Source organism: Phragmites australis, chromosome 20, assembly GCF_958298935.1.
Source record: "Phragmites australis chromosome 20, lpPhrAust1.1, whole genome shotgun sequence".
In the NCBI taxonomy this organism is placed as follows: Eukaryota; Viridiplantae; Streptophyta; class Magnoliopsida; order Poales; family Poaceae; genus Phragmites; species Phragmites australis.
In genome coordinates this window covers 15,191,477-15,263,565 of record NC_084940.1, presented here as the reverse complement: position 1 = coordinate 15,263,565, position 72,089 = coordinate 15,191,477, and the positions used below count along the sequence as shown (strand labels likewise).

Here is a 72,089-nt window from a genome sequence, read left to right as displayed (position 1 = left end):
GACTGATCCACTTTACTCGACCAAGTTTAAACTTGGCGGTACTCGAGTGGACGCTTATGGAAACCTTTCCTCCTGAGTAGAATTAGGGGGCTACTATCGAATATCTAACTATGTGGTATATGTGCATAAGTAATATATCATATACGGACAACACATATTAAGAGGCTTTAGATATCACAGAAGAGAATCAGTGGTACCTGATACACCCGAAATCAAGGAAGTACATATCAGGAAGGTTTTGATTGGTTACCTAACTCCATACGATTAGTACTCAAAACAGATTTATCTACTTGGACGTCAAGGAAGACAACTCCCTATCGACCACGACTGGATAGGATTCGGTACCTCACCCCTATATAAGGCGAAAAGGCTGGGGAAGAGGAGGAGGGAACTCGAGGCAATCATCAAGACCAGCCCCCATACATGGTCTTACGACTTTGCGGAGACCTGTGTTTTTGGTAAACAGTCGCCCGGGCCTGGTCACTGCAACCCCCTTTTGCGAGGGGGCACCCCTTCTCCTGAAGTTATGGGGCTATTTTGCCAAGTTCCTTAGAGAGAGTTGTCTTGTGCCCCTAGGTATTCTCTACCTACCCACCTGTGTCAGTTTCGGGTACAAGTACCCTTTTGTTGAAGGTCGTTTGAGCTTTTCACGGGAGTATGGCATGGGTTACATACTTCAGCACCGTAGCACCTAGTATGAGCCTCGTGGAAGGTTACTATCAATATCTGCTTTCTGGGGTCTAAAGTTGAGAGCGGATCCATAAAAAAAAGGAGTCGGCAAATGGACTGAGAACATCCAACCTTGGCAAGAATGACGTTCGGTAGAATATATGACCCATGCTCCTTTAGGCTCTTTAAATTCCATGGGTCTAGCAGAGAAGATATTCGGTGACTTTAGCTTTAGGTTAGATCAGATCTGATATACTCTCTGTAATAGATTAGCCTCATTACTTGTACTCGAGATCATCAATATACGGCAGCAACACCCCCACAGGATGTAGGGTATTACTCCATTCGGAGGCCCGAACCTGTCTACATCGATTGTCTCGTCTCATGATTAATCCCTGCACTCGAAGGTACCCGGTTAATTTATGGACACATTATCAGGAACTAATCTTAGACAAGCACCATTGTTGCTCTATTAAATGAGTTGACAAATAAAGGAGTAGTTTTCAAATGGGGACCTGCACAAGAACAAGCATTCAAGTTGTTGAAAGAGAAGCTCACCCATGCTCCATTGCTCCAACTCCCTGATTTTGCTAGCTCGGTTCGTATTTTGTTGTTGCAGGAGGTGCATGGAGGAGGATTGATGGCACATTTTGGAGTAAAGAAGACTGAAAATGTGCTAGCCACTCATTTCTTTCGGAAAAAGATGAGATGTGACGTCGAGCGCTACGTGGCATGTTGCACCACTTGCAATAAAGCTAAGTCTCACTTAAATCCACATGGTCTTTACATGCCTCTTCCTGTTCCTAGTGCACCTTAGGAGGATATTTCTATGGATTTTATTTTAGGATTGCCTAGGATAAAGAGGGGTCGGATAGCATATTTGTAGTTGTGGATAGATTTTCTAAAATGGCACATTTTATACCTTGTCATAAGAGCGATGATGCTACAAACATAGCTGATCTATTTTTTAGGAAATCGTTCGATTACATGGAGTGCCTAATACTATCGTCTCGGATCGTGACATAAAGTTTTTGAGTCACTTTTGGAGATCACATTAGAATAAACTGGGGAAAAAGCTACTGTTTTCTACTACGTGTCATCCCCAGACCGACGGTTAAACAGAGGTTGTCAACCATACCTTATTGACCATGTTACGGGCTATTCTAAAGAAAAAATTGAGAATGTGGGAAGAGTGTTTACCGCATATTGAGTTTTCTTAACACAGATCGGTACACCGCACCACCAAGGTAAGTCTGTTTCAGGTAGTGTATGGTTTTAATCCCCGTGATCCTATTAATTTACTACATTTGCCTACTTCTGAAAGACTTAATTTGGATGCCAAGAAACGTGCTGAATTTATTCTTAAGTTGCATGAGACAACTAAAAGAATATAGAGAGTATGACTGAAAAGTATAGGATTGCCAAAAGTAAAGATAGGAAAGAAATAAAATTTGAACTGGGTGATTTAGTTTGGTTGCATTTGAGAAAGGATAGGTTTCCAGAATTCAGAAAATCAAAGTTGATGTCTAGAGCTGATGGACCATTTAAGATAATTGAGAAAATAAATGATAATGCATACAAACTAGACCTACCCGCAGATTTTGGGGCTAGTCCCGCGTTTATCATTTTAGATTTGAAGCCATACTTGAGAGAAGAAGATGAGCTTGAGTCGAGTACGACTCCAATCCAAGAGGGGGAGGATGATGAGCCTATGGCTCCTTCAGATATGATCAATACTATTAATATTCCTCAAATCATACAGGGTCTAATTACAAGAGCACGTGCACAATAATTAGACCACCAGGTGAACTCATTTCTCGTTGTTCATGCTTCCTTGGATGGATTACTACTAAATTCTTGTGATAGTTTATTGCTTATGAACATAGGAGAAGCACCACAACCTTACCTGAACGTCACCCCTCGAAGACCAAGTCTACTCGGACTCGAGGCTGAGCTCTAGTCGTGGTCGAACACGTGGTCGTGGTCAAAGTCGTGATCGTGGTCGTGGTCGAGTCTTAGGACAGCACGTCAGTAAAACGAGCATAACTCTCTCATACGAAGTCCGTTTTAGGAGATCTTGGACATCCTGGAAAGCCTACGACAAGCCCTTTCCAATGGATATGAGCTCGACCAAATATTTCTTATAATGTAGTCAAAGTCAAAGAAATAAGGTTTTGCGTCACTGTTTTGGACCCTATTGGGTCTTGTAATCGTGTCGGGGTCGGAGTCCAGGTTGTGCACGCCTCTTTCCACGGTTGCACAACCCTAGGTCAACCTCATCATGTCCCCCCTATATATACATAGTAGCCATCATAGTTTATGCTCAGATTTAGCTTAGATTATTTTGTTTTAGACAGTTTCGCTGTTTATCAGTTTGTTGAACCCCAACTCGAGTACTTCATTGGTAATTAGAAATATTCAGATTGCATCTACTTGTTCTTGCTTGTGTTCTCGATTCGCTTACAGGAAAAGCCTTCTTAGCGAGGTCAATCGCATCTTGGCACAGTTGATAACCACGGAGTAGTGGTGTAGTGGTTGCAAGGGTTCTCGATCTGTTCTGATCGGAGTCTTAGGATCATCAACATTGAAACTGTCAATCGACTTATCATATTACCTTTGAAAGATCGGGCAAGCGCACATCAACACTCGACCCAAAAGTATTTCCACTCAATACTCGGAATAGAGCCTCTTCTTATTCAATTCTTTAGGACTTGGCGATACTCGAGTAGGTGCTTGCAAAAATCTTCCCTGCTGAGTAGAGTTAGGAGGCTACTATCGAATATCTAATTATGGGGCATATACACATAAGGAGTATACCATATATGGACGAGGTATGCCATGTGCATACTTGACAACTCCGGATATTATGGAACCGAATCTGTGGTACCTGATACACCCGAAATTCAGAAGATGCATACTAGGAAGGCCTCGATTGCTTACCCAACTCAAGAAGACTAGTATTCATAACAGATTTATCTATTTGGATGATAAGAAGGACTCTCTATCGATTACTGATGGATAGGAGGCGGTACATCACCCCTATATAAGGCAGGGACCCAGATCCCTCGAGGGGTTCTCTTTTTCCGGCTACTCGAGGCAAGCATCAGGACCTTGACATAGAAGAAACTTGGTAACTTTAGCCCTAGGTTAGACTAGATCCTATCTACTCCTTATAATAGATTATCCACATTACCTGTACTTGAGTGAATACATATACATAATCATCCACACATGACGTAGGGTATTACTCCAACCGGAGACCCGAACCTATATACATCACGTGTGTCTCGCTTCATGTTTGATCTTTGATTCACGAAGGTAACCCCGTTATTTTTCGGATACATTATCAGGAAATCCTCGACAAGTGTGCTAGAAGAGTTCACTAGAAATAGCAGCATTGTCCTATTTTCCATAGAAATTAGCAATGCCTAGTCAATCTTTTTTCTTACCCAATCAGTAAACAAATATCCATTTCCTTGGAATGCTTGCATGATCTGGTTTGTGTATCCAATAATTCTTGTTGATAGCTTTTTTGAACATTTGCATGAACAATGCCAACTTCATTGCTCCTACTGAACTTGTTCCTTCTATACATACTACCTCGTGTGTTTCTGGGTTGCAGCCATGGTTCTAGATAAAGCCTTTGCATTAGCATCATCACGTTTCCATTGCTAGAACCATTTGGCAGGACTTTCCACCACTCTTCAGTACCAGGCAATAGAATAATATGCATAGGAATCATCACCACCACACATCCACTATAGTGAGTGTCGGGGGATGATCCCTAACAATGAATTTAGGGTGTACCGGATGAGGGGTGTGTTGATCAGCATTTCTTTGTGATGGGATCGGATGGACACAGGGACGCATGGATTTATCTAGGTTCAGACCTCCCGTGGGATAATAGTCCTACGTCCTATGTATTTTCTTATAGGTTGGATGAACTTGTTACAAAATATCTCCTTTTCAAGCCAGGTCATCCCCCTTTATATAACAGGGGAGAAGGAGAACAAACAAACGGACCGTGCCAAGCCATATAGCAGACCTACTCTTGACGAAGCCAACTACTCCTAAATCATCATTATAGGGGGTATGCACGCACATCCTGCTCTGGTCACCTTACAGGCCCTGTCACGTCCGTCGAACACTATCACATTTTTCTGCGAGTACGAGATGGGTCACTCCAACTTTATGTCTGCCCACGATCATGCTCGTTGAAAGGAGGTGCATGGGGAAGGAAAAAACTTAAGTAGACGGTATTTAATATGATTTGACTATGAGTACCTGCCCTGCAACCATTAGGGGTTGGTTGTAGGGTCTTTTCCCTCGACCAGGGGCTGGTCATCTGAGCCCTGCCCTACTCGTGGGGTGAAGCTGTGATCTTGATGATATCAATCATTCAGCTGACACTTTGCAGCACGGGGCCCTCCTGGTGGGGCACCCCTTATCTATTACACTGACGGTGAGGCTCTAGCTGACCTAGCCCAGCCATCAAGCCTTTATTACAATGAAGCTCTCACCAGCCTTTATTACAACTCAACCTAATGTACTAATGAGTTTGCTCCCAATAAGAAAATAGATGTACCTACTTGAGGCGGCGACCAAGGTGAGAGCCCACCACACTTCTGCCGCTCAGCATGAAAAGGTGGAGGTACAAGGTCAGCAGGTGTAATGATGTCATGGCATGTCATGCTGACAACGTTGCCCAGGAGAACAGTATAAGGGATGTTATGGTTGGCACTGAGGACATGCTTGGCAGAGTTCTCCGAACAACCGCACACCAATTTGGCACCAACCAGTGTTGCAAGAATGGAGACAACGACGTTGCATGTCTTTCCAGTTGTGGTTGGTGGTGACATTGTTAGTGCCAATGTGTGGCCAATAGTCTCGATAGCGATGAAGGTGGTGTTGTGGTTGGCTCTACGAACACCCTTGATCAAGCAGTCCAGCGTGGTGAGTATCTTCGTGCATAGTTGTTGCACCATCTCTTATGCCCTTCTCATGCTGCCTTGGTAGCTTGTCCCTTGAGCTCATCCATGGAATTTCTGGAGTTTCAATGGCTTGAGAGGGTGTTGTTGTGGTTGTCAATGTGGTCGAGGCCACGAGTGAAACCACTGTTAGGGTAGTTGCAACCAACATTGTGTCATTGTCATGCCTCAGCCCTGGCGTCGAACACATGGTGGATGTCACTGTGACGCAGTCGCAAGGTGTTGGTGGCATGCTCTGGATGTCCAGTATACATCAATCATCGTAAATGCACCAGACATGTAAAGCATCTTGAGCTCATATTGCCTCATGAGGTGATTGAAATGAGATAAGTTCCTCAACATGAGCTGCTCTCACAAATACATGAATCTTCCTGCCAGCACCATATGAGTCAAAGATCTTATGAAGGATATCCTTGGTGATGGGATAACGCACATGATGAACTAGTATAACACGAGCAATGCCTATTGTGGTTTCCTCATGCTACTAAGTCATTTTGTCGAACATGTGGTGCTCATCACCTATTTCCTACCTTTGTGTATGTGCATACTGAAAGAACAATGATGTCGCCTAGAGGGGGGTGAATAGGCATTTTTACAAAAATTTGTCACCTTTTACCATTGGCCTAAACTTGCAGTGGAATATAAATTAACAGATTTTTCACAAGTGAAAAATCTAAATATGCTAGGCTCAACTAGTGCACAATCACCCTATATAAATGTGAAAGTTACAATCATAGGGTGACAAGAATTACTCTAAGCTAGCGAGAGATATGCAATAAAACTTAAATTGAAAAAGCCTGAAAACACTGTTCACACGCCTGAAATTACTGTTTATCTAGAGAATCCGGGGTAGTCCAGATACTCCGGGTTGTACAGGTCCAAAATCTCCGGTAAAGTCCGGATTCTCCGGGTTCTGTACAGAACTGAGCCCGAAACTGAATATAAAGGATGGGTAGAGAGTTCTAGCTCAAACCAAGTGATATCGTGTGTTCCCGGAGATGATCCCAAGTAGATTCACGGAGAACCTACACTCAAGTACACACAAACAAGTAGATCGAGCAATATGCACAAAGATTGAGCAAGAACTCAAAAGTAGAGGAACAAAAGAGGAGACACAAAATTTGTTTCCCGAAGTTCGGATTCACCATCGTGAATCCTACGTCTCTGTTGAGGAAGCTCCAACGAGCCGGGTCTCTTTCAACCGCTTCCCTCGATCCACTAGCTTTATCTCTTCCCTTTCGGAGACGAGATCGACCTTCACAAACTTTCCCGCTGCTCACCACACGCGTGGGAGCTCGCCGGGCAATACCTAGCCGGCTAGGAGGCTTCACCTCCAAGAGTAACAAACGCAATCGAACTTCTTACCGGTGAACTCGAGTGCTCAAGATTGGATTTGGCTCACTTGCACTCAATCTTCCAATCTCTCAACCCAACTCACTTTTCATCTCAAATCACACACTAGAATGGAATGGGAGGAAGTTCTTTTGGCTCTAAAATGTGTTTCTTTCCTACCCTTGCAGTAGCCCCAAAGGATGGAGGTGAGGGGATATAAATAGTCCACTTCAAAAAACTAGCCGTTACTCAACTTTTCTGGTCGTACCCCGGAGACTCCGGGTCAACTAAAACAGCCCAAACTGAGACTCTTTGGTAGAGTCTCACCCAGAGACTCCGGACAGTCCGGAGTATCCGGCCTTCACCGGAGTATCCGGGTTCAGCACAACTGACCTCTGAAAAATGCCGATAACTTTTGATCCCGGAGTCCGATTTCGACGATTTTAGACTCTATGCAAAGCTTATTTAGAGGGCTACACATCCCAACTGAATTCATGACCTAAAACATATAGTATCAAATTAGGAACACTCCGAAACCTAATTCGGACACTTCCATACTTTCCGCACCGAAATTTCTAAAAAGAACTCTCACTTGGGTTTGTTTAGAAACTCTTGAGCACTGAGACATGACAATTATCTCAAGTTGCATCCCTCTTAATAGTGCAGCATACCTATACTCAAATTCAAAAATAAAACTCGTTTGAACCACTTTGAGCATTTGAAAACTTTCAAGTACCGCTTCTTTCTTTAAAACCGAGGGTTGCCAACTTCCATATATTCTTCACTCCATCTCTTCTTGATTCTTCATATGATTGATGTGAATCATCCATAGCTTCCCATGGCCTCGCACGGTCCATCGGCGCAAAGCCTTCACTCGCTCTTCACCACCGCCTTGGTCCTTCGGCACCAAGCCATTTGCTTGCCCTTCACCACAGATGGTCCATCACAGCCGAGTCTTGCTTTCCCTTCACCGTCTTGCCATAGAAAACCACTTTGTATTCGACATCTTCAAGGAATTCATTTTATCAAATATGGAGTCCACTCTTGTTCTTCACTCTTGGCATATATGATTTCAATTCAACTTATGCCTTCATATGGATCCTTTAGTTACTTGATCTCCACAAGTAACTTAGCCTTCAAGCTTATTGCCAATCTTATTGAGCTTCTTCTTCTTCTTATGAGCATCACTAAAATATCAATGACTTTTGATGTAATTCTTTGAACTCATGGCATTTCTCAAAGAATCCTTGCTTCATCATTTATGCATCTCTTATGGAATAACCTAATAGCAATTCTCAATATGATTGTTAGTCCATAGGCATTGTCATCACTTATCCGAGCATCACCTAGAGCTCATTCATCTTGATGCATTTTCATTCTCCCCATTCACCTAGAGCTCATGCATATCTCTCATCCATGCATCACCTATGGAACAACCTACTAACAAACACAATACCATTGTTAGTCCATAGGTATTATCATTAATTACCAAAACCACACATAGGGGCTAGATGCACTTTTAATCTCCCTCATTTTGGTAATTGATGACAATCTCACTAGATGATTATATTTGACAAAATTTAAAGTTCTAAGTATACATATAATACGAAGATGAATGTATACAAAGAACAAGTTTTGGAAATATCAAATATCACAAAGATATTTGAGATTGCCAAAACTAGTTTTACTAGCATCAAACACCACAAAGTTTTTGATCTTAGTAAAAACCAACATATGTATATAATAAACTCCCCCACAATCTATGCATGTGTGAATAAATTTTGAATATCATTGCATATATTGTCTATCTCAAATTTTGGACGGAGTTTTCGTTATACATATCAAGCAAGCATGACAACATATGTATGAAGATGAATATGCTCATGCAAAGCAAAACTTTCACCTCATTTCTCAAAGGCAATCATTCAAATTCTCCCCTAATTGACATCTTCCCCATATAAGCAAATTATCATCCATATGCAAAGCCCTCTTACAAAATATAACATCTAGTCCAAATTCTCCCCCAATTGACATCAATACCAAAATGGAATCATCAAAATGAATTCTCCCCCAATTGACGTCAAATTGACAAGAATCATGGAGGACTTGCTAAAAGAGAATTTTCCCAAAAATCATTCGAAGCACATTAGCTCTATCCCACAAAAGGAATCATCGAAAGCTAGTGCAAGACCATGTATAGTGTAAACTCCTCATGATATCTGTATTTTTCATAATTTGAGTTAAACCAAATACACTTATTCAAATATAAGTTATGTGAGAAGAACAAGCTATACAATATGTCAAAAGGGGTTCAAAGAGATGCCAAACGAGATTTTAAAAGATACCAATTGAAAAATGATATCAAATGCCATAGCAAAGATAAAAAAAATCAAAGGATATCAATTGCATAACTACAAGAGATATCAATTGAAAATCCAAAGCATTCCATTTGAAAGAGATACCAATTCCAATTGAAATAGATGCCAATTGAAGGCAAATCAAGCATGAGTTCAAAATAAATACCCAAAGCACAAATGCAATGGATTAGGCTCTAAGTTGAACATACCAAAATTGTTGACAATATAACGAATGTCTCGTTTATCACAAAGTGTCAACATCACATGAGCATATATGTCCAAAAGAGCAATTTAAAGCGGACTACAAACCTCAAGCAAGAGATTTTGTAATTTTCATCAATATTGCATATAGGAGCAACTCAAGCATTTGATATGAAATCTTTTGCATATTTGGGATTGTATGAATCATAAACATGATTATAGAGTTCCCACAAAATATGCTACTTCAAATTGCTCATATTTGCAATAAAGAGGTTTTAAGCACTTGCAAGAAAAACACATTTTTGCAAGATATTTTCATGATATGATGCAATCTACACAAGATTTAATCTTTGAAATTAAATGCATGAATAAAGAACAAATTACTTGGAATGACATTGAATTGCTCACTTTGATATGGTCCTTCTCTTGATTCCAATTGAAATGAAGGAGATTGTCTTCTTTGTAGATACCAATTGGAAGGACAAAATCATCTTCATGAATTTCAATTGAAATGATCTTCTACTTGAAAGGACCTTCATTATGATTAATCCAAGCATTCAATGCATCTTTATTGTATCTAAAACTTATTCAAGTACAATTTGATCCCCAAACTCATTGAGTCCGAAGAGGTTAGTGAACTCATCACATAGAGCACGCTCTCTCATAGATATGTGCATATTTGTATGGAAATGATAACAATTCAAGTTCATACCAACAGATAGATACCAATTGAAAATATATACCGAATGAAGGTATATACCAATTGAAATCAAATGAAAGCTATATGCACCTTTTAGACAATAAAAATACTTGAGAGAGGCTTACTCTAAATATAGGATCAAAGAAAGCAAACATGTTATAGATTTTAACATTTAAGTCAAACAAACATGCTCGTCACTTTCAAGATCCGATGAAGATATAATTTGGACAAAAATAGCATATGAGACTTGAAAATACCAAATGAGAGACAAATATTAAAAGGTTATCCAAATTACATCTAAGATAAAAAGATCAACAAATTATCATTCATAAAGTTCAACAAATGAACTAAGCAAGATTTAAGCATATGGAAACATGAATAAGTTCCAAACATGCTCAAAAATTTATCTAAAGCAAGTATATTGAAAATAATTCAAGCATTGAGATAACAAGCTTCTATAAACTCCAAGAGGAAAGTTTCCTTGAAGAAACAAATATTCCTAACATAGGAGTTAAATGAAATCTTTCACATAAAAGGAAGTCACTTGGAAACAAGAATTGAAACAAAGATGATCAACAAGGATTACCACTTGTATTATTACCAATTGTAAGAAGACAATGGTATATGGAGATATCACAAATCGATAATTGCAACAAGGCATGGATCAACTTTCTTTCAAGAAGCATGAAAGAAGGATTTTAGAAATTAAACACATGCTTCAAACACGTTCTTTACAAAGTCAACTATTACAAGAAAATACAAATAAAAACAATAGTTGATATAGTTCTGTTGAACTGACCCGGAGTATCCGGTGAACACCGGAGACTCCGGGTGGCACTTAGTCGCCACATAGAAAAGATCCGGAGACTTGCCGAACTCTCCGGCCTCTCCAGGTACCAGAGTATCCGATGAACACCGGAGACTCCAGACATTTAAAAATAAATGCTAACCGAGGCTCTCTGCCAGAGACTCTCTCGGAGACTCCGGCCAAAAACACCAACCACCGGAGTATCCGGTGAACACCGGAGACTCCAGACAATTAAAACAATTGTTGATTTGATCCGAATGAGAAATGATTCAAATTAAAATCTTGAGATTGAAAAGATCACTAGATAAATACTACGAATCTCAAGTTTCAATTTAAACCAAAAGCGGATCAATTTATGGATTCTTGCAAAAATGAGCTTTATATGAGCTTGACATACCACATGGATACTAGATAAACAATAATATCAATTCTAAATGGTATTGCTCAAATGTTCACAAATTATGGGTATTTAAGATGCATAAAGCATAATACTCCCCCATAATGTGATAATCCATTAATATCTCCAAAAGAGAGAGCCAAATAGAATTCAATAAGACGAATAAGATCAAATAAGGCTCAAAACCACAATCAACACATGAAAGTGCAATACATCCTACACATACTAGTTATATGACTTACACATACTAGTTGACAGGAAAAGCTAGATACACTAGAAACAAATTCATAGCACACTTAGCAAGCAATCAAGACATGTATGAATATGAAACGAGTAAGTATGGCAAGATTGCAATAAAGTCTACACATACTAGCATAAGAATAATCTCTAAACAAGCATAGATACACAACCTACATATGCAAAAAGCTAGAAGTTCCAGAATTGACAGAATCTGGATACTCCGGTCTAGGCCGGAAACTCCGGGTTCTGTCAACTCAACAGAGACATCCAGGAGTTTGAGAACCTCCAGAATCCAGATACTCCGGTCTAGGCCGGACTCTCTGGGTTCTGGAGGATGACAGAACATGTGTAGGGCAACAAATCTAGCACAATGAACAAGAATATGAATTTAAGGCATTGTGATAGAGAGTTACCTTCATAGAGTGACATTAGGTAATAATAAATATAATTCTACAAAACTTGACTCTTTAATCAATTAGATAAATCTTTAAATAATTAGCTAAGTCTCCAATGCCCTCTATTTTACTAAGAGACTAAACACAAATTTTACTTGAAGAAATATTAGTCTCAAGGCAGAAAACATAGGATGAGCTCCCCATATATATGTGCATCCAAGTACTTGAATTACTTGTAACATGCACTTAGTTCATTTAAGAATCTAGAGGAGTTTACCCTATATTTTGAGTTAAGGCACAAAAGGAATTTACAAAGGAAATACTTGTGATAAGAATGAACTTACAACCATGAGATAATGTAGATTACCACAAGATGTGAATTTGCTTGGCAATCTATTATGTGAGAAGTTTTATTGGGTATAAGCTCTTGTATTTGAATGAAGTGTGTCTTAATTTGACTTGAGCTTTATTCTTCTCACTTCATTTCTTGTGATGCTATTGAGTTCATTTTTCATAGCCATCACCTACATTATTAACAAGATCTTGCTCTACTAGAGAGCCATTAAAAGCATCATATTACACAAAGTATAATTTTTGCTCAAATTTTACCTAGCCACATTCAAGTGCTCACGACCATAAAAAATTGTGAACATTTGCACCTATGCTAAGCTAAGTGGCTAGATAACTTAAGTTAGATACTTGTTACCAAGATGTCATTGAAGATTGAAATAAAGCAATAATCCACACTCTTGACACTTCTTTCCAAATATCATGAGAAGGCCCAATTTGAAAGAATCTTGAGATGACATATCCAATATAATTCCTCTCAAGCAAGTCAGTCTTCAATGCACCTCCAAGTACCTATTTAGTAAATTAAGCACTTTGTGGTACCCAAACTATGTTGGGTCCTTTAAGGTTAGTCACAAGAGACTTAGGCACCCAAATGGCCTTTATATTATCATGAGGTGAACTAATCACCTTAGCAACCCAAGTACCGCTCTTAACATTCCTAGGCAAATATTGATCATTATTGAATGAGTTAGGCTTAGGAATGTTACCAATGGGACAATTCTTACCAATATGTCCCTTAGCCCGGCAAGTGTAGCAAATGCGGTGCTTGTCCTTGCAAGATGCCTTCTCATCTTATTTCTTGCTTGCTTCCTTGCCGATGAACCTCTTCCTTGATGACATAAGACCTTCATTCTTCATGTAGGGGCATGATGCAATTTCATGTCTCTTCTCATTGCATCCATAACACTTCCTCTTACTTCTTCTTGTTTTCTTCTTTGGAAGTGTGGTCTTGTCATCAACCTTGTTGGAACACATAAAGTGTGAGGAACCGTCCAAATAGTATTCTAATTAATCATCAGGAGGATCATTATTCATAATCACAACCTCGACGATTAACCAGAATATCATTCCGGTAGTCCCGGCACGTGTTTTGTGCCCAGGATCGGAACACATGCCTTCCAACTCAAATATCACAACACAGTTTAATAGAGAGCAAATAATTAAACTGGATTACCATTATTAAACAAGCAACTGCTTCCACAATTTACAACAAAAGAGGAACAACAACAACAAAGCAGCGGAAGAAAAAACCTATACAACAAAAGAGTATGGAGCCGTATGCCCTTAGGCTCCATACCAAAAGTGCCGGAGTTCGGAGTAGAAGGTGCTACTCCTGCCCGCCACCCTGATCGGCAGGCACAAAGTAGCCGAACACTGCCTCTTCCACGCCAACCTGCGAACCTGAAAGCAACTTAAGGGCAGCACCCCTTAGTACGAAGGTACTAGCAAGTCTAAAACAGTATGAGTATATATATTCTCGACTCCAAGGATCATGCATTTAAAGCTGTAGCAAGGATTAAGACATGTTTAAGTTCATTAAGCGGTAAGCAACCTAGACTCTAAGTGTAAGCAACTGACTTAACCAACCACCGACTCAAACCCTGCCAACCAACTGATCAGAACAGATATATGAACAACAAGTGTATAAAAGCAAACCATTCCCACCAAACCACCAACCACATACCGACCAAACCACCCCAATCCAACCATGCCACAACCCACATCGAAACTCTACGACCAAAACATGGTCGCTCGGTGGAGATAAGCGATAGCGATGCTCATGACCGAGAGCGCGGCAGTTCGAACTGATTATACACCCTGCAGGGGGATACTCCTGGACCCACACGACACAGGGACCATACGGCTTGTGCCACCCGCTAAGATGCACACAAGGGGGTACCCGTGACAACCTTTCCCAACCAGGCCCAACCATGTGGATCAACCATAGCTCGGCGAGGCGGTATTAGAACTACTCCCCGAGCAAACTAATACCGCTAAAAGCCCGGACTCAAACCGGACTCACACCGTCTATGACGAGGCCCACATGACCACGTCTGCGAAGGTAATCAGCTCACCTACCATTATATCAGCATGTGGTGAGTAAGGTATGTGCTAAAGCCGACTACACCGATGATCGGTGCTTAACCGGTGCAAGCGGTCTACGGTGTCCGGGTTCCGTCCCCGAACTGCCTGAGGACTCCTCGTGAGTAGATGACACCCCTAACACCGCCCACACCTCGTCTCAACTCACCACTCACCAAACCGACTCATCATCAACACAACCATAAGTGTGAACAAGTAATAAGTCCTAGGCTCGCGACAACGGTGGACGCCGTCGTCGACTTCTACCGGAAAGCCTAAGTACCACTAAGCATAGCGAACTAAAATTAGACGTCGATGACACCACTAGGCTCCTAGGAACAACACATGACACGTGACCGAAATGGGATAATGCATCGGCATAGGTTCTACCCAACTCAGTACCCGACACATGCAAAGTATACATAAGCGTAGATAACATATTAGATTTTCAATTGACACGGTGCAATATGAACGATGCTTGCCTTGCTGCCCTGGATCAGAAAGGTGGGACGCCTCACGATCGCCCACGGCCTCCGGGATCGACGGATCGGCGTTCACTATAGAGAGCAACGCGTGCAATGTAATGAGCATGTATGAAATGCGACCATATAAGAAAAATATGCTCCACAATACATGACAATATTTTTCCCAGATCACACTATCCAAACCAGAATTTTCCAAGTGGTCTCATAAAGTTTGGAGTTCGTACGAATTAACTACGAATTTTACAAGCTATCAGCTATCAGGAAAGCCTGATAAACCGTGCTCGGAGTGCCCGGGATGAACAGTACTCGCGGGGTACTCGGGGATAAACAGTACCCGGAGTGCTCGGGTGAACAGTACTTGGGCGCTACAGTAAAATCAGCCTCGTGCAGCTCCAGAATAGCAGCTATTACGAAGGGAAAAACTAGGCTAAACTAACCTGGGAGTCTCTCTAAATCAAAGGTAAAAATGCCTAGAAGGGTGTACAGGGTCTAAACTTTGCTCAACCGTCTAGCAACATGATTCCTAACTCAAATCCACATAAATCCTCATTTGTTCCCAGACTGAAGAACTTTGCAACCCTAGTTCCAGATTCAAGATCTATCCAACCAAAAATGAGCATACTTGCCATGGGAGCCTAGCAGACTCACCCAAGGTCTTTTGCTGAGATTGGTGACCGCCAGTTGAAGGAGGAAACGACGGAAAATGGCTTGGAGAAGAGAGGAAAAACTGCTGCTTCCTTGCTTCACCCAAAGAACACCAAACAAGTTCAGAACCAGCTCGAATTCCTTCGGGGAAACTGAAAACGAATTGGATGGACGAGTAGTCCTTGAGCTGATGGTCACGTGAGTACCACATACGTACCTTGATCTTGCTCCCAGAGGTAGGGATCCAAAGGGGAAAAAAAAGAGCCTAAGAGAAAGAGTGAGAGACAGCCAACTCCAACTTGCTTCCTCAAAAAGCCTTATCTGGTGGAGTGGGTGAGTAGTACGTATGGGCAAGCTTTTTAGGGGGAGAGAGAGTGTTGTTGCCTACCTATAGAGAGATATTTTCCACCCAAGTGGGCCCCATTTACCTAGAGGAAAGTCCAGACTTGCTTCTAGCTCTTTTATTTCTCTTAGTTTTTCCTTCTCCCACCTCATTGATTCAAAGTGAGGTGCTCCAGTGACCCAAACTGGAACATGAAGCTGAAATTGCATGTTTTAGGATTAAAACACACAATTACGGATTTCAGGACGTGACATAAAGGCATTGTACCCCATGCTTGAGCACTTGATATGAGCCATCTTCTTAACTTGGCATCTTCTTTTCTACTTTCTTCAAAGGGCAATCTCTCATATGGTGGCCCTCTTTCTTGCACTTGAAGCAAGTGATGAAAGCCTTGATCTTCTTTTGATTTTGCCCCTTGATCTTGACATTATTGGACTTGTTCTTCTTGTTGGATTTTGCATCAAGTCTATAATCTTTGTGCTTCTCACTTTTCCCTTTGCTATCAATATTACAAACGACACTAGGGAAGATATTAGCTTTAGAGCAACAAAGATTAGTAGGCAATTCATCATTGGATATAGAATTGACATTAAATGAATTGCTAGGACTAGCACATGTTAAATCTACATTATGCAAAGAATATGTGCTAATATCCACATGAGGTTTATAGGATTTTACCGTTGTTACCACAATCTCATGAGCTATTTCTAGCATGGCATGTGAGTCCACAAGATTTTCATGAGAGCATATAATCTCATCATAATTTTCTTGCAAAGCCACATGCTTGCTCGTGAGATCTTCAAGTTGAGCCTTTAGCTCAATATTTTCTTTCTCCAAAGATGCTACATAAGAATTAGAGTTAGTAGCACAAGCATCATCAATAGGAGAAATAGTGGATTTGTCCTTAGATAAAACATTGAAATTAGGACATGACAGTTCTAAATCCACTAGAGGTATAGCATCTAATTTATCAATCAAAGAAATATGTGTAACTTTAAGATCCCCATAAAGATTAGATAATGAACTATGGGATTCTTGAAGTTTTTTATATTCCTCATTTAAGGCCTTAAGCTCTTCAATTTTCTTAATGAGGAATTCCTCTTGCCTCTCGAGACTTTCCTCATGGACTTCTATTATACGCAAGAGCTTGATCATTTTAGGCATATTCTTTTTGCTCAAAAGATCAAACCCGAGCTCATCACTATCGCTAGCACTAGAACTAGCTTTAGCATTATTAATCTCACTTACCGATTTCCTTTTACCTTTTGCCATAAGGCACAATGGAGAATCGATGTGAGGGGATGAGCACCTTAGAGAAGTGGATGCTTCACTTCCAAGTTGAGGACAATCCATGCTATAATGTCCGTGTTGGTGACAAATATAGGAAGATTGACTTGTCCTTGATCTTCTCCTAGATGAAGCTTTCTTGTTGATTTTTGTTGTAGCTTCTCCATCTAGGCTTTGTCTCTCATAGACTTCTATTTCCTTCAAAATATTAGTCTCACAAATACTAGTGGAAATAGATGCATCATTAAGAGAGTTCGAGCTCAAACCAAGTGATGTCGTGTGTTCCCAGAGATGATCCCAAGTAGATTCACGGAGAACCTATACTCAAATACACACAAAAAAAGTAGATCAAGCAATATGCACAAAGATTTAGCAAGAACTCAAGAGTAGAGGAACAAAAGAGGAGACATAAAATTTGTTTCCCGAAGTTCGGATTCACCACCGTGAATCCTACATCTCCGTTGAGAAAGCTCCAACGAGCCGGGTCTCTTTCAACCGTTTTCCTCGATCCCCTAGCTTTATCTCTTTCGGAGGCGAGATCGACCTTCACAAACTTTCCCGTAGCTCACCACACGCGTGGGTGCTCGCCAGGCAACACCTAGCCGGCTAGGAGGCTTCACCTCCAAGAGTAACAAACGCAATCGAACTTCTTGCCGATGAACTCGAGTGCTCAAGATTGGATTTGGCTCACTTGCACTCAATCTTCCAATATCTCAACCAAACTCACTTTTCTTCTCAAATCACACACTAGAATGGAGTGGGAGGGAGTTCTTTTGGCTCTAAAATGTGTTTCTTTCATGCCCTTGTAGCAGCCGCAAAGGATTGGGGTGAGGGGATATAAATAGCCCACTTCAAAAAACTAGCCGTTACTCAACTTTTCTGGTCTTACCCGGAGTCTCCAGGGTACACCGGAGTATCCGAGTCAACTAAAACATCCCAAACCAAGACTCTCTGGTGGAGTCTCGCCCAGAGACTCCGGACAATCCGGAGTATCTGACCTTCACCAGAGTATCCGGGTTCAGCACAGCTGACCTCTGAAAAACGGCGATAACTTTTGATCTCGGAGTCCGATTTTGACGATTTTGGACTCTATGGAAAGCTTACTCATAGGGCTACACATCCCAACTGAATTCATGACCTAAAACATATAGTATCAAATTAGGAACACTCCGAAATCCAATTCGGACACTTTCACACTTTCCGCACCAGAATTTCTAAAAAGAACTCTCACTTGGGTTTGGTTAGAAACTCTTGAGCACTGAGACATGACAATTAGCTCACTTTGCATCCCTCTTAATAGTGTGGCATACATATACTCAAATTCAAATATAAAACTCGTTTGAACCACTTTGAGCATTTGAAAACTTTCAAGTACCGCTTCTTTCTTTAAAACCGAGGGTTGCCAACTTCCATATATTCTTCACTCCATCTCTTCTTGATTCTTCATATGATTGATGTGAATCATCCATAGCTTCCCATGGCCTCGCACGGTCCATCGGCGCAAAGCCTTCACTCGCTCTTCACCATCGCCTTGGTCCTTCAGCGCCAAGCCATTTCCTTGCCCTTCACCACGGATGGTCCATCGTAGCTGAGTCTTGTTTGCTCTTCACTGTCTTGCTATGGAAAACCACTTTGTATTTGACATCTTCAAGGAATTCATTTTATCAAATATAGAGTCCACTCTTGTTCTTCACTCTTGGCATATATGATTTCAATTCAACTTATGCCTTCATATGGATCCTTTAGTTACTTGATCTCCACAAGTAACTTAGCCTTCAAGCTTATTGCCAATCTTATTGAGCTTCTTCTTCTTCTTATGAGCATCACTAAAATCTCAATGAATTTTGATGCAATTCTTTGAACTCGTGGCATTTCTCAAAGAATCCATGCTTCATTATTTATGCATCTCCTATGGAATAACCTAATAGCAATTCTCAATATGATTGTTAGTCCATAGGCATTGTCATCACTTACCCGAGCATCACCTAGAGCTCATTCATCTTGATGCATTTTCATTCTCCCCATTCACCTAGAGCTCATGCATATCTCTCATCCATGCATCACCTATAGAACAACCTACTAACAAACTCAACACCATTGTTAGTCCATAGGTATTGTCATTAATTATCAAAACCACACATAGGGGTTAGATGCACTTTCACATACTCAATGCGAAGAAGACAAAAACCCTCATAGATGCAATGACCATTCAACATCTGCAGAGCTCACATAGCCTCATGCTTTGACCCATACTTGACCATGGCAAAAACTGATGATGCCCCTTGAAATGTTTCAATGGACTCCACCACACCGTATGCAAGGAATACTTGATGAAGCACCATATCTGTGATCGGGTAGCATACCTGGTGAATCGTGACAGTAAGGGTGTGGTTTGAAGTTCTCCCGGCCTGAAACCCATCACCTCCTACATGAACACCACCACTACATGTATCCTATCACTGGCTGCTCCTACAGTCACCAATGATCTCTCACGCTATCCTTGCACTTAGAATCCCATAGAACATCGGCTCTGATGTCACTTGTTATGTAACCATTTGTGAATCTTCAATTCACCACACAAACTCAAAAGATAGGTCTAGTTCCAACACAAAGCACCAACTGATACAAGTGTTTTGGTGATACAAGTGACAAAATTGTAAGCAAGGATGAGAAGAGCATTAGATTGGGAAGGAGCAAGGGATAGTAATTAGAGAAATCAGAGTTTGGGGTAGAGGAGCCAAGGGGAAGAGGGGAGTCGATGCCGCAATGCTCAGTTTATATGTTCGTCACTCCTTCTGTTCACTGCTCCATGCTACGTTATGTAGTCTTTGCCTTTTCATCCAAGTGGGCTTGGAGATAGCCCATAGATCTAACTTGGAAACCCAACCCCTCAAGCCCATGTTCATGACATATTGTGAACACAAATTTACATTATTACCATTGTAAATGCAGGACGTTGTTACTTTGCTAAAGTTTGTCCTATCCAAAATTTGGCCACCATTTAGACTCAGTGCAAAAGTTTTGGTAAGGCCATGCTTTATTTGGCTCTCCAATTCATTTTTCAGCAAAAACTTTTACGTGGCCAATTTGACCATCGATTTTGGTAACGCCAAACTTTCCCCTAATTTTCTATTTATTTTTGTTTGTGACTATTGGGCCTGATTTTCATTGCACTCACTTCTTCACAAACCAAGTAAATCCTTACTTGGTACTAGTAAATTATTCATGGTCATCAAAATTGGATAAAATGGTTCCTCGTAAAAGAAATGGATATGATGCCCCCACCTCTACACACACAAATTACAGGTGTAGCTTTTGTATATTTATTTACATCATTGCAAATTCAACAGATAATTTCCCCTATCATGACAAATAAGTCACATTTTGGATGATATAAATTACTGGGGGAAAATTCGATTGCTAATTTGCAACATAACAAAATGTTTATAAAAGCCTATAAGAACTAATCATTTTTTTATAGAAATCTTCACATATGATCTTTTGTTTTGAGCCCAAATGTTTTCAAAGATATTGATAGCTAGCCAAAGTTTATAAACTTTGCAAACCAAAATTTACTTATCTTTTCTGGGACAAAGTACACTGACAATGTTCGATCAATTTATCAAATTTCCATTTATCCACGGGGTTCATATATGTCGCATACGCGACCCCCATCACATGTTCGCACACCTCTCCTTCTTCAACTCCAGGCACTCTACTCCTCCCAATGCCACTGCCTGATGCTTCTCTTCCCCTTCCACTCAGGCGTTGCAACAACTATCATCCTCTCCATCACGCCTCCTCCTACGATTCCATTCCACTGCAGCTCATTTCTCTCTTCATGTCACGCGCACATCGCCGCCTCATGTTCCCCATCCCCGTTGCCTCCGTGATCCGAATGCTACGAGCTTGGCACCAGGTTCTTTCTCGCTTCTCATCCAGTGCCTTTGTGCTCCCCGAGAGGCTCCCTGACGACCGACATCCTCTCCATTCTCCCTTCCCGCTCCTAGTTCGGATTGCTGCTTGTCCTCCAGCCAAATGGCATGCCTCTTGTAGACATGTACACCTTTGGAACAATCAATTTCTATGCCTAGAACAAATGAATTTTATGCTAGAACATTTCACATTGAGGCTTAGAACATTTGATTTGTGGAGGGGTGAGGGGGGAGGGCTCGCTGGCGGCTGAAACAATGCTCGACAAGCGACAAGGGAAGGCACCGGGTGCGTGAAATTGTCGGTGGAGGAGGGGATGTGCTACCGATCCTTCCACTATTGGGCCTTTGGCAAACTTGGTGACCCACAGTCTAGGTTCGCTAATTGGCAAGCCGCATGACCATGTGTAGGTGTACAAAACACGGGCTAAGGATCCTATACGCGACATAAAGGAGTCACATCCCAATCTCTCTGCCTGGGGAGAAGGAATGATGCTTCCCCTTTTGGCGGACCTGTCCAACCGGCTCATCCCACTCTTGTGCCCTAGAGCCCAACAACTCTAAGTCTCATGGACCTGAAACTCCTGTCATCCCCCAACAAGAACAACACCAATGTTATAGGCCGCATGAGGCGGACCTAAGTCATCAATCACACACCTCCCGTCCCCTCTGCATATGGCATTCACGTTGCCGCCCCACAGCGCCTCCTTCTCCCTCGGCCTCTCCCTTCCATCAAACTCCTCCCCTTCTCACCATAAGAGGTTTTTTCCATGCTCATTCACCGGACAAACAGCCTCAACGATGTCGATACTAGGTGTCATCAACTCAACCTTGATTCTGAATCCATCACTCAACTCCTCCTCGACCCGGCGAACTTCCCTCCCCATCCTTCGTGAGTTTCTCTGCCTTGATGTCACGCCACCATTGTGAAGGAGGAAGAAGGCCAAAGGTTCAAATCTGGACTTAAAAAAAAAACTAGAACAAATGACTTCTATATCTAGAAACTTTTCTTCAAAGCTGGAACACTTGTTTTTCTTAAATGGAACAAATTTGTATTTTTCTTGGAACATTTTGTAGACTTGTCGAAGGGTGGTAGGTGCCAATCTTCCGGTCTGCCCAGGGAAAAAGGAAACCAACCGCCGCCAACCCTCTCTCCCCTCACAGCCAGGTGGGCCCCATCGTTCCCTTGCCTCTGGGTGGCTCCCGTGCGTGTTCCTCGCCTCCACGTGCCTCCCACGACCGCTCCCTAGCTTCCAAGCCATGAAACGGACCTAGGGCTCCCCACTTAGCTCACGTCCTTCTCCTTCTAAGGGTCTATTTGATAGAGCTAAAACATTTTTTTCTTTTTAGAATTAGAAAAGAAATCAAAATTCTTTCCAAATCTAATGATTAGAAGGGCGGCGGATAATAAGTATCTGCACAAAAGAGTTGCATAGCTTAGTAACATCATACTGTTAACCACTGAGATTGTAGAGCAGGTACTAATATTCTAGATTAATGCATTTCAGTTAAAAGACCCGACGTGGCAAAGCCTTGCGTTAAAATAGTACTTGGCGTAGTTATTGTGCTTAAATCATTTTTAGACTACCGACCTTGTACGATCCCCTTTGAATGGAAAAATCCAATTCAATGAGGATTTGGTTCACCCCACACGTACCCGTCATAGGCAGCCTGCTTTTCTATGCTATATAGACTTGCATGTAACTATTTAGAGTCAGGATATTCTACATAGCAAAATAATCAATATGTAGAATCCGAACAAGTAATTGCGGAAATTCGTGCCGGAATGTCCACTTTGCGTTTTAAAGAAAAGGTACAAAGCATATTTATTCTGAATCAGACGGGAAAATGCACTGGAGTACTGATGTTTACCATGCGCCCAAATATCAATATGCTAATCTTCGTCGATTACCAAAAACAAGCCATTTACAGATATTGTCATTAAGTATGTCCAGATCACTGAAAACTGTTGTTTGAGAGAGCTCTCTTGATTCTCTGAAATGAAATAGATGCTGCGAGCTGAAAAAAATAGCTTTTTTTTATTTCACTTCTCACATAAAATCACTTCCTCTTTAGATAATCACTTTTAACATTGGATGATGGGTTGATCGTGGAAGACCTGTCAACAGGAAACAGAGATGCGAAAATGGCTTCTACTGGCAGCAAGGTAGCCACTTAGCATCTTTCCTGGTATTTCTGTTTGGTATGCTTTTAGTTGCACATTTCATAATTTATCTTTTTGGCAAAGTTCCCTGGCTTTATAATATCATCTTGCTATTGGCAATTTGGCACTAGGGTTTCTACTGACATTGTATTCTTGGCAGGCTTTTTCAATCATAAATGGCTTTGCATTTAGTTTATTGTAGTTTTCTATACCAAGGCACTTTGCGTAAAAGAAAAGATGCCAACAACCCTGCTTTATTTGTGCAGGTTTATATCAAATATGTTGGCATGCTGAAGGATAGGAAACTTGTTGAATCTAATGTCAGTGAGAAGCCGTACAAGTTCAAGCTTGGTAATATATTGTCAAACACCCTCATTTTTCTATTACGTCTTGAATTCTTAATATGTACTCAATGTATATTGTACTGACTAAAAGTGCTGGATAAGTAATTCGTGGATGGGATGTTGGTATTTCTGGTAATCAACTCAGAGCTTGATTTGTATATTGAAATCTTATTTCAAGTCTTGTTTATAGCTTTGTGATGTTGACTGTAGGTGTGCGTGTTGGGGACAGAAGGAGGCTCACCATCCCACCATCTATGGGGTACACATTTGGCATCCTTTAAACCTAAAAACTTTCATTCTATGTACTATGCGCTCTGAAGGAGTTGTACATAAAGTTATTTATGGTGCTTGTGGATCATATTTACTTTGCAGCTATGGCAAGAAATCAGTAGAAGTACCCAAAAATTCTTCAATCATCTATGAAGTTGAGTTAGTGAAAGTGAAATAGAGAAGAATACATCGAGTTAGTGAAAGTGAAATAGAGAGGAATACATCTCAGGCTTCTGCATGCGCCCTATGCCCACGGCTGCAACAAGAGTGCATGGATTTTTTTTATTTATTTATTTATTTTGAACTACAGATGACATGTTCATATTTTGTTGCACTTAGGTGATGGTACATCTCAACTTTTTGTTTCCCTCTGGCAGAATTACTCTGCACCAACCTTAGGTTGTTATCTATAGTCTTAACTACTCCGATTACTTGTTGCACTGTGGAACATCTACCACTAGAATACAACCCATCGGCGACCGCCTTCAACGTAAGTTTTTGTGTAACTAAATCTAGCAAATGCCAAGATTTTGTTTTGCTTGTGTTGGAGGCGACAAAAAATGGTTAGCACTTGGTCCAGTGACCTGCTGCTACATCGCTTTGACCAGTGACCTGCTACGTCATCTTGTAAACTGCATTTGATCGGTGCAGTACTATTCTGGTCCAGCAAATTGTCGAATCTTTGTGATTACTTCACCGTTTGCTGCTCTCGCATCTGTTTCCTTCTGTTGGTGGTGGATTAAGAGAGTTCAAAGTTTTGGTTCTATAGATTCGGTGACTTGTACGTTAAGTCTTTGGTTAATTCTTATAAAAAAAAGAAGCATGTCGCACTCAGCAATATAGGCTTATTTGTTTATTGAATGTTAACATAAAAAAATTTACAAATGTGACAACCAATCGCATAAATAGTACAGTAGATGTATTATCCGCTCCACCCAAATGATGTTTATGCGCGGTCACAATATTTTTGAAGGCGTTGTAATTCTACATGAAACAATAAATGAACTCCATCAAAAGAAATTAAATGGGATCTTACTAAAAATCGACTTTGAGAAGGTTTATGATAAAGTCAAATAATTTTTTCTGCTACAAAACCTCTAGATGAAAGATTTTTCATCGAGATGGTGCTCTTGGGTTGAACAATTCATATCTGGGGAAGTGTAGCAATCAAAGTTAACGATTCAACCGGTCGTTACTTCCAAACTAAAAAAGAATTATTTAATATTATCATCGATATTATTTAATATCGTCATGGACATGTTAGCAATCCTGATCAAGAGAGGGAATAGAGTAGGTCAAGTAAAAGGAATAATCTCTTACCTCGTCCATGAGGGTCTATCTATACTCTAATATTCTAATGATATCATTCTATTTATAGGATATAACCTAGAAAAGGCTAGAAATTTGAAACTCTTGCTCTACGCTTTTGAGCAATTATCTAGTTTAAAGTTCAATTTTCATAAGAATGAATTGTTCTATTTTGACGAAGCGACTAATAGTGTGAGCCAATACGAAGATTTATTTGGATGTGCTAAGGGAGAACTCCCTCTGCGATATGGGTATTCCAATACACTATGGCAAGCTTCATAATTCAGATTGGAAAGGGGTTGAGGAGAGGTTTGAAAAAAGGCTAAGTAGTTGGACGAACAAGTATTTATCGTCAAGAGGTAGACTTGTCCTCAACCGTATCCTTAGTAGCCTCTAGCCTCCTAATATACATGATATCTTTCTTCATGATCCCTTGAGGGTTCTCAAAAGACTAAATTATTTTTGCTCTAGGTTCTACTTGCAAAGTGACAATCATAAGAAGTATCGACTAGCCAAATGAAGTGTCCTATGCCAGCTCAAGGATCAAGGGAGTTTAGGAATACTAAATCTCGATGCTCAAAACAATACATTGCTCTGTAAATGGTTATTTAAACTAATATCAGAAAATGGGATTTGGCATAACCTTATTCGAAATAAGATCAAAACCACTTTCGCAAGTTACTTGGAAGGCTGAAGATTCTCATTTCTGGATAGGATTGATGAAGGTGAAGCGATATTTTTTCGCTTTGGTATCTTCATAGTTAAAGATAGTTCAGAAATTAGATTTTAAGAAGATACTTAGCTAGTAATACACTTTTGAGCTGTCAATATCCTAACCTTTATACACTTTTGAGCTGTCAATATCCTAACGTTTTTCAATTCTTTCCACCAAATATCATTTTCCGTCAAGACTTGAGCAGACCCAAATTGATAGTGTGGAATGAATTACTCCATCACCTTATCAATATCAATCTTACACAAGAACATGATGAATTCCGGTGGAACTCTTTACCGGGCACTCATTAATAATGAAGAATCTAGAAGGAACAAGAAAATTGGAAGATTAAAATACCCCTAAAGATTAAAAAACTTTCTTTGGAACATTCACATAGGGGTTCTTCTAACTAAGGATAATCTAATCAAGAGATAATGGTAAGGCAATCAAAAGTGTTGCTTTTGTCACATAAATAAGAGGATTGAGCATCTCTTTTTTTTTTTGGTCAATTTGCAAGATATGCATGGTTTATCATTCAAGTGGCTTACAACTTTTACCCAGCAAGAAATGTTTTAAATTTATTTGGCAACTGGCTTCATGGGATTAGTAAGTAATGGCAAGACAAGATAATGATAGCGACTGTAGCATTTTGTTAGTTATTGTGGCTATGCAGAAATGACATGATTTTTAATAAAAATAAAATTAACTCTCCTTTGTAGGTTATATATACATGTACGCGATTGCTCCGTACATAGACTGTGTTGCAGCGACATGAGCATCAACATATAGTGGTGTCGGTATGTATTCTTATGGAGTAGACGGCTAAGGAGATCTTTACCTCATTCAGATGACATTCTAGACTTCGGATTTAAGCTCCACCATAGCCCACGAGCTGTTTTTTAATGGTTACTTTCTTTTTTGTTTTGATCTTTCTGTGACCGTGTGCATCCGTGCTATGTAGAAACTGAAAATGTACTCTTATATGTTTGTGTCACTTTGATATAACGTTAAAAGTTAATAAAGCTTTCTTTATCGAAAAAAATCTTTGGTTAATAGAGGACTGGCTAGATTTTTGTCGGTCATATTTTGCAACATTTAGCCTAGCCTTCGCAGACGCCGTGTAGTTGGTCGTAACTCGTAAAGTTTCCCTTTTTCTTTTAAGAACGCTAATTGGTCGCCAAGAGAGAGAGAGAGAGAACGCAGCGGGAATATCAGAGGCAGACTGTTTTGAGTCCGGTTCTTGTCTAGTTTGCCTCCAATATTATGGTTTGCGTCCTGAGATGTGATGGACCTTTCAAAAACGTATTGAATAAATTCTGCCAAATTTGCTTTGAAAAGCTAACGCGCAAGCAACATTTTGCGTGCAAGTCCAACAATGCCCTTTGTTGCTCCACCTGCTGCATTAGTCTATTCGCCTTTTCTGGATTTCACAAATACGTTCACCGTTATTCGTTGCGCACACACCCCCAATTTTAACCTCATTTCTGTGCAAGGTTGTAGTTAAAATACATTCCCTGTTTTTTTTTTCAGAGTAACATACATGACTGCAGGCATAAGCAAATATTATTGCATTGGTCATTTCAATTTAATAAGAGTTCTTGATTCGGTGGCAAAAAACTACACCTAGTTGGCTATTCCAAAGCCCAACCTCTCCCTAGCTGATAGAGACCTTATTTCCTCGCACTTATTCAGAACAATATATGAGCCAGTCCATACCCCAATGCCCAAGTACGGAGACATCATACAGGATAATGGTGTCCGTCTGCCTCTGAAAATAGTTTGTCACTCGAATCAGCAGCAACCCTACGAAGGAGCGCCGAGGTAAGACGCCAGCCGAAGAATGTCACAGAAGACGCCTCCGGCCGTCACCTCCGCGCCTGCGCCCGGCCCCCGCACGATCAGCGGCTGCTCCTTGTACCTCGAGGTGGTGAACGCGATTATGTTGTCGGAGCCAGATAGCTGCGCGAACGGGTGGTCCCTCTTGTACCTCCGCAGCTCTACCTGTCCCTTCTTGTTCACCGCATCAACGACTCCGACGTACCGCAGGACCTTCAGATGAAGAATGGCTTAGTCACCTCTACTAATGTAACTTCGGAAAGATGCGGAGCAGAAGCTAGATATCATGCATTGCACAATGCAATTCTAAGTCTAATAGGAGTGCATCTGAATGGTGTCGCGGCATGGGGAATCAAGAAAGCAAGAGGCCTACTCACTTCGCCTGCAGCCTCAGCATCACTGCGTTGCCTGGCCCAGTCCTCATCGAAGGATGGTAGCTTTTGCATGAACTCATCTGCCGATGAGCATGACTGCATGACAAAACAAGTTGGAATCTGCGCAGTGCAAGGCATCAGTTGCTAAGAGGAGATTAAGCTTACCGTAAGTGCCTCTGGCACAAGGCTCTTCACAGGAATATCGGAAAGTTCAAGCTTTAGACTAGATTCTCTTGCGAGGATGATGACCTGCTCCAATAAAAAAAGACGCGAGTATGGTGAATGATTGCGCAAAAGGTATTAAAAAAAGGTACAATAATTCATTACCCAGTCTTTTTTTTCCTTTTATTTTCACTTTCGCAACAAACAACAGAGACTATAACATTTCTCGAAATAATATTTTGGTTTCCTGATTTAAATCCTTTACACACACGAAAAACTAGGAATTCCATCATGTGATTGACCGTGGAAAAAATTAAACAAAAATTAGGTTCAAGAAGACTATAGATGAAAATATCACTAAAGAGAGTATTTGACTAAGCCCATCGTTGGCTACATCTTTCAAGTTGTATATATGTTGCAACGATTCTCGTTGATGTTGATAGATAAATCAGAAAATTTGTTGACTGAGCTGATACAGTGCTCGGTATTACTATTGTTTCTGCAGAAAATAAGCTCTACCTTTCTGGCAACATCAGTTCCAGATAGATCATCTCTTGGATCAGGTTCAGTGTATCCAGCCTCTTTTGCTTCAGCAACAACATCACTAAAGGTCCTTCTTCCTTCAAAATTGTTAAAAATGTAGCTCAAAGTTCCACTGCAATTGAACAGACAACAAACAATGTATCAGCCAACATCTATCCAAGTATTTGGTACATGACTTTTACTAGTCCCTTGTGCTTTACTAAAACTGCGGAGTGCCAAGGTAAATTCTTAGTCCTGAAGCATACACACACCTGAAAATGCCCTCGACACGCAGTATCTTGTCTCCCGTCTCTAGAAGACCTCGCAGGGTGCTAATGATTGGGAGACCCGCACCAACAGTTGCTTCATAAAAGTAATGAGTATATGATGCACGCTGCAGAGTCCGTAGTTTCAGGTACTGTAGGCAAGGAACAAAATTCATTCCTTCATTAGTAAACACTCCACTCCAGTAGCAGAACATAGATGTTATATGCACAAGTGTCTGAGAATTGAGATCATTTTATTAGCAACTAGATCTCAATTCCAGGGTTTAAGAACCATTTTGTGGTTGCAATCCAGTGCTAAGATGCATTGATGAATCTAACTAGTTACAGTGAACTTTGTTAATTCTATAAGATTCTTTTTTCAACAGAAGATTTTGCTATTATGGCCCCAAAACAGATTATTTCAACCAACTGTTCTATCTAAAAGTAGAAGAAATATATGCTCTGAGAAGCCATCATAATTCTAAACAGAGAGCAGGTCTTCAAGATTATGGATTAGGCATGATTCGCAGTCATCGACATTGTGAGTGGGTACAAAACTGGCGTTCAATTGAAATACATAGTCAATGATCACTTAATAGATAAAAATAATTGTTTCAAAACATAAAGAAATTTGTACAAAACTTTGCCAAATAGTTACCCGATCAAGTGGCCCAGAATTTGCTTTCTTATTCGGTGTGATGACATGGATACCCTTCTTTAACCAATCATAATAGTGGGATGCTACATTTGTATCTGCTGTGCAGTCCACCAAAACTTTGTTCGGAAATACATGATTATCAGACAAATGGCAGACAAAATTAGCAAGATCAGCTGGTTCTGCTTCCTTTCGTAGAAGCTCTTTCCACTGGGTCAAGTCTATTCCTCTACACAAAGAAACAAAAAGAATAGTGAAACATTTTTTTTCCTCGAACACGTAGGAGAGCTACGGGTCATTTCATTAAAAAGGAGATAACCAAAGTACACCAAGAACACTTAGAATCAACAACGCGCCACACACATGAAGAAGAGACGACCTAAGAACCAAAAACTAACAAACTAAAACACTTCGGAGGCTACTAGCTCCAGCTCACCCCACAAAACACCTTCAACTGATACTGTTGTCACAACCAAATTTACATTTGGAGAAACATTATTGAAGACGTAGTCGTTACGATGCTTCCATGACTCCCAAGCCACAAGAATGACAAGGGAATTGAAACCTTTCCTCAGTAGCTTCGCAACCATCTTAGTACGCACCCATCCACCATTCAGAGAACACCACATCGGTGGAATGAGGAACCACTACTTGCAGACCACACTTCTAAAGAATGGTCTGTCACACCTACCGCGCAAACACGCAAGAAACCAGTAAATGCTGAATGGATTCAGCATCTTGGTCACAAAGATGACAAGAAACGGGATGGGGCAAGCCTCTCCTAGCCAAGCGATCGGTAGTCCAACATCTGTTGTGAAGAGCAAGCCAAAGGAAGAATTTGCACCGAAGGGGAGCCCAGGACTTCCAGACAAGTTTCCACGAAGCAAAACTGATAGAACCGATAAAGGAGTGGTACGCTGATTTACTTGAATAGATATTGTCGATGTAAAGAATATAGGGGTCCCCCCACCGGGATGGCCCGCAACGGTCAGTTTTGGTAGTATCTACTTCCGTTCTTTGGCCCATGACCCCCGCGCGACCAGTCGACGCTAGTGCGACCACGGCCATAGCCTTCGCAGGATTCCCCGCAACTAATCCTTACTGGTCGCGGGGCAGGTACTCGTCTAGACCAGTCAAACCTCATTTAATATCGCTACTCATGTCATTTTCCTTCCCCAGGCAATTCACTCCGGCTGAGGTGACATGGCCGGCGCAAAGTTACCGTATCCCATCCCGCAACAATTATGTTGCGGGACGGGCTCGCAGACGTGACAAGGGGCGTGGCAAGCGCGCGTGGGAAACCTACGACAGGACAAGGTAGGCCGGGCGCTTCGGGCGCGACAAACGGGGGTGCGGCTGATGGACGGGACGGGCGCCGTAGGGACCCACGGTAGGCACAACGCATGTATACTTGTAATGATTATTTATATCGATTTTCTAGACAGGCATGGATCTTTGTTGGGCCCACCTGTAAAACTTCCACCCCTCTAGAATATAAAGAGGGATATCTTCTGTAAACGAAGAGGATGGAGAATAATACACAAGATGTAGGGCTATTACCCCACGAGGAGCCTGAACTTGGATAACTCTGGTGTTCTTGAGCAACAAACACACACACATTCCACAGGTACACCCGGAATGTCGATCACGCACCCATTGTCCAACATACCCCGAAATCATTATCAGGGATTTATTCTCGATAGATACCCAACCCATCAAACCTCCAGAAGTGTTGATCACTTACACCGTGTTGCAAAACAATTGATTCCAAAAGCTCTCATAGCTAAAGATATTCCACCAAAGCTTGTACAAAGAGAGCTCCTTTAATATCAGACACCCAACGATGGTTCAAGGTCTGGCAAACAATTATTAGATTGAGCACACGCTAAGGGACAAGAAGAGACAGATTAGGAGCCAAATCCAAAATGGATCTACCCTGCAACCACCTATCCATCCAAAACAAGGTGTTGAACCATCACTAACAGATGTCTAGATTGCAATATCAAATAAAGCTGACGCAGTACCAGGAACTTGAACCTTGAAACCAGCCCAAGGCCTAGAAGGCTCAGTCTTTCATAGCCACAACCATCAAGTATGAAGAGCCCATCCAAGAGTGGCCAAATCCAGAAAACCTAAACCACCAAACTGAATAGGCCGGCACACCTGCCTCCAGGAAACCAAACAATTACCTCCATTAACTTGTTATTGGCCCTTCCACAGAAATCCCCTTCTTCTCTTGTCAATGGCTTTGAGAACCCATTTAGGGAGGTCCAAAGTGATCATATGATATATAGGTATTGCGGAAAGAACCACACAAACCATAACAAGCCTGCCTGCACGATTCATCAAGGCAACTTTCCATCCAGGCAAATGATCCGCCACTTTATCAACCAAAGGTTGCAACTCAGCTTTTGAGGGTTTCCTAACCGTAAGAGGGAGACCCGGGTAAGTGCACGGGAAATTCTTAACCTCACAAGGCAGATGTTCCCTTATGATTGACAAATCATCCTCTTGACATTGGATAGGAGTCACTGAACATTTGGAAATATTACTCCTAAGACCTGATACTACACCAAAGATATCCAACAATTGCTTGGTCAAGATAATATCATTATCAGTTGGGAGAAGAAATAAGACTACATCATCAGCGTAAAGAGAGACCCGGTGATGTTGTCTAGAAGCTACAAGTGGTTGCAAAAGACCATCCATGCAGGCTCGATCAATCAAGGAATTTAGCACGTCCATTATTAGAATAAATCGCATAGACGATAAGGGATCGCCTTGCCTAAGCCTGCAATGGTGAATAATCGTCTCACCCGGTTCTCCATTCAATAAAATCCGAGTAGAAGCAGTGGACAGTTAACAACACAAAAGGTTGAACCACCGAAGACCAAATCCCAAACTCCGGAGCACCTCCAACAGGAAAGACCAAGAGACCGAATCGAATGCCTTTGATATATCCAGCTTGAGAAGAATATATGTCTCCTTCCGCTTATGAAGGCACCTTGCAAATTGCTGCACAAGAAGGAAATTATCTTGGATACACCAACCGCGTACGAAGGCGCTTTGATTAGACGAGACCATGAAAGAAAGCCTTGGAGCTAGGCGATTTGCCAGAACTTTTGCAAGAAGCTTTGTAAAGCTATGAATGAGACTAATAGGACGGTGATCATTGATAAGCACCGCATCAGATTTCTTAGGGAAAAGGATGATATACTAGCCACCCCCAAAAGTGGTAGCAGTCAAGAAAATAGGTCAGTAAAACAGGTTTTCGAAGAACAAACAAATAAAAAATTTCCATGACAATTTGCATGGCATGCAAAAAAATCTCTCAATGTCTAGCTTAACTACTAGCTGAGTCCTGAAAAGTGAAAATGCACTGGATCATAGGTCAATAGAAGCAAACAAAATTTTAAAGTCATATTCTTATAAACTGACAACCCAGAATATTGTCCTGTCAATCACTATTAGGGCACCGCAATTAGGGAGCAGTTGGAAATCTGAGCAACCAGACGTGCCAGTTGGCTGATGCCACAGTCAGCCATGAGATATGGCAAAAAGGAAAGAGGGGGTGGGGGCAACAGAGGTCAAGGTGCAGCTACAACACCCATTTCATCATAGCAGAAGCATTTTGTTAATTTCTGACAAAAATGAAAATTCAGGCGTATTCTTTGCAGAAAAGCTGCACATAATGCAGGAACAATGAGTATTCAGTAACATACGTGTCACTCAAAAGCATCGTACTAGAGCCGATTATTCCCATCACACGCAGATCAATGTTCAAATTTTCCTTCAGAAGAGCAGCCTGCAAAAGAATCTGAATTAGTACAAGAGAAAAAAAATGCTCTGTCTGAGGTGCAGCTTTCAATTTCTCTAATTTTGTGCTAAGCCGGAAAGAGATTTGAATTAATATTGTATTTACACAGAGATAAGCCTTATCTTGTCTCAGTCAACTCTTAACTATCCTAAACACCAATAATAACCGTGGGTGTTGGTTTCACTCATGCAACTGCATGAACATTTTCAAGTAGGCTTTGCAGCACAAAAGGCTTATTTTAAAGCTCTGGTCATGAACAATTCAAAACTAATTGATTCCTCCATATTAGGGTGTTATGTGGGGCCACACTGTGATGTCTGCCAGCTGTGAGGAGCTTGCCAGCAACAGAATCATGGCAGAACAGAGATACATTGGGTATGGTTAGCAACTTGGGGCAGAATACTCTTCGTTAGGCTAGCTATCTTGAATAGATGTTGGACTCCTGACAGTCTCGCCCAGCGTCATGCCCGCTTTGTGATCAAGCGGATGAGAACATGCTACATTTACTGATCTCTTGCGTGTTTGCAAGACAAGTGTGGTTTTCATTTTTCAGAAGCTTGGGCTGCAGGCTTTAACCCCACAACTTCATACAACCTCTTTCTCCAGCCGGTGATGCAAGGTGATTAAAAAGGTCGACAAGCAACTTAAAAAGGGTCTTAACTCACTCATAATTCTTGTTTCTGGGGAGATTTGGAAGCATCGCAACGCGTGTCTTTAACGGTACTGCACATAGCGTGGACGTCGTGTTGAGGAAAGTGGGTGAGGAAGGAGCCATGTGGTGTGCGGCCGAGGCTAAGGAGCTCCGGAGGCTGTGGCTGGGGTAGTATGCCTTTTTAGGTTCATTCTTCTGGTCGTGCTGTTTTCTTGCGTGTAGCGCGTTTGTTCCTGTTGGCCAATGCCTTGCATTGGTGCTTACTTTGTTTCTCTTCTCCTTTAATAAAATGAAATGCAGCTCTCCTGCATTTTCGAGAAAAAAAAACTTGGGACAGAAGAAAGAGTAGAGGTGAGAAGACAGGACTTGCTTTCTTCATCCATGATGATTTAGAGTAAATCGGTAGCGTCTTACATTCCGCCATGCCCATTTACTGACCCCCAGGACCCATTTACTCGAATTGCCAGATTTACAACAATGCCATCCAACACACACAGTCATGTGCAGGTCTAGGCTAGGGCAGGCCAGAGCAGTACTGTAGCATCAGCATCTCTCTCTCTGCCTATTAGATAGTTTACTTAGTCCCTAAGTGTCGAGAGTTAATCCTTGACAATGATTTCGGTGTGTACCGATCGAAGGGCGCATGAACAACGCTTAAAGTGTGCGTACGTCGGTGTGTGTATTGAACTCAACAATACCGGAGTTATCCAGGTTCAGACCTCCCGAAGAATAATAGTCTTATATCATGTGTATTTTGTTATGAGTGCTTATGAATCGGTTACCCATCCTCTCCTTACAAACCGAATCCCCCTCTCTTTATATACCAGAGAGAGAATTTACAAGTGGGCCCCGATTAGCAGATCCGTGTCTAGCTAAATATTCTACTCTTAGATCATATCCTGGAGAACCGAGTGAGCCTAACTTGCCCTGAGAGCTTTGAGTGCCTATCCCAACCGTGGAACGCCTCCACACCTATCTCCCCTGGCCATCTGGCCTGTTCTATCGACATGCACCGTAAGATCGTCTACCAAGCCATCCTGTCCCTGCGCCCCGCGAGTCTACCTGTAAAACCGTCCACTTGCCTGGTCGTTCTGCAGACCCTGTCTCGTCAACCGTGCCGTGCTACGCCGTCCGCAAGGCCCCATCCATAGCATTTAATGCTACGGGACAGGGTAGTCCCCAACCGCGTCGGCCATAACTTTGTTCGCTGGATGGGTGTCTGGGGAAGGAAAACACTTAGTAGGTAGCAATAAATGCGATTAGATGGGTTAGGTAAGGACTGGCCCTGCGACCAGGTGGCAGCTCGCGGGATCTCATAATATCACAAGGAGGCTGGTCGCGCAAACCTTGCGCTGGTAGTGCGAGCTTGGGCCTGATCGCGCGATGGTCCATGGTTCAAAAAATATCCCCCGTTGGTCGGCATATCCCTCGTGGGCCCGTTAGCTAAAACGCCCCCTTACTCAATACTCTGACAGTAGCCCCCAAGTTCCCCCGTGGCGGTAGTCAGGTCTGGTCGCACCACTCGGACCCCGAGGGAACATAGTCCACCCAGAGTTTGGTCGTCAACACCATTTAGCTTTCAGAGTTTGATCCTGAACTTCACGTCACGTGGGGTGGTTAAGCATCCTGAGAGGAAGAGAGGGACATTGAATGTTGCTGGGCCCGAGGGGCTTTTGGTTCCTCATGCGTGCCCCTTTGGACTTCGAGAGGTTCGGATGTCGCGTCGATTGAGATTCCTCAATACTTCCTGGAGCGAGGTGTCTATGATGGAATGTGTATAATAGGGTGTTGGTGCCCAGGCGCCGCCATGTGCACATGGGTTTGACCGGGGCGTGGCCATGAGTCCCCTGGGTAGTAAATGGTAGGTTCGTGGGGATGTTTTACACAGTGTTTCCGCCTTCCACCCCAAGTGTGAATCAATGGCTGACTAGGCTATAAAAGTAAGAGTTCACCCAATTGGCCACCCATCGATGCCTTTTGCAAAATAAGAAGACAACTCTCCCTAAAGATCCTTCGTCGGGAAGGTCGATGGGTTTGGAGGATTTGGCAAGGTCTGAGCTGCCTCCGACACCGGCTCTGCTAGCTGTGGTGCCCCCGAGGGCAGACAATGTCAAGGACCTGCTCGCACGGTTGGAGCCAACCACCCACATGCTTCCCTCGCTGCAGAGGGCCTCCCCTGCAATTCCCGTCCGATCACCGATTCGAGCGGTCGCCCTAGGGGAGGTTATAGACATCTCCCGCAACAAGGAGATGGATTGGGACCTTCTACAGAAGGAGATCAACGAAGAGAAGGCGAAGGAGGAGCAGAAAAAGGGTCCGGCGGGTTCACCAGCACCGGTCAGCAGCTCCAACAGGGTCTCCGCATCGGCCATCCTACTTGACCCCTACGTAGGTCATCGTCTAATTCCCAGGGCGACCAGCTGCCGCCCTCGAGAAGAGTATCAGAGGTTCCTTGACTCGTTCAAGAGTAAGTAAAGGTTCACATACCTCTGAACTCTTGGAGCTGGTGGATTCCCACGCCTTACAAGAGTCAGACGAAACCTTTCTACCAATTGTGAGTCGGCCACATGAGTCAGGAGGGAAAGAACAGGTATGTAACAGGATAGTTAGTCCGACTAGATGTAATCGTCCTGTCTGTAATCAATCATTTGCATGAATGAAAATATTCCAACCATTTCTGATGGCCTTGCCGATGACCGCAAGATTATATGGGGGCCTCGCGATTTTTGGATCGTCCGATCCGAGCCTCTGTTCGGAGTGTTCAGAGAGTTTTCCCTGTGTTATCGCGACGCGTAGGCTTTGATTGTTCCATCCTGCCCATCAATTAGGCTCTCGAAGCGCAGGATAGTCCTTGGCACAAGTCCCTGAGCAACGACCAGCGCTCGGGGGCTTGTGGCCTTGTGGTCATTATCTCGAGCCGCTAGTACCTTTGTCATTGCGTGAGCAACGATCCCACGCTATGCCAGAGCCCACGGCCAACTTGTCGTTCTAACTTCCTGGTCGCCAGGTCCCGTAGTGGTCGGAGAGTCAATCCGGCAAGGGTCCGTTATTGGTCGTGACATCATGTAAAACAGAGTCTAGTCTTTCGAACTTTTAAAAACTTACAAGTCTTATTCCATGCTCGTCCGGAAGGTTCTACAAAATAGAGAAACAGACCCGTCTCTGAGCAACCCTACATGTAGAACTTGCGCAACAGGACAATATTCCAGAAGTTGTGTAATTCACGGTCGTCCTCCGTGGCTGGCTTGACCGCACCAGGTTGGGTGACATCGACTACTTTGTAGGGTCCTTCCCACATTGGGGAGAGTTTATTCCGACCAGCCTAATTCTGGATTTGCCTAAGGACGAGATCGCCTATGATCAGTCTCTGCTCCCTCACCTTGCAGTTGTGATAGTGTCTGAGGCTTTACTGATATCAGGCAACTCGGATTAGAGCACGCTCACGGAACTCTTTGATCCGGTTTATATCCTCCTCGCGTCGCGCCACCTGGTCGTCGTCCAAGTAGTTGGCCACTCGAGGCGACTAAAGGACGATCTCGGAGGGAAGCATTGCCTCTACACCAAAACAAGAAAGGGGTTTCAACCGTAGCTCTGTTGGGAGTTGTTCGCAGCAACCAGAGTATTGTAGGTAGTTCGTCCACCCAGCGTCTTGAATAGCTTATAAGGCGATCAAAAACCCGGGTTTTGATCCCTTGCAATATCATCCCATGGTACTGACATGACTTGCACTGTTTCACCAGCTCTCAAGCATCCTGGAGAGCAGTGGGCAAATAAAATCCTTGCTACAACGTTTTTCCGACCAGAGTGTGGTACGAAGCATGGCTACCACATATACCTCCATAGATATCAGAGAGCACTGTGTCCCCTCTTCCTGAGTTATGCATTTCAGTAAAAGGTCGTTGCTCCCCTGACGGTAAAGGCGTTCCTTTACTAAGGAGTATCTGCGGACTTGCCACGAGACCTTTTCTATTGACACATCATCGTCAAGGATTGCTCGATTCTGAAGGTAGTTCGAGATCTGATCCATCCTAGTCATACCTGAATCGAGCAGAGTGACCACATGATGGCCACCCGAGGTCGACGGCACCGAAGCAAGCGTTGCCTCCAAAAGTGTTGCCTATAATACTCTGTTTCCAAGTAGAGCATCCTCTTCACCTTGACCCAAGACCGCAGTGGATGGTCGTGTGAGTTTTTCTTCAAAGATTCCGATCGGGACAGGTTCGCAAGAAGAAGCTAGACAGGCCAGCTCATCGGGTAAGAAGTTGTCCTTGCGAGGGACGTGCCTAACTTTGAAACGAAAAAACATTGCTCCAATCTCCTCTCTTCAATGAGGTATGCCACCATTGTTGGATCAGAGCATTGAAACTCCTTATGCACTTGGTTAACAACCAGTAGCGAGTCTCTCATCGCTAACAGGTGTTTAATCCAGACAAGAGGCTACCCACATTCTAGACAAGAGACCCTCGTATTCCGCAATATTGTTAATGGCTGAAAAACATAATTGAACTACCTACCTGATGATGTCACTGGTTGGTGAGGTCAGGACTACTCTAGCCCCCACTCCCTTTAGCGTGAACGATCCATCGAAGTGCAAGGTCCAGAGCTCATCTCTCTTGTCGTTGTACCTGCTCGAGCTCAAAAGACGACCACTCGGCCATAAAATCGACCAGCGTTTGGGACTTGATAGCCATTCAAGGGACGAACTGGAGATCAAACTCCCCAACCTCCACGGATCACTTTGCCGTTCTTCTTGCCACATCCCTATTATGGAGAATTTCGCTGATCAGGAGCGAGGAGATTACCTTGATTTTGTAGGCCTGAAAGTAGTGTCTGAGCTTGCAAGAAGCTGTCAGAATGGCGTATAGCAGCTTCTAAGCCTGTGGATACCGAGCTTTCGCATCGTGTAGGATCTCACTGGCATAGTACACCGTTCGCTGAAGACCTTCTCGCTTGACAACCAGTACCGCGCTCACGACCTGTGGGGTGACTGCAATATAGAGATAGAGTTCCTCGTCTGGTCGAGGTACGGTCAGTACAGGAGGGGAGGAGAGATACCTTTTTAGATCTTAGAGGGTTGTTTTCGCCTCCGGTGTCCACCAAAAGTGGTCGCTCCTCTTCAAGAGCTTGAAGAGCGGCAACCCCCTCTCCCAGCCTTGAGATGAACCTGCTCAATGCTACCACACATCCTGTTAGTTTCTGGACTTCTTTTAGCCTGGTCAGGGGCTTCATCTGGTCGATGGCTCTGATCTTGCCATGGTTTGCCTCTTTCCTCGACTGGAACGAGGAATCCGAGCAACTTCCCCAATAGGACTCCAAACGTGCACTTATCTGGATTCATCTTCATACGGTACTTCCGAAGGTTGTCGAACATTTCCTAAAGGTCCGCGACCAGATCATCCTTAGTTCTACTCTTCACAACCACATCATTCATGTACGCCTCGACGTTTCTACCGAGCTGTTGTCAAAGAATGAGCTGAATACAAAGATGGTAAGTGGCACCGGTGCTTTTTAAACCAAAAGGCATTTTTACATAACAAAAGAATCTGAAGGGTGTTACAAAAGCAGTCTTCTCCTCATTTTCCCTACACATGCTAATTTGGTGATACCCCGAACGGGCATCTAAGAAGCTTAGGAGATTGCAGCCGATGGTTGAGTCGACAAGCTAGTCAATCACTGTTATCAGACCTGATATTGCTCAAGCAGCTCATATTTTGAGTCAGTTTGAGTACTCCTACGTCTGTGCATTTTGGTCATTTGCTTCGGGTATTACGTTACTTGAGGGGGACATCATCTCAGTGCTTGTTTTATGCCGTTCTAGTCCGCTTCAGCTTTATGCTTACTCAAACTCCACTTGGGCGAGTGATCCGATGGATCGTTGTTCTATCACTGGTTATTGTATCTTTTTGGTACTTCTCCGCTTACATGGTAGTCCAAGAAGTAGATTGTTGTATCATGTTCCAGTATATAGGTAGAACTTCGAGCTCTTGCCACTACTACTTCGGAAATTGTATGGCTTCGCTAGTTGTTGGTTGATTTTGGAGTCTCTTGTGAAGCACCAACATCTCTTTTCTATGGAATCATATAGATTGTTAATGATCATGTGAAGTATGAACTCACAAAGTATATTGGTGTTGATGCTTCCTTTACTCGATTTCATTGTCATCAGAAAATAATTGCTCTTCAGTATATGCCATCAGAGTTGCAAGTTACAAACTTTTTCACCAAAGCCCAAACTCAAGCGCATCATCGACTTCATTTGCTCAAACTCAATGTTTACGAGCTTCCTATACCACCTTGAGTTTGAGGGGGGTGTTAAGTCATATATATCTAGGCCCATATGTATTCTAGGTCCACGAGGTAGCCCATGAGGACTCTATATATTGAAGTCAAAACTAATGGATGGATTATCTTCTTCTACACACAATTCCAGGTAAGGTGACAGGTTCCACCACAAGGACCCTAACGAATTAAGCTATGTTGTTCAAATGTTATTTAGGGCACATCCTTTTCTTTTCTTTCCTTTCCTATCTGGGTAAGCCATCAAACAAAAATAGCAGCAGATATTATTACTACTGTTGTATTAGGTTCCTTGGCCAGAAATGTATGGTAGTTATATTTCATAAGGCCTTGAATGAAGGAGGGGTCAGCACTGGCAGTGATAAGAAACGAGATAAGAGGCAAGCTGTGATCGGCAATGATGCTTGTTATGAATAGCACTTGTATTCAACATAGGGGCTCTAGGCCCAAATATATACATGTACAGGTGAGGGCAAATATGCAGAAAACCCCTTATACAATGGGGAAAATACAAATACACATATACATCTAACACCCCCCCCCCCCACAAACTCAGGGTGGATCAAGAACACTGAGTTTGGAGAGATAAAACCTGTGCTGAGCTCTCGTCTATGCCTTCGTGAAGAAATCTGCCAACTGAAGCTCCGAAGGCACATACCGAAGAACAATCACATCATCCTGTACCTGTGCTCGTGTATAAGAAGCATCAACACCAATATGCTTCGTGAGCTCATGCTTCACCGGATCACGAGCAATACTGATAGCACCTGTACTGTCAGACAAAAGAGGAGTCGGTGTAGTAACAGAAACACCAAAATCCTCAAGCAACCACCGTAGCCAAGTAACCTCTGCTGTCACAAGAGCCATAGCTCGCAACTCAGCCTCTGCACTCAAACGAGAAACGGCTGTCTGCTTCTTAGTCTTCCAAGCAATGAGGGAACCACCAAGAAAAACACAATAGGCAGAAAGAGAACGACGATCAGAGGAATCACTAGCCCAAGTGGCATCTGAATAGGCCTGAAGGTGTAAAGAACTGGAGCGCGGAAAGAACAGACGACGAGAGATAGTCCCATGAAGATAACGCAGAACCCGAAGAAGATGATTATAGTGGAGCTGAGTGGGAGCTGAAACAAACTGACTGAGGATATGTACAGAGTACGAAATGTCAGGACGAGTAACACCAAGATACACAAGACTCCCTACAATGTGACGATAGCGTGTGGGATCAGAAAGAGGCTCACCATCGGTGGCACGAAGATGAACATTAAGCTCCATGGGAGTCTCAATAGTACGTTGGTCAGTGAGAGAAGCACGATCAAGGAGTTCCTGAATGTACTTTTCTTAGGACAGATAGAAGCCCTCAGGCGTGGAAGAAACCTCAATTCCAAGAAAGTAACGAAGAGGACCTAGATCAGACATGAGAAACTGCTCACTGAGGCGTGCCTTCACAAAGGCAATGTACTGAGAATCATCTCCAGTAATGATCATATCATCAACATAAAGAAGGAGAAGTGTCCGACCACGAGATGAAGTGTGGACAAAAAGCGCCGGATCATGAGCACTGGCAGAAAAACCAGCAGCACTAACGACAGAAGCAAAGCGCTGAAACCAAGCACGAGGAGCTTGCTTAAGCCCATAAAGAGAGCGACGAAGGCGACAAACCATACCCTCAGGGACGGAATATCCAGGCGGAGGCTGCATATACACCACCTCACGCAACTCGCCATTAAGGCATTATTGACATCAAGCTGAGAGATGGACCACGCACGAACAGATGCCACAGCAAGAAGAGTGCGAACAGTGGTCATGTGAGCCACAGGAGCAAAGGTCTCATCATAGTCACGACCATGCTCCTGCTGAAAACCACGCGCCACAAGGCGAGCCTTGTAACGCTCAAGAGAACCATCAGATCGGGTCTTAACCTTGTAAACCCACTTGCACGTGATAGGACGAACATGTGCAGGAAGGGAAACAAGATCCCACGTGCCAGTGCGCTCAAGAGCAGCAATCTCCTCTGCCATCGCATGCTGCCATTCCTGATGATGAATAGCATCGCGGTAAGAGGTCGGCTCAGAAAGAACAGTGCCAGCAACAAACCGGTCTGGAGGTCGAATCGACCGACGATCACGAAGGGCATAGTGGTGAGACTCAGAAGAAGAATCCTCTGCAGAAGATGACTCACCGGAAGAAGACACATCAGACAAAGATGCATTCGGAGAAGGTGGCACATCAGAGGAAGGCATAGCAGAGGATGGATCTGCAACACGTCGGTCACGTGTGTAGAACTGTGTCACAGGCGGCTTATGATCATAGATAGTATCAACTGGAGCCTGAGAAGAAGGCTCCAAAGACGACACCACAGAAGGATCAGAAAAAGAGGGCACCAAGCGTGAGGACTGAGCAGTGACAATAGGAGTATCAGGAAAAGTCAGGAAAGAAAGTGGCTCAACTACAAATGCATGAGAAGCATCTGAAGAAGGACGAGGATAGAAAGGACAAGACTCATCAAAAGTAACATCCCGAGAGATCCTAATCCGACGTTCAATAGGATCCCAACAACGATACCCCTTATGTTCAGCACTATATCCCAGAAAGACACACTCAACAGACTGAGCGGTCAGCTTGGTGCGCTCTCGAGGTGCAAGGAGCACATAGCACACACAACCAAAAAGACGAAGGCTGGAGTAGTCAGGCGTCTTCCCACAAAGACGCTCATATGGAATCCCACCATGAAGAGCTGATGAAGGCTGGATGTTAGTCAAATAAGTGGCAGTAGAGACAGCATCGGCCCAAAAATGAGGTGGAACAGAAGAGGCAATCATAAGAGCATGAGCAGTCACAAGAAGATGACGATGCTTGCGCTCAGCAACACCGTTCTGAGCATGAGCACCAGGACAAGAGAATTGGGTAAGAGTGCCCTGCTCCGAAAGAAACTGGTCAAGGGCTCTAGAAAGGTACTCCCCAGCAGAGTCAGCACGAAAAATCCTAATGGCAGTGTCAAACTGAGTACGAACCATGGTGGCAAATGTCTTATAGATAGATAAAGCCTCACTATGATGTGTCATGAAATAAACCCATGTGTGGCGAGAAAAATCATCTATAAAAAGTATATAGTATCGATGGCCCCCTTTCGAAACGAAGAGAGCCGGACCCCATACATCAGAATGAACAAGATCAAAAGGACGCTTCGACACTGACTCACTAGAATGATAGGGAAGCTGAATCTACTTACCTAGCCTACATCCCTGACACTGATCCAATAATACATCACCAGAGACGGATCCCAAAAGACCACGACGAACTAATGTAGACAGACGCTAACCACAAAGATGGCCCAAACGATGATGCCACTGAGCAAAGGACGATGAAGACGAAACAGCAGAAGCAGAGCCCACAAGACTAGCAGAGGCAGCGAAAGGAAGACGAAGCCAGTCAAGCTCCCAAATGCGCTGAGAATCACGTCGACGAGGGCCAGTACCAACCAGGAGACCCGTGCTGCGATCCTGAACACAACAAGAGTCAGAGTTGAGAATGACACGACAACCATGATCAGTGAGCTGGCCAGCTGAGATAAGCTGCATGGTCAGTTTGGGAACATAAGAAACAGCAAGGACATGAAAAGAGTCAAACAAAAGAGTGCCTCGTCCTGCAACAGAAAGGGGTGATCCATCTGCGGTATGAACAGTGATAGGGATAGATGGAGTACTAATGGAAGAAAGATTGGTACGATCATAAGTCATATGAAAAGATGCACCAGAATCAAGAATCCATGGAAAAGTACCTGGAGCGGAAGTGGAAAGTGGTCCCTCAGTGGAAGACTGAGAAGCAGCAGCAGCAGCAGGATTTGACGGTGCAGAGGCCGGAGTAACAGAACCAGCAGCTCCAGGAGGTGCAGAGGTAGCAAGGCGACGAAGCAACATGAGGATCTCCTGTGTCTCAGAACCAGCAGAACCCCTCTGAGAACCTCCAGTACCAGGACTACTAGCACTACTGCCACCCTGTGAAGTACGACCACCACGACGACCCTAAGCCTTCTTCTTCCTGTAACAATAATCCTCCACATGTCCATCCTTATCACAATACTTGCAATGAAGACCGCCACTCCCTCCAGCCCTAGAAGAGGGCGCCACTGAAGAAGGCGCCGCGAGCGGAGGAGTAGGCGAACGAACAGCCAAGGCAGAAGGAGACTGTAGCAGGCCTGCAGTACGAAGACGTGTCTCTTCATTACGAATAGTAGCAAGAGCATCCATCAGAGACACACAAGGTTGACGAGCAAGCAGCTGAGCACGAAGCGGCTCAAACTCAGCACGAAGACGGGTCAAGAAGTCATGTACGCCGTACCAACAAAGCATTCTTCTGACCCCTGCAGGACTCACAAGTGGCAACTGACAACTGAGGACTAAGAGAATCAAGCTAACGCCACACAGCAGACATCTGTGCATAGAACTCCTCAACTGTGGCATCACCCTGCTGTAACAGTTGCTCCTTGCGTAAAGCATCAATATACAATGACTGACCAAATGGCTCATAAAGATCACGAAGAGAAGTCCACATCTGATGTGAAAAATCAAAGTAAACAATGTCTGCAGCAAGACGCTCTTCCATACTGGCAACAAGAATAGAGGCAGCACGAGCATCCTCATCCAACCATGTCCTGTATGCAACAGAATCTGTATCATAAGCTGACAGATTATCATCATAAGAGGCAAGCAGCTGCGCCTTATCATCCTCTGAAGCATTCTCGGGAATCACTGGCTGAATAGGGCATACAGGCTTGGGTGGACATGGCAGATCACCAGTAAGAAAATCCCAAAGACGAAGACCCTTCATGTGCCACGTCATCCGTGGCACCCAGTCGCGATAATTAGTGCCATTGAAAAGCACCGGACATCGCGGAACCTGGAGACCACCTGACGAAGGAGCTGAGGACGACATCCTGAAGCAAAACACCTTTCCAGAGCCAAGCAAGATAAGCCGGCGAAGACTGTAGCAGCAGAGAGCTACGTACAGCCAAAACAGGAAAGAAAGGTAGGTCCTTTCTTTTTCTTTTCTTTTTTTTTTTGCTCACGGCTCTTCCTTTTTCTGGGTGCTCACGGCTCTGTTGAACAGAGCAAAGCAAAGGCACCGAGAGAGAGAGAGGAGCAGAGGCACGGCGCGGTCTCGACGGCAGGGGAGGCGGGTCCCCGGCGCGGTCCTGAAGGCGGTGGAGGTGGCTTCCGGCGTCCTAGCGGCGGAGGGCGAGACCCCGGCGGCGGACCCCGAAGCCCGACGGACCCTGACGCGGTGGGTCCCAACGGGGGCGAGGCGAGGTCGACGACGGGGGACCACGTCGGCGGGGCGAGGTCCAGCAGCGGCGCGAATCCGGCGGCGGCGGGACTGTTGAGTCCGGCGGCGGCGCGAATGCGGTGGCGGCGGGACGGGGCGAGGCGAGGTCGGCGGCGGGAGACCCCGTCGGCGGGGCGAGATCCAGCAGCGGTGCGAATCCAGCGGCGGCGGGACTGTTGAGTCCGGCGGCGGCGCAAATTCGGTGGCGACAGGACGGACTCCGACGGCGACGACTCGGTGAGCGGATCCGGCGGAACAGTAGCGGATCCCTCTGTTCAGAATGAAGAACAGACGGTGATGGTGGTGGGCACGCAAGTGCAACGTGCGGTGGAAAAAAAAAATCGGCCAAGGAGAGAGAGAATGAACCCTAACCCTAGTTTTTGGCTCTAATACCATGTTATGAATAGCACTTGTATTCAACATAGGGGCTCTAGGCCCAAATATATACATGTACAGGTGGGGGCAAATATGCAGAAAACCCCTTATACAATGGGGAAAATACAAAAACACATATACATCTAACAATGCTAATGGCAAGTGATGCAGCAGCAAGATAAAGGACAGAAGGGTTTAGAGGTACTACGTTACTGCCACAGCTTTTATGCAAGTTGTGCGGACAGTATTGACACTTGCCAGTGATAGAAGAAAAAATTTAAACAAGTGCCCAGTCTCTTATAATTTCTTGTCACATTTGGTTTCACAAGTGACACTTTCAATTTTCCCTTGAAAATTTTGTGTATATAGTGGATATACACGTTTCAATCCTAGTCATCAGTTGTGACAACTCAAAAATAAAATGGTTGGATAATGTTCATGACATGATGAAACTGAATATACCTGATCCTTCAGCTGGTTTAGGAGTGTCCCACCAATCAAACCAGGTCCAATGATGCCAACAGCAAGCGTGGTTTTCGAGAGGAAGAACCTTGAGTGAGCAGCTCTCAAAGCCCTTACACAATCTTCTTGCTTCAATACAACAGTAATATTGTATTCACTGCAACCTTGTGCTATTGCTCGTACATTAATGTTTGCCTGCATCCATTATTTTAGGGTAATAAGCCCCGGCATCAATAGAACTCCCAATCTCACCAAACTCAGAAATATTAATACCTTTGCTAACGCATCAAAAAGGATTGCACTGACTCCAGGAGTGCTGGCCATCCTCAGGCCAACAGCAGCAAGAATGCTGCAACCATTAATAACTTCAACCTGAAATGAATTATTTCGTCCAAAGAATATTAGAAGTGATTCAATCCATACAAGAAATACTTTGCTATTTCATCGCAATTCATTAAGGCTGTAAGACATTTTCCTTAGTAATATCACCAATCTGTTAAGTATTCTTTCTAATGACCATGACATCAAGTTAACATGTTATTGTTCACTTGCATATCTTAATAGATTTATGATGCTGGAATAATGTAATCTGTTAATAAAAGGCTTACCTGATTTAACTCCCTAAAGCATATGTAGTTACTATGTTGGTGTACTTGCTTTTTAGAATTAGTGCATCCCTATCGCTCCCACATGTTGGATGATGCTACTACTGTTGGGAAGTAAGGATTGTTTGGACACCTTTTGCTTGTTGATTTGCCACTCTTAAAGTCTTTGGTATGGCGTGGTGCGCATGTAAGAACTGGCTGTACATGGATGCTTAATAGTTTCCTAAATAGAACTGGGGTAACACCCTATGTTTCGAAAAAGGATTGCTTGGACAGTTGTGTCAGTAGTATCCTAGTCATATTTGCTCTGTTGAGTACCCTTAATACATTTAAAAAAAAAATTGACCGACCTAGGAGGAACTAGGTGGCATTATATTAAGAAGAAATATGCACCCAAATTCGAGTTGAGGAGAACTCAAACCTGGGTGGTGGGGGTGTACATCCACACCTCCCACAAACTGAGCTAGGCTCAGTTCCTTACCTTAATACATTTAGACTGGAAATAACTTTGTTCCATTGTTTGAAACTAACACTATTTGGTGTAATTTAAGTCAAAGACATGTTTGTCAAAGCAAGTATTTAAATAATCACTGTAGAAGACGCTAATTACCTTAGATAGCCTCCCTGCTGCTAATGCCTCACGAAACCTAACATGCAAAGCTGTGGAGACTGCAGCAACTTCCTTTTCTGGAACAGCAAAGCATACTGAATGTTCACTGCTAGCCTGCACGATATTTTGCAGTGAGAACCTAGATGAATCATATATTCATATGTAGATACCAAAGAAAAAAAATATATTATCTACCTGGGATATCATGATAACATTAGCTCCAACATCTTTTACAGCACTAAATATGATACTTGCTGTACCCGGAACACCAGCCATTCCAGTTCTGCAGTGAAGAAATGGAGACTATTTACGTAACACAAGATATAGGTTTTAACAACTACATACTACACAGTCGGGACATCTTGAGTGTAAAACCTTTGGCTTTATTCTCCTTGAGTTAACATTGTAACATCAGCCCAAAGCGGCATCTAGAGTGACATCTCTAACAGACATATGGTACCAAAATTTTCTTTTGAAGCTAAAGAAGATAATGGAAGTTCAGTATAACAAAGATTAACAGCTAAAAGCATTAGGAATTAATTGTATACAACTTGGAGGTTCAAATAAGAAACGATGCTAGCTTACCCTTCAACGTTGACAAGGGCCAAGTTATCTATAGTAGCAAATGATTTGACACAAGCATCTAAATCGCCATTTTCATTGGCAGGCTGCTTGCAAATCATGGTTCCGGGGGCAGAGATATTGAACATGTTCCTAATAACAATGGGAATGTTGTCTTTCATCACAGGTATAATCGTGCGCGGATGCAACACATTTGCCCCAAAATATGACTGCACACAACAAATTCGAGTAAATCAATGAGCTTTAATTGTGGTAAGAGATCTAATAGCTTGGAATGCAAGGAAAGAATGATCTTAAAAGCATATGAACTGTTGTGCCCCATTGCTCAGACGTGGTTACATGATGAGTGACTATCGTATGAACAAGTGTTCCAAGAATTTAGAAATTACCATTTCCCAAGCCTCCTGGTAGGATAGCGTGCTTAAGATCACAGCCTCACTAACTGCATTAATCAGATGCTTTTTAATCAGATATATAATTATATACTTAACTCAGTACACAAGAAGGGACATTGCCCTGTGTTAATAGAGAACTAGACAAGTCCAATATGTTCTCTTCACATCATTTGATAATGCACACATAAATATTTACTGGATGATTTTTGTTCAATAGTTTGGTTCGCAAATATATTGTGCACTTACATTAAAATGGAGAGATCACAAGTAATTGGAGGTTTTTTATGTATCATACCCATTTCTTCAATTAAAGACTATGAAAATGAATTCAACACCAAACGTGGCAGCAGTAATGAGTAATGACAGATGCAGGCTTCTAGTTAGGCAAACATCTTATCTTGCTTTATATGCCACTGGGATAAACTTTTGTCCCAGATCTGCCACCGCTAAACCTGATATCCCATCGATGCCACTGAGTTAAAAAAAAATCCCCTCAGTGCCATTGCCAGTGCCACTGTGTTAACTCAGCGGCATTGAAGGAATATCAGGTTTAGCAGTGGCAGATCTGGGATATAAGTTTATCCCAGTGGCATATAAGGAATTAATCCCTTGTTTTATAGTATCATGGGAGATGAGCATATGAATAACTCTAGAAAAAGGCATATTCCTCCAAATATATGATGAGTACCTAAATCTATGGGAATCTCCGATGCGAACCATATTCAGTTTTACTAGCATTTCACATGAACTGCTTGACAGATTTGAATAGATAATAATCAAAGGGATGTGAGTAGGCAGGATCCCTCATATGTGATTTGAATATGTGACCCTCACATCCATTTGAATCTGATCTATCAAAATCTCAAACAGTTATCACCCAAATATGAATCTGCACTATATGCGTAATGCCTCCCCTAAATCAGTTATGCATATGTTATTGCTAACTTCAGAGCAAGTTAAAATGAATCGAATGAAAAAAATTGTCGAAAAGCAAACGAAGACTCATGTGGACAAACCTTTTCTGGGATCTGCACTAAATACCCCGTCAACATCAGTCCAGATAGTGACCTGGCGTGCCCTGACAAAAGAACCAATTATGGCTGCTGAGAAATCACTTCCATCCCTTTTTAGAGTCGTAGGAATGTTATCTGTTGTACTCGCAATAAACCCCGTAGCAACTATTATCTCAGCTGGTTGTCGAGAAAACCATTTCTGAAGTCGCTTCTCCGATTCTAAGTAATCAGGATCTACGTGATTAGAACCACTAGGTTTGACAACTAGAACTTCTCTAGTGTCCATCCAACTGCAGGGTGCCCCAGACTGCATGGTTTAGATACTAGGTCAGTTTGTTCAGAAAGGTACACAGTAGATAAAATTACCTGTATCCTGTAACTGTAACAAAGGAAAAGGAAGTAAGATTTCTTAGTTGTTTCTGTTTGTGGAAAATATATCCTTGTTTAACAAGTAAGCATTTACTTGCAATGATTGAATCCTACCCCACTATATGTAAATTTTGGCACTCAGAGAAAGCAGCAATGAGGCCACTGCTCTTATAAATGAATTCAGTGATGATGAATTTGCATCATCTCAATACTAAACTATATTTGCACATGGTTATGCATGGTAACATCCTTTCAGATAAGAACTGAATTAGAACAGCATATGGTGGTCATTTGACACAACGATGGCTTTGTAATGACTAAGCCTTCGGGTGCATGAATACTAAAGAACACTAAAGGTTAAGCAAATTAGAAAGACCTTGCTTCACCGGTACTGCAAAACTTGAAGTAAATGTGTTTCCCTCGAATGATAATTTTTTATTTTCCTTGCAATAACTGTTCAGTCAGCAAGGTAGAAAAATCATTACGAGCGCAAATGCTAGTAAGTGTTCCTGTAAAGAAATGATATAGTGCGCCTCGTTGTTTACTTGGCCATTAACATAAGGGAAGGCAGCTCCATGTAACATGAAACGTTGCTGGCATGCCAATTATACAATATTACAGTGCATAAATTTGCTGCAGCATTAGTAAGTTGTTTAAATTACAGATAAATTGTACAAGTTAGCATTTTTCATGTCTACCTTCTTTATTGCATACGATAACATCTGAGCAGACCACAACTCTCCATGCCCGACAACAAAGTCAGAGAAAGATTCTGTCACATGCCCAGCTGCAAACATATATAAATAAATAAAGGTATTATAAACCTCAGAAATTACAAAGTTTAAGTTACAACTAATTTTGGGCATATTTTGTACCCTTGCTTAACCTTGCCTAGCAAGGCTAGAGAATAATCAAAACAAACAGTGCCAGTGGATAAATGTCACTACTCAAACAAATACAGAATCCCAAAACAAGTATAAACTTCCATGGGACACAAACTCTAACAAGAAGATGGTGATTCTGATGTACAAGTCAAAGCATGATCAACTCAGCATCTAGCAGACTGCAGACATCAACAAAATCCAGTGTCCTAAAAAGCGCTAGGTACTAGGTGGGCAGTGGTGTGGCTAAGCAGCTTAGGCGGGCTAGGCAGTGATTAGGTACCAGGCAGGAGGGTAGTACCTAGGCGCTGCCTAGGCGGCTGCCTTTTGAAACAGTGAAATGGATTCTCCATGACAGCAATAGGAACAGACAAGAAAGGATTCAACAATGGGAGAATATACTTCCAGACCTGACAAGCAAGACTTCCCTCTCAAGAATAGAAGAATATGAAATGTGGAGAATTAGCAGCTCAAACCTATATAAATAGCACGGAGCATTGCTCGCAAGTTGCTGACATCTGAGTGCAACTGAGACAAGAATCTTGCAAGGTCTTCTCCATCAAGAAGATCCTTTGCTGCAGCCATATGCTTCTCAAACACTTCTTCTAATGTTATTGTATATGAGTCATCCCTTGATTGAGCCTTATGTACAAGGTTGTACATCATGTCAGTGACTTTGGACATTGCGGAAACAATGATCAGCTTTCTCTCAGAAGAATCACCAAGAACTATATCAGCAACACTCTGAATTCTTTGGGGTGTTCCCATACAGGTTCCACCAAACTTGTGCACAGACCACATATCACCTTTTGGAAGATAAGTATTGACTTCATCTTTTTCAACTGAAATAGCTGCTGCAAACAAAAAAGCACATGTGTAAAGAAATGCACCGAATCTTAGCTGGCAACATTTTCAGGGTGAGAAAAGGCTAAAATGGTATGTACAAGTAACGCTGGTGAAAGTATTAGGGCAAAGTTTTTCTAAACATTTGTTCATCTACATCTAAGTTGAATTATGAACATAAAAAAATGCAGCATGTCAGAAGATAAACACAAGCAGAAAAAAAGTGCATGTGCCTTTTCATTTTGCACAGCGCACAATGAACATATTTCCGCACAAAATTTTGCAGGCATACATGTTTTGACATGATGTACATGCATGATTTTTTTTTTATTTTCTTAAACCATATAAGAGCATCTAACCAACTTAAGTGTATCTGTGTAGGTGAACCTAAGTTTAGAAATGAATTCCTGATTAATCGAAACCTAATATAAAAAGCAGAAAAATGGTCCAAAAATGAATTCCTCGATATAAGTTGGTATTACGAGATTGTAGCCAAGTTCAAGTTAAAAAAAAAAGCGATATAACCAGACATGTTAATAGGAAGCTTAGCATGGCCAGGCATGGGCCAGGCTGGTCTTCGAAAACGAGGCCCGCAATCCGAACCAGGTCCAAGGTAGCAACTAAAGAGTATATTTTAAAATGTATCTTTTCATTTTCTCATTAAAATTATATAAACTGAAACTTCTTTTTAGGAATAACCTGAAACTGCATTGCATCCAAACAGAAAACACTGCTTTAGGGCTTTGGCCAAGGTAGGTTGAGCTTAGGCCCAGCACCTTGAGACAAGCCTGAACTCAACCCAGCACCTTGAGACAACCTTTGCACAGGTCTGGATATAACAGAACAATTCAAGTATTCTGGCCAGATCAATATGAAAACCAACTACAGTTTTCAAGAGATAAAAAGGGTACCTGCTTTGGTTCAATTATTCTATGTTTTTTATATATTTTAGGTCATCCAAGAACTTGCTAATGCACAAAGAGAGTAATCCCAAGCTCAAGTAGTAAATGATAAGTTCAAGAAATGGTTGTGCTAAATTATAGTTCTTCGAGGATAAGAAATTCCAACATTGGCAATGAGTAATGGAAGGCAGAACTACCAGCAGCTTGTCTGAGCAAATTCGTCGGGCGATGTCTATGCAAACTTCCTTGAGAGTGACCTATCCTGAACAAGATAACAACATAACGAACAGGATTAGTAACTGAAATTTTTGCAAGGCGTAAACTGGAGTAGAACAGGATTATTAACCTAATGAAGAAAGCATAACAGGACTTTAGAAGCTAGATACTCTGAATAGGATTAAAAATACATGTTCGGGAAATTATATGATAGCACTGTAAATATCAGACATTAAATGCTGAAAACGCAATTGAAGCCTGCAATGCCAACTGCTGTTAAGTGAACTGGTCAAACGATAAAATGATCCTTATTTTTTGGAATATAAGCAGAGTCACCTAGTTGAAAAGATACTTTGTCAAGGACAACAGAATTCTCAGCACAAGAGACTACCTTAGGGAGCCTACTAAAGATCGGTCTTGGCTTAACTCGTACCTCCAACATTGTGAAACTGCTTCCCTGTCAATCAGCATAACATTAACGCAGTGAGAATAAAGATTGTGAGAAACAGCAAGTAATACTCAGATATCAAACATTAGATGGCATGAATTCCTGCAAAATATTGGAATGAACAGATAGTAACAAATGCAGAATGACCAATCTAATAAAATATAAGTGGAAAGTTTCATGGGCATTCACTAAAGTAACATAAGTTCTCTACAGATAAGCTTCAACTACTGAATGAAGAGAAACTAATCTCCACTTAAGCCCACAATTATGTATTTAATTCAAAATAAATATTAGCCATCCATTTATTTCCCAACTTATCAAGACTGGTAGTATATGATCCACAAGTTTCATCAACACAAAAACTTCATGGCCTGGCCAAGGAACTCATACTCAATATTATTCCGATACTGCGCATAAGAGAATCAGCATAGTACCAATAGTTCCGTTCAGAGAGACCATACGCAGAAATTGCAACTCGATACGTACATTCCCCTACTCTTTCCAGGCCAGCTTATCAATCGCATCAAATCAGAAAAATGAGTAATCACATGATAAATCCACCACCAGCAACCCCACGCCAAGCGTCCGTATGCACCGAGATCCCAACATTTCAAGCCCTATCCCCACCCCACGAAGCCCAAACCAATTGCATCCACGATCATCACCAACCAACTGAGGAGGTAACGAGCGGTGCCTCAGGCCACCGCTGATGCCATACCCTCCGGCGCTCAACGGCCCTGCGCGATCAGAGTAGGGGCCACTATCACCAGGGGAAAACCGGCGGCGGCCACGCGCAATGCGATCACGAGCTCAGGCCGCGGCCGTTGGTATGGTACCCCAGGTGGCCTAGACTCACTGAGACGAACGGATGAGGCAAATGGGGAGAGGTCCCGTAGTATACACCTGCCGGAGGAGGGGGAGGCGAAGGGCCGCCGGCGAGAGGCGGCGGCGGGAGGGAGAGAGCTTGCGACGGCGAGGCCCCGCATCTCGCGGCGACGGCTCTCGCGGAGAGAGAGAGAGAGAGAGAGAGAGAGAAACAGAGCGCAGGCAACAGAACGGCTAGACGCCAAAAACCCTACTTTAACCCCTCCCAAGAATGCAGCTTTCACATTGTCGAAGCAAATTGCCATATAATATTTCTGATCTTTTTTTGCATGTTCCTCTTTTTTTTCTCCCTGATCTGCTTTTTGGCAAGTTCAGAGAGAATCTGTCTTAAGTACGGAATCTGGACACGTGACAGCCACGGGAAATTTGGTTGACAAAAGCTCTATTCGGCAAAGTTTCACGAGATAATTATCTAGTGTCAGTCACTCAACACTTCTTAAAACCGGACAACATTTGTTGGAATCTAGGTCAACGTTCTTAAAAATTGTCAAAAAAATTAGAATCTAGTTCAAAACTTTTGAAAATCTTGTAGCAGTTTACAAACCTAATTCCACAGTTTATGAAACATGTCAATAACTCTTGAAACCTAGTTCAATAATTTTTTGAAGGAAGATGCTAGCGTCTGGACGTGGATCGGACGCTCTAATAGTCACAGTTTGCAACATAAAAAAAATACATCAAAATAACTCGTTATATGCATCCGATTTTGAGAGAAAAATTTTCACCGCAATATCCTGTCACGTTGCACATAACATTTCAGGCAAAACCTATGTGATGTAGAATTATGTGTGGCATACGAAGATAACTATGGCAACAAATTTTCATAACATCTAAAACGTTAAATTTGAACATCTAAAATATTAAAGATGCGAAAATATAGGAATTAACTCAAATGAATAATTTTTTGAGTCCGAATCTATACGCAAGAGATTCTGAGATGCAACATACGATGATAATTATTGCAACAAATTTTTATAACATCTGAAATATTAAATTTGAACATCTGAAATATAGGAGATGCGAAAATATAGGAATTAACTCGAATAGATAATTTTTTCGGATCTGAATCTATACGCATGAGATTTCATGATACAACATATGAAAATAACTATTACAATAAATTTCTATAACATCTGAAATATTAAATTTGAATGTCTAAAATATTAGAGATACGATGATATAATAATTAACTCAAATAGATAATATTTTTTATCCAAGTACATAGACCGGCTCAATCAAACGTCTAATGCTCCGGACGTCCGTTTTCCAGCATTTCTTTTTAAAACCTAATAATAACTTGTTTTAGTGAGTTTTTACTGGCTAAGGATACAGTGGATGCTAGTTGGGGATCGCCTAAAGAAAAAGGACTGAGGGAACGTGTAAATTATTTTTGGACCCCTTTAGAAATTGAATAATGCTCGAGTGAGATTGCTACACGGCATTTCAAGCAATGCTTAAAGTTGTTAGTGCGGGTAATTGTGTCGATACTTTTGGATGATCAGGCAAAAGTAAAAACACCCTACAACTTGGGTTCGCTTGTAGCTAAGGAATCTTGTCATTATTGACTTGTAACAGAAAACACATTTTAATAATTTAGGTGGACTTGCAGACAAAAGGGCACTAAACTTGCACAGCTAGGAACACGTAACTAACACGTCAAACCCGTCCAAATGTCACACTACCTCTAATGTTTCTCAAAATTCTTCCATTTCAAACGCGGTGTGAACTAAGCTAAATCTCGAATTACCATCCTCGCTTTTGACCAAGTCCAACACGTTTGGACAACCCAACACTGGATTTTGTTAGTTGGAGCTATTCGGAGAACACAACACAATAAGGATTGGGAACAAACGTCTATGGTTTTTGCAACCCCATGGTATGCATGTGCATGATAGAGTTTAAAATGTCAATAAATTATTTTGAAGACTCATTTTAACTTTCAACCAAATTTCATTGTATTTGGAGATTCCACATTACCTAGTATAATTTTTTTTCTGAAGATACCAGGTATAATTTCTGACTCTCTATGGTTGCTACGTCCAGTTCTTCGGGGTTTCATATGTTTTCATGTCTATGTCTTGGCTTAGCATTTCTTCATTTATCTAGTTTTGATAGTACTGTAGTAATACTATGATCTTGACCGAATTTGTATTTCTCCGCTCATCAATAACTTGAGCTTGAATTGTTTTGTGTTATGAAGATCCTAGCAGCTTGCATGAAAATACCGCTATCAAACGAGCAAAGGCAATGCTAAGTCGTTGAATTGCTATATTTTATAGCCCACTATATAAAAAGAAACATGTATACCACAAGAGTCTATTGATGATAAATTAACAATCAAACATGATTTGAACAAATCATAGAAAATTGATAGAACAAATTTAACGTAGAAAATATATGAGTTTCGTACAATGTTATATCCGATACTGATAAACTGAATATCAAAATCAGCTGGATCCCCGTAGGTTGAGTCTTTCTTTCTTTTTATCTAGTGTTGTGATCCGCCACTGCAACCGTTACCTTCAGTTTATTTTCCTAAGAGGCGAAGAAAGAATATCTGAGTTGTTTTAACTCTCTTGGTGCTGCGTGACCGTGCGGCGAGGCGACGGCCCGCGCGGCTCTTTCTATCGTGATTTCGTGATCGTGACCGTGAAAGCGAGACGCTCCAAAGCAGCATGGATCGCGGCATCTGTTGGTGGAAAGGACGACAGGGCAGGAGGCGGCCCCTGGTGGCCGCGAATTCGTTCTGCGGTGCTTCTCCAGTTGTCCTGCAGCGAGTCAACAGTACGCAGCACTGAAGGGAGCCATCTCTCTCTCTCTCTTCGTAGCTGTAGGTTTGTTATAACGCCGGAAATTGTAGGTAATTATTATAACGCCGGAAACATGTCAATTTTTTTATCTCGCAAACGGGACTGAATTTGCTCATGAATTTTCGCGTGGTTATGGACTACAACATGAACTACCCCTAAACTTTCTTTTTTAAGAAATTATTAAGAACTTGTACCTGTGCTTTTTGAGGAATATGGGTCATTTCCAGTACAGGGAGCATTTGTACCTCTATTTTTTTTTTCTAAAAACTAAATTCCGAGCGTGTATATCCTTATCGTGCAATATGTACGCTCGAATCGGCCGAGCATTTAGCATCAGAGGTCCAGCGCTGTTGCATGTATGGAAAGAAAAAGATAACAAAATTACTGATATTATTCACATATAACTCCATTTCAAAACTTTAAAAAATCATAGTTTTCAAACCGATCATCTAAATTAAAATCTGATTGCATCATTATATTTCGTACGATAAGAGCTTACCTTAGTTGAGTATATTTTGATGATATTTTTTTAATATCAACTTTATAAAAAAAGTGCTTCTATGTGTATTATAATTTGCTTACGATTTTTTGAAAACTTGTTCATGACTTTAAAAAACTTGCTTATTCATCAAAATATTTTTGTCAAATCTGTACCCAATTATACTAATTTTGCTTTTCAAATTCACATAATATGCTTTTCTGATTCATATGAATTGCCTGTAATTTGGAACTAATATTGCTTTTCTGGATTTTCTGGATTGTTTGAGTGCGCCTCGCTTCTTTGCTACGTTGTCCTGTTAGTCTTTGTTAGGGTTACTAAAATGAAAAAGATGGTCAGATAAAATACTTTTTCATAGCATATAAAATGATTTTTATAGTATATAAAATGTTTTTTTTAATGCATATGATTTTTTTCCTGTGGACAGATAAATTCACTTTTTCTCATGTGTTGCTGCTGGCACGCTCTACGTGCAGAATACCAATTTACCCTGATTGCAAAAATAATTAATTAAATACTTATTTAATTAAAAATATATATACTATCTACTTAAATATGCACGGCCAGTATTTAGTCACATCTATATTTCTCAAGCCGCGCTTGAGCGAGGGGAGTCGCGAGCCACGAGCCTTTCTCTTAAAGTCACAATCCATCCAGACAGAGAGATCCGGTAGCACCCAGGAGGACAAACACAAGGCAGATAGTACGGCACTCTTAATTCTAGTTTTTTAAGACCCTCTATATGAGTAAAAAGATAATACAATAAGTAATTTAAAGATGAGAGAAAATAAACTTATTTTTTATGAAAGAAACACTATATTAAAATAGCATATTAGTGATAGTGAGAACTATCATTAGTGATAGGTCTCGTACCCGTCACTCTGAAAGCGTTACTAATAATAACCTATTAGTGACGGTTACCAGTGACGGGTTACAATTGAGACTCGTCACTAAAGTGTGTCTCCTATAGTATGATCCGGTGTTCACAAAATAAACACATCAGACTATTACTTTCAGATAGCTTCAAAATAAAGATATACACATAGGATGATCCGGTGTTCATAAAATGAATACAGCGGACTATTATTTTCAAGAGAGCATCAAAATGAACATATACACATAGGATAATTCGGTGCATTTGTCCGGTGTTCAGTGAGTCATCACAGGACAATCCGGTGTTCACAGAGGCTTGAGTAGGGTTCCAACGGCTAGTTTGTGAGAGTGTACCCTGAAAGTACAATGATGTCGCCTAGAGGGGGGGTGAATAGACGTTTTTACAAAAATTCGTCCCCTTAACCGTTGGCCTAAACTTGCAGCGGAATATAAATTAACGGATTTTTCACAAGTGAAAAACCTAAATATACTAGGCTTAACTAGTGCACAATCACCCTAAATAAGTGTAGAAATTACAATTCTAATGTGATAAAAATTATTCAATTCTAGCAAGAGATATGCAATAAAACTTAAATTGAAAAAGGCTGAAAACACTGTTCATATGACAGAAATTACTGTTTACCGGATACTCCGGGTTGTACAGGTCCGGAATCTCCGGTAAAGTCCGGATTCTCCGGATTCTGTACAGAACTAAGCCCGAAACTGAATATAAAGGATGGGTAGAGAGTTCTAGCTCAAACCAAGTGATGCCGTGTGTTCCTGGAGATGATTCCAAGTAGATTCATGGAGAACCTACACTCAAATACACACAAACAAGTAGATCGAGTAATATGCACAAAGATTTGAACAAGAACTCAAAAGTAAAGAAACAAGAGAGGAGACACAAGATCTGTTTCCCGAAGTTCGGATTCACTACCGTGAATCCTACGTCTCCGTTGAGAAAGCTCCAACGAGCCGGGTCTCTTTCAACCGCTTTCCTCGATCCACTCTTGATTTTTTCCCTTGCGGAGGCGAAATCGAGCCCTTCACAAACTTTTCCGCAGCTCACCACAAGCACGGGAGCTCACCGGCGATACCTAGCCGGCTAGGAGGCTTCACCTCCAAGAGTAACAAACACTTCGAGAACTTCTTATCAAGAACTCAAATGCTCAAGATTGGATTTAGCTCACTTGCACTCAATCTTCCAATCTCTCAACCCAACTCACTTTTCTTCTCAAATCACACACTAGAATGGAGTGGGAGAGATTCTTTTGGCTCTAAAAATATATTCTTTCGTGCCCCTTGCAGCAGCCTCAAAGGATGGGTGAGTGGGGGTATAAATAGCCCAATCCAAGGAACTAGCCGTTACTGTTCTGACACGCCTACCCCGGAGTATCTGGTGAACACCGGAGTATCCGGCCTCAATTCCAAAAACGGCATCAGAACGGTCACAGAATATGTCAGAACTAGCCGTTATGCCTTTACTGGACTTTTACCGGAGTATCCGGCCTACACCGGAGTCTCCGGTCGGCACTTAACACAGAAAACAGCCCCGGGGACTTCCCGGAGTCTCCGGCCACTCCAGGTACCGAAGTATCCGGACTTCACCGGAGTCTCCGGCCTTTCCAGGTACTGGAGTGTCCGGCGTACACCGGAGTCTCCGGTCACAGCACAGCTGACCTCCGAAAAACGGCGATAACTTTTGATCCCGGAGTCCGATTTCGATGATTTTGGACTCTATGGAAAGCTTATTCAGAGGGATACACATCCCAACTGAATTCATGACCTAAAACATATAGTATCAAACTAGGAACACTCCAAAACCCATTTTGGACACTTCCACACTTTTCGCTCCGGACTCTTATCAAGAAACTCTCACTTTGGGTTTGGTTAGAAACTCTTGAGCACTGAGATACGACAATTAGCTCACGTTGCATCCCTCTTAATAGTGTGGCATACCTATACTCAAATTCAAAGATAAAACTCGTTTGAACCACTTTGAGCATTTGAAAACTTTCAAGTACCGCTTCTTTCTTTCAAACCTTGAGGATTGCTAACTTCCACAAAATCTTCACTCCATCTCTTCTTGATTCTTCATATGATTGATGTGAATCATCCATAGCTTCCCATGGCCTCGCACGGTCCATCAGCGCAAAGCCTTTACTCGCTCTTCACCACCGCCTTGGTCCTTCGGCGCCAAGCCATTTGCTTACCCTTCACCACGGATAGTCCATCGCAGTCGAGTCTTGCTTTCCCTTCATCGTCTTTCCATAGAAAACCATTTTGTATTCGACATCTTCAAGAAATTCATTTTATCAAATATGGAGTCCACTCTTGTTCTTCACTCTTGGCATATATGATTTCAATTCAACTTATGCTTTCTTATGGATCCTAACCCCAACTCACTCTCAAGTACAAAGCACATGGGTTAGTCCATAAAACCTAAATGATAATATTTATACCTTAAGTTACTTGATCTCTACAAGTAACTTATTAGCCTTCATGCATATTGTCGATCTTCATATAGAACCTAACCCCACTCAATCTTAAACACATTGCACATGGATTAGTCCATAAAACTCTATGAATAAGTCATACCTTTAGTTACTTGATCTCCACAAGTAACTTAGCCTTCAAGCTGATTGCTAATCTTATTGAGTTTCTTCTTCTTTTTATGAGCATCACTAAAATCTTAATGACTTTTGATGCAATTCTTTGAACTCATGGTATTTCTCAAAGAATCCATACTTCATCATTTATGCATCTCCCGAGCATCACCTAGAGCTCATTCATCTTGATGCATTTTCAATCTCCCCATTTACCTAGAGCTCATGCATATCTCTTATCCATGCATCACCTATGGAACAAACTACTAACAAACTCAACACCATTGTTAGTCCATAGGTATTGTCATTAATTACCAAAACCACACATAGGGGCTAGATGCACTTTCATACTCACCGGATGATCCGGTGTTAGTATTACTGTTCTCACCAGATCATCCGGTGTTACCAACTTTTTAGAGCCATTGGGTTAACGGCTAGTGCGCGAGTTTGAGGCTATAAATACCCCTCCACTGAATCATTTGAGTGTGCTGAAGTGTAGAGAAGTTCATATACACCTGAGAAGATATCCAGGCCACTAAAGTACTTAAATTGGTCATCCAAGGCGATTAAGCATAAGATTAATGAGTGAATAGTGCTTATAGGCCTAGAGAGTGAGTTGCTTGGTAATTGCTGCCTAGAGAGTTGATCAAGACGTGATCCAACAGTGTATCTCTTGGTACGCCGGCACCTTAGAGTCTTGGTGACTCGCCGGCAAGCTTGTTGACCCTCCGACTTGGTGTGGAGCAGCGGCAAGACGATTGTGCGGGGACGTGGAGACCCTTGCCTTTGTGGCTCAAGCTCTGAAGTGATCACGGAGGCGAGGAACTGGAAAAGAGGCTAGTGGTGAGACCTTGCCTTGGTTGCTTGGTGGCTCATTTGGGTGGAGGCATTGTCTTTGTGATTTGGTGGCTCAAAGGTCTTGATCGGGTGTCGACTGGGATCATATCTGTCGGAGGATTAACTCCTGTCGCAGGGATCCTGAAAGACTCCTTTTTAGAGATTCGGCCAGGGGGATGATCCTGAATAAATTCATCGGAGAAATAAATGGGAATGAATGCAACGGTCGGTGGTGGGGGTGATCGACCTAGTGCAAGGAGAAATGAATGCACCGGAATTTAGACAGGTTCGGGCCGCACGGAGGCGTAATACCCTACTCCTGTATGGATGTGATAACTGTCCTGAGGAAGTCCCTCAAGGATGTTGCTGGTTACAAGGGTGTTGGCCTAACTAAGAGTTTGAGGCTCCTTGTTCTTCGGCTGGAACTATGCTCTATCTTGCTCACAGTGTCTACTATCGCCTGTGTTCTTCGTTCTTGGTGCCGTGTTTGGTCTTCTCCGAGAGAGCTCGAGTTCGTGTTCGAGTCCAGAGAGATCCTGAGATGGTCTCTTTGCTTCTGTATTGCCGGCTATTTTAAGTACCTGCCGGCCGAGACATGCCCCGAACGGGAAAGAGGGGGCACAAGTTCCAAGACGCCATGATTGGAAAAGGCGTCATCATTTCTTCTGGGCGAAGTGACCGGGGGTGGAAAATGCGTCGCACGCCAGGTCACCTGTCACCATAAACGCCCTGGCAACGGGCGCCACGGAGAGGGCCCACCGGGCAGCCGCAGAACAACCCGGCGTGCCCGCCCTATCTTGTTCCTCTGCCACAGCAGTGCGGCAGACGGAACGCCTTGGTCCTGACGATGTTATCCCAAGACAAACCGGATGACACGGGACGGGACCCATGCAATTAATGACCCCACGTCTCTCTGCCAAAACATGGCAGGAACTGACGCTGCGGCGGGAGCAGTTGGAGGTGTCAGGCCAAGCACGCTCATTAAATGCTGCCTCGGACCTCTGACTGATTGACACCTCATCGAGAGGCCTCGGGGGCCTCTCTGGGTCGTCGGGGCACCGAGTGCACGGGGTTACTGTACACATCCCCGAGCACTCTCTCCCGAGCACGCCTATCCTTGCCTTCAGGGTACCGGGTGCTCGGGGGTACTTATTCACCTCCCCGAGCACTCTCTCCCGAGCACTCTTGCACGAACCTTCGAGGAACCGAGTGCTCGGGGCTGCCACGTGCAGCCCCGAGCACTCTCTCCCGAGCATTCTCTCCCGAGCACTCTTGTGCGGATCTTCGGGGAACCGAGCGCTCGGGAGCTACTGCACGCAGCCCCGAGCACTCTCTCCCGGAACTTGGCTCTTTTGATCGTCGGGGGACTAGGGTGCTCGGGGGTGAGCGGACACCTCCCCGATCACTTTCTTCCCGGTACTTAGACTCCGTGGATCATCGGGGAACTAGGGTGCTCGAGAACCACTGACTGTGGCCCCGAGCACATTCTCCCGGGACTTGATCTTTTCTCATCCTACAGGAGGGACCTCGCGGGATGGCGCCATGTGGCGGATGGCTGGCCTGGCCTCGGGATTTAGGGACCCCCGGTTCCTGATACACTGACAGTAGCCCCCGGTCCCATTGGCAGGTGATGGCCCAGAGACAGCGGATGGGCCCTTCGTCGCGAACGAGGTCGAGGCCGGCGTGGACGCCACGTGACAAGCTTTCAAAAGGTGGCCCCTTCGATCCGGGCCTTTGGTACGACCCAACGGGGAGACGAATGGACGCGCTTCCACACAACTCCCGAAGGGCATGACAACGGGACGGGCGGCACGCGCGGTTGCCGCGCAGATCGAGGAAAATACGCCTGGCAACCGCTGACACCGCACGACCAGTGGGAGATTCGCCTAGTAGTTGTGTCGATCGAGGAAACTGTCCCACCGAGTGTGCCGTGGCAGGAGACATTTGAATTCTCGGAGGTATAAAAGGGGGAGGAGAGCGATCCGCCCTCCTCTTTACGCCATCTCGTGATCCTGCCCCTGCTTCCTACACGCTCCTGAGCCCTTAGAATCTCCTAGGCGATCAGAGCACATCTCTCACTCTCCACCACCCAGACCACCTCCCCCTCCGACGAAATGCCGAGAGCTGGGGGAAGCCGCCGTGATAGGACTCCGGACAGCGTGTTGCCGGAGTCTCGTCAGACAAACGAAGAGGCGGCGGAGAAGGTCAGGAAGCTGTTGGTCCCCGAGGGCCAGCAGGGGGCCTCGGTGGTGACGCCGACGAACTTTCCACCGGCGACGACCCACCCCGGGCGCATCGTCCTGTTCACATCCTTCATGGCGGCGGGGCTGGTGCCGCCGTTCTCGACGTTTTTTCTTCAAGTCCTCGACACCTACGGCATCCAGCTGGTGCATCTGAGCCCCAACTCGGTCGTCGTCTTGGCGGTGTTCGCCCACTTCTGCGAGATGTTCGTGGGAGTGGCGCCGTCGGTGACGCTTCTCTGACATTTCTTTGCACTGCGATCGGCCGGGAAGAAGAGGGGCTACTCCACGGCGGATGTCGCGGGCTGCTGCAATCTCCGGCTGCAGGATGGCATGGGAGAGCGGTACATCCCCCAGGTGCTGCGAAGCAAATGGGAGGAGTGGCGGTGAGACTGGTTTTACGTCGACGTCGACCCCCACGACCGCCTCACCCTGCCGGAGGTGGCGGCGGAGCCCCAGAAAGCAACACGGGAGGTACCGCCGCCGTCGGATGCGCGGTTGGAGTCGGTCTTCAAGCGCATCAGGTTCCTGCGTGATGCCGAGCTGACCTCAGTGATGGTGGTAGCAGACTTCCTGCGCCGCCGCCTGGCGCCCCTGCGGGAGCGGGCCCGGCCCTGCTGGCTCTACACTGGGCCTGAAGACATCACCTGGACCCAGATCGGCGCAAGCTGGGACCTGGGCCCGGCATATCTGAGGGGCATGATCCGGGTGGTGACCGGCGTGGAGGAGATGAGCCGGGCGGAGCTCCCGTGGAGAGAAATGGCGCTCTGCGCCAACCCCGAGCGTGTGGCGATCCAGGCGAAGCTGCCGGAAATTGACGCCCAGGGGTTAGTCGACCGGCCGAGGAGCCGGAGCCCCGAGGTCGCGGAGATCCCCGGGCTGGATGAGACGGCCGGCGAGGGGGCTGCGAGTGGTCCAGCGCGGACCGGTGGACCGGGCGCCGCGAGCGGCGAGCCGCAGGCCAGCAGTGGGGCCGCTGCGGGCAGCAGCCACCGCACCGGAGGAGGAGGCACCGCCGGTAGCGGAGCGGCGGCGGCGCCGGAGGACCGGGGGAAGCGCCCCCGGCTCTTCATTCCTGTGCCGGAGTCCCCGCCGTCGCCATCGGCGGAGGCGGCGTTCCCAGTTCTGGAGCTGCGCCTTGTCCGGCTGGGGCTCGACCTGGCGCCCGGAGACCACGCGGCGGCCCTGCTGAACCCCCGGTGGAAGAGGAGGAGGGAGGACTCCGGACCGGCACCATCGAGCCCGGAGTTCAGGATTCCAACGGTGAAGTGGCAGTACCGAGGGACTACAACCGCGTAAGTCTTGTTCTTCATTCCTTCTTGGGCGTGCTTCGCTCGAACTAAGCTTGGGATTTGGGTTTTGATCTTCATCCTTCTCCTGCAGGCGGCCTGCGGGCGACGCTGAGGGCCAGGGGCAGCCGGAGGCACCGAGGCCGGCGCCAGCCCTCGAGCCGAGCACGCCGACGGAGCCAGGGCTGGCAAGCGCGGCTGCCGGGCCGAGGCCAGCGGACACGGCGGCGGAGACGGGGCAGACCGGACATGGCGGCCGTGCCGGAACTTTCGGATGCGGTGGCAGAGCCGGAGCCGGTGGACGTGATGTCCTTGCTGGGACCGACGGATGTGGCGGCCGAGAGGGTGCCCGCGGATGCGGCAGCTAAGACAGAGATGCTGCCGCCCCTGGCGCGCCGAGCGCGGGGCTGGCGACCGCGCGGCAACTTTCGGGGACCCCGAGCCCCCCGAGGGAGGCTCGCAGGGGACCCAGCGCCCAGCCGCCGCCCAGCCAGCCCGCCGAACCCCTCCCGGTCGCGCTGGGGAGCGTCCATGAGGCGATGGGGCGGCTGGAGGTGGCGCAGCTGGAGGCGGAGTGCGCCGCGCTGGCCACGGAGAGAGTGCAGCTTACGACCGCTTGGCGCTCCTTCGAAGCCCGCCTCGTCGCGGTGCGCGCCGCCAACGAGGACGAACAGCGCGCCATGGAGGAGGCCCGCGCGGAGGGCGCGCGGGAGTGGAAAGTTTTGGAGGACACCCGCGCGGAAGTTGCGCGGGAGCGGGAAGACGCCGCCCGCCTGGCTTAGGCGTCGCGGCAGCAAGCTGCCGAGGCCCTTGCCAGGGAGAGGCGGGCGCAGGAGCGGGAGGAGGCGGTCGCAAACCACGAGAGGGCAGCAGAGGCCCTCCAGGCTGACCTAGCTCGCCGGGGGGGGGGGGGGGGCGAGGTCGACCGAACCCGCGTCGACCTCCAACATTGGGCGGAGGAGCTCCAGCACATCGAAGTGATCTCCGATGCTGGGAGGAGGACGTCGCGATCCGGGAGATGGACGCCAAGATAACGTCGGTGGACCTGGGCGCTCGAGAGGAACTGCTGACCCGCTGGGAGTCGGAGGCTGCCGAGGTGGCAGCGGCCGCTGCTGCCAGGGAGGAGCAGATCGCCAAGCACGAGGCGGAGCTGGCCGCCCGCGAGCGGGCCCTGTCCGAGCTGGCGGGGCAGGTGAAGCGGGCCGCCAGCCATGCACCCGACGCCGGCTCTTCTGGAGCGATCGGGGGCCAGGGGCTCAAGGAACAGCTGCGGATTGCGAAGGAGAAGCTCGAGGCTGCCTCACTTGCGCGGATTAGCCTGCAGCATATGTTGGAGGACACACTCCGGCGGATGCGGCGGTCCGTGGCGAGGGCCGGCCTTGGGCAACTCGTCGTGGAGACGAAGGGCGACGGTCCTGGCCGATTCGTCCTTGGACTCCAGCAGGTCTGCGAGCGCCTCGAGGCGCAGCCCTGGGCCGTCCAGAAACTTGCCGCCCGGAAAGGGCGCGGCTTGGCCCAAGCGGTGGCCGAGCACGTCCTGGCCTGTTACCGGAGCAGAGACTCGAACTTCCCGCTGGAGCCAGCTCGGGAAGGAGTGGTCAAAGCCGAGGAAGAGGCCGCCCGGGAAGCAGTTCGGAGCACCACTGCCGAGGTGGCGGCCGGCTTCAAGCGGGAAGTGCCGCCGCCGCCAGCCCCCAGGGGTGGCCGTGACGATTCCGACTCCGACGTCGAGTCCGACTAGGCTTTTTGTAGTTTCTTCTTCTTTCATTTTTCTTTGGCTTGATGTAAATACGGGAGTGATCCCTTAGAAATGCTTGTATTCCCTTTGTAAATATAATGAAAGGTTTTCTTTGGGCTCGCAACTCCGGTATTCTTGCGAGTGCTTGATGCTTCTTCTGATGTTTTGCCTTGATGCCCCGAGGAGTAGTCGGTTTGATCCGACCTTTCCTTCCCCGAGAATGAAGTCGTTACGATCGTCCTTCTCGGTGCGTTCAGCCCCCGAGCTCTCGCAAATCCGCATCGGCTAAGTCAAAAGACAAAGACACGAACTTCCTTGCTCGGGAGATAGATCGATCCAGCACGGAGCGCGCCATGACCGGTGAACACTTTTCCACCCTGCGACCACTTAGTCAGCAGACCGGAGACACGCGCGGGCGAGAATACGACCAAGAGTCCCCATGGTTCGGTGGTGGCCGGGCTTAGGACGGACCGGACCGAGTGCCGACAGCCCGCCCCTGAGGCCTAGGCTCCGGACTACTCGAGCGGCTCGAGCGATAGGATTACCCAGGGCGCCCAGGGACTCGGTAGTGCTCGGGGCCCTAAAAGCGGACCGAACACCACGACCACCATGAAAGACTTCGATCGGACATTACCGCACGCATGGTACACCTTTCTACGGACCGTTCTGTCGTTCTAGGGAAAAGTGGACACACGGTAGGGTTTTGTGCGCGAGGAGACCATCTCACCGGGCAGATTAGAATACGAGGGCCCCCGAGGATGACTCGGGAACTAAATATTATTGAATGTAAATTCGTCTGAGTTTAACCACTCACCGGACAGCTGTCGGCCTTTCGGCCAACTGATCCAGGAGGGGTATGCGCTCCGAGCTCGGGGTGCCCGGGGACTTGGTTCCCACGGTCGGGGCGCCCGAGCATTAGGGGACGCGTGAGGAGCCCGGGGTCGGGTGATCTCGACCACTCATGCTTAAGCGGTAGGACCACCCGAGGACCCCCGGGGCCGAGCATCAACCTAGGCATCGAGGCCCTCGCGGTCGAGCTGCTTTTGCTTTCATTGTCGATCTGTGACTTTAAGAGAAAATGGAGAAATTCCTTGTTTGGTGCACTCTGTTAGTGCGGTACTTGTTATAGACTGCCCTCGTTTTCGACCCGAGACCTCTCGAATGCCCAGACCGGCGGACAAGAGCAGGCAGAGGCATAACCCAGAGGTCCCGTGGTTTGGTGGCACCCGGGTATGACAGACCAGACCGAGCACCGACAGCCCGCCCTTGGGGCCTAGGCTCCGGACTACTCGAGCAGCTCGAGCGATAGGATTACCCAGGGCACCCAGGGACTCGGTAGTGCCCGGGAGCCTGCCACAACACCGAACACCACAGCCTACCACATCAGACGTAAGTCAGCGGTAACTGCCCGAGCGTATACCGATCGGGATTCTTTTATCAGCGGGGAAAAAGAGAGAACGAACTTTTCTCGCACAATCGAGCATCTCACCAGACAGATTAAACGTATGAAATCCAGAAAAACAAAATTGACACACGATTGCACATTAATATTCATACTATATTGATAATTTTTTTACAAGGTTGGGTGACTTACCCAGTTAGTGGTAGCCCCCGGTCAAATTGGGCGGGGGGGGAAGCCCCCAGCCTGGTTGACCTGAGCCGCGAGCATGGCCATCTATGGGTAGAACTTGCGCAGGTGCTCGATGTTCCACGGGTTGGGAAGCGGCTGTCCATCTTCTGCTGCCAACCTGAAAGAACCTTCTCGCGGGACCCCGATTACGGTGAAGGGACCTTCCCACATAGAGGACAGCTTATTCTTTCCTTCGCGCGACTGGACACGTCGGAGAACTAGATCCCCCACCTCAAAAGATTGTGCCCGGACGTGGCGCTGATGATAGCGCCGCAGGCTTTGCTGGTAGCGGGCTGCTCGGACGACGGCGCGCCGCCGGCGCCCTTCCAGGTAGTCGACGTCGTCACGTCGCTGCTGCTCCTGTTCGCCTTCAGAATAGGCATGCACCCGAGGGGAGCCTAGAGTGAGCTCGGAGGGGAGGACCGCCTCAGCGCCGTAAACGAGGAAGAAAGGAGTCTCCCCGGTAGCGCGGCTTGGCGTGGTCCGATTGGCCCATAGCACGGCGGACAGCTCGTCCACCCATCCCTTCCCGTGCTTTGCAAGCACGTTATAGGTCCGGGTTTTGAGCCCTTTCAGTATCTCTGCGTTGGCGCACTCGACCTGCCCGTTGCTCCGAGGGTGAGCGACAGAGGCGAAGCAGAGCTTGATGCCGAGGTCCTCGCAGTAGTCCCCGAACAGGGCACTTGTGAACTGGGTGCCGTTGTCGGTGATGATCCGATTCGGGACACCAAAGCGACTGGTAATGCCGCGGATGAACTGGAACGTCGTGTTCTTGGTCACCTTGATGACTGGGACCGCCTCCGGCCACTTGGTGAATTTGTCGATGGCGACGTAGAGGTACTCATAGCCCCCGATTGCTCGGGGGAATGGACCCAGAATGTCCAGCCCCCAGACTGCGAAAGGCCATGACAGGGGGATGGTTTGAAGAGCCTGAGCTGGCTGGTGAATCTGCTTTGCATGGAACTGGCACGCTCTGCAACGCCGAACCAGCTCGGAAGCATCCTGGAGGGCTGTAGGCCAGTAGAAACCTTACCGGAAGGCCTTCTCGACCAACGTGCGGAACGATGCATGGCCACCGCACTCGCCCTCGTGGATCTCAGCGAGAAGCTCGCCGCCTTCTGCCCGGGAGATGCATTTCAGGAGAACACCGCTTGCGCTACGCCGGTAGAGATCCCCATCTACTATGGCATAGCATTTGGACTGCCGAGCAACTCTTTCGGCAGACGCCTTATCCCCGGGGAGGAACTTTTCCTTCAAGTACCCTTGGATGTCGTCCATCCACGAGGTATCTTGAGAACATTCAGCAAGTGCAGCGCACTCGCCGGACGGCGGCACCCTGACGGGGCTTCCCACTGAGGGCACCACCGGGGTCCACTGAATTGAGTTCGAGGTTTCCCCTTCGCCCTGTTCGGCAGGCAGGACGGAAGGTCGTGTGAGTATTTATTCAAAGACTCCGACAGGGACGCGCGCACAGGAGGAGGCCAAGTGGGAGAGCTCGTCGGCCAGAGCGTTGTCGCGGCGAGGGATGTACCGCAGCTCAAGGCCATCGAAGCGCTTCTCTAGCTTCCTGATTGCTGCCACGTACGCCGCCATTTGAGGATCCGTGCACTGGTACTCTTTGGATACTTGGTTGACCACCAGCTGGGAATCTCCCTTGACCAGGAGGCGATGAATCCCGAGACCCACCGCGGCTCGAAGGCCGGCGATGAGACCTTCATATTTCGCCATGTTGTTGGATGCGCGGAACTGCAGCTGCACGACGTACCGGAGTTCTTCACCCGTTGGGGAGGTGAGAACCACTCCGCCCCTGCGCCTTTCAGCAAGAGGGAACCGTCGAAATGCATGATCCAGTACTCGGGCGCATGGTGCCCAGGATATGCAGAAATCTCTTCTAGGACGACCTCGGGGATAAGTGTCCATTCTGCCATAAAGTCAGAGAGCGCCTGGCGACTGACAAAGTGCAGGTCGAATTCCGCCAGCTCCACCGCCCACTTGACAACATGCCCGGTGCCTTCTCGGTTCCGGAGGATAGGTCCCAGTGGATACGTTGTAACCACCGAGACCTTATGCGCTTGGAAGTAGTGGCGCAGCTTTCGGGAAGCGATGAGCACGACGTAGAGCAGCTTCTGAGCCTGAGGGTACCTTGTTTTGGCCTCCCGGAAGACTTCACTGACGAAGTACACCGGTCGTTGTACCCGGCGGGCCCGGACCGCGACCTCACCCGAGGGGCTGTCGTAGCCCCCAGGCCCGGCGGCGTGGTCGGGGCTGACCGGGTGCTCGGGCTCTACTCCCTGGTCGGGAGGAACCGAGTGCTCGGGCTCGACCCCCTACTCGGGGGGAGCCAAGTGCTCGGGCTCGACCCCCTGCTCGGGGGGAGCCGCGAGGACGGGGGAGTGCCCGGGGGCGGCCGGGAGCTGGGACCCAGCACCTGGCCCCGCGCACTCGTCGCGCTCCACCACCAGCACCATGCTTACGACCTGAGGAGTGGCCGATACGTAGAGTAGTAGTGGTTCGCCTTCGGATGGAGCCACCAGCACGGGTGGTGAGGTGAGGTACTTCTTCAGATCGCGGAAGGCCTGCTCGGCCTCCGGCGTCCAGTCAAAACGACCGGTCTTCTTCAGAAGCTTGAAGAGGGGGAGCCCCCGCTCCCCAAGTTTGGAGATGAAGCGCCCGAGGGCCGCCATGCAGCCGGCGAGACGCTGGACCTCCTTGAGTCGAGCCGGGGGTCACATCTGCTCGATGGCCCGGATCTTCTCTGGATTGGCCTCGATTCCTCGGTTGGAAACCAAGAAACTGTGGAGCTTGCCCGCGGGTACCCCGAAGACACACTTCTCGGGGTTGAGCTTTAGGCAGGTAGTGCGGAGACTGTTGAAAGTCTCAGCAAGGTCGTCGAGCAGGGTGGCGCGGTCTCGGGACTTGACCACGAGATTATTGATGTAGGCCTCGACGTTGCGGCCAACCTGCGAATCAAGGGTGATGCGGATAGCGCGCTGGAAGGAAGACCCAGCGTTGCGCAAACCAAAAGGCATTGACATATAACAATAAGTCCCCACCGGGGTGGT

General features: G+C 45.0%; 1 protein-coding gene across 2 annotated transcripts; it reads right to left on the bottom strand.

Moving 5' to 3' along the window:
- Nucleotides 1–27,558: 27,558 nt before the first annotated feature.
- On the bottom strand, nt 27,559–54,681 carry LOC133901620 (bifunctional aspartokinase/homoserine dehydrogenase 2, chloroplastic-like). Of its 2 annotated transcripts, none has more exons than XM_062343040.1 (19): nt 54,524–54,681; nt 53,564–53,629; nt 53,154–53,218; nt 51,688–52,065; nt 51,029–51,117; nt 49,965–50,268; nt 48,943–48,995; nt 48,557–48,762; nt 48,167–48,254; nt 47,972–48,085; nt 47,030–47,128; nt 46,757–46,951; nt 33,551–33,633; nt 29,832–30,057; nt 29,180–29,325; nt 28,905–29,040; nt 28,389–28,472; nt 28,227–28,319; nt 27,559–28,062 (listed from the first exon to the last, which is right to left on the bottom strand). In XM_062343040.1, exons 1-19 carry the CDS (start codon nt 54,604–54,606, stop codon nt 27,817–27,819), a joined length of 2,754 nt encoding a protein of 917 aa, XP_062199024.1. In that variant the 5' UTR covers nt 54,607–54,681; the 3' UTR covers nt 27,559–27,816. The 2 variants fall into 2 exon arrangements, with proteins under 2 accessions (XP_062199024.1, XP_062199025.1); XM_062343041.1 differs by having other exon boundaries at nt 51,688–52,062.
- Between the last annotated feature and the right edge of the window lie 17,408 nt (nt 54,682–72,089).

Coding starts and splice junctions, on each gene's coding strand:
- LOC133901620 (XM_062343040.1), bottom strand. CDS start 54,606: ATGCGGGGCCTCGCCGTCGCAAGCTCTCTCCCTCCCGCCGCCGCCTCT. Junction 53,219..53,563: donor TCTTTAGTAGGCTCCCTAAG/GTAGTCTCTTGT, acceptor TATCTTGTTCAG/GATAGGTCACTCTCAAGGAA. Junction 33,634..46,756: donor TAAACCAGCTGAAGGATCAG/GTATATTCAGTT, acceptor ATTCTTTTGCAG/GCTGCTCTTCTGAAGGAAAA.